The following is a 60,948-nucleotide window of genomic DNA, read 5'->3' as shown; positions in this document are numbered from 1 at the left end:
TCGCGCGGCCCAAAGGCAAATTCCAATCGACGACCTGCAGCGCGCTCCGAATCCGCGAAGGAGCAATGCGTCTAAGGCGAGACGTCTAGGGAGCGGGCAGTCGCGGTGGAATCGCAGAACTCAGGATCTGAATAGAAATCGCCCATTGAAACAGCACTTCGGTATCGCTGAGCAAGTTTTCTCGCTCCGGATCGCCGATTGGAATTCTCCTTAAGTGAGATCTAAGAGGAGGCTGTTGCGTCCGCAGTATCGTGCTGTGTTCGACGAAAAATTTCTCGCCCGCCGCCGCACTAAACAGCGCGAAAGTCGTTTTTGGCGCAGAGAAGCCCATGCCATGTGCGAACGAAATAAAGTGGAGAAATAAGTTGCAAAATATCGATTGTCTTTACAGTACCTAGCACTGCATAACGCCCCTGTGTTTTGCTGCGCTTAGTAAAGCAGCGCAGCAGAGCGAGGAGTGGCTCTATAGTCAGAAATTTGTGCGCTAAGCAGCGAACACTGCAACACTGCCGCAACAACAGCAGCAACACTGCCTGCTTTTTTTTCTTTCACAGCACAGCGTAAATAAACGAGGAACTAGGATATTGAACCACGGAACGCTAAGCCGAAACGCCCATCAGCGCTATGACCAAGGACCTTGCCTCAGCCGCCCGACCAGCAACAAAAGGTAGAAGGGACGCCGCGGTCCCGACCTTACCATCGAACTCATTGTCCAAGTAGACGGCGATGGTATACAGCGCGTTGCGGCGCTTGCGGTCGTCGGCGTAGTCATGGTGCTGACGGTCCCACAAGCACCTTGCGCTGCGGTACAGATTGATGAGCTGGGCCTCCTTCCTGTTCGTCCACACAGGCTTGCGCTCCCCGGTCGACGTCGGGATGGCCGGCACGGTCGCATCCATAACTGCCGGAGTGAAGTCCACTTGGCGACAGCACGATTCGATCTGAAAACACGAAGGGAAACGCCGCCGAGTCTTTCGTTTGGCTCACGAGTCGCCAGAAGCTGAGCACTGGTTGACGAACGCGCAACGACTGCACAGCATATCTTTCCGTTCCTCGCGTCTCTGCCTCCCTACTCCGACAACCAGGCCTCACACACCGGTTACCGCTTGCCCACTTACCTCTGTTGATGTTTCTGGTAGGAACCGTCTGCATGCACTGCACATATATATATATATATATGTCGATTAGAGCGCCGGAACATACAGCGGAGGAGCGGTGAAACAGGCTTTGGAGCGCGTCCGATCCAGCGTCGCCTGGATGGCTGGATCAGACGCGCTGTGGGGTGGGTGGAGAAGCGCTTTCCCAACACTGCACGATCACATCTTGAAGTACGAGCGTTCGCGTTCGGCCAATGGTACAGTACATGTATCGTGCGTCATTGATTGATTGATTGATTGATTGAGTGAATGGATGAGTGATATAACTTTATTGTCCAGCAAAGAAGGATGGTATTACCCATGCGCTTAGACAACGGCTCGGAGCTCTTGGGTCCGGGCGACGAGGGAGAGAGACACAACTTTATTTGCCACAGGTGTCGGGAATTAGGGCAAATGTGTCCTGCGTGGCCGCCAGGCGGGGGCGACGTCCTGGGTCCACGAAATGAGTGAAAGGTGAGCGGTCTTGTATAGCTGGGTGAGGAGTTCGTCCCAGATTTCCGCAGAGGGAGCTGGCAGGAGGGCCTGTGGGGGCGGGTTATTTTCGCATCCCCACAGGATGTGCGCCTGAGTGGCGGGTTGAAATTTTTTTAATTGGTTTTTGGGGAAAGGAAATGGCGCAGTATCTTCCTCATATATCGGCGGGCACCTGAACGCCGTAAGGGAAGAGATAAAGGAGGGAGTGAAAGAAGAAAGGCAGAAAGAGGTGCCGTAGTGGAGGGCTCCAGAATAATTTCGAGCACCTGGGGATCTTTAACGTGCACTGACATCGCACAGCACACGGACGCCTTAGCGTTTTTCCTCCATAAAAACGCAGCTGCCGCGGTCGCGTTCGAACCCGGTAACTGCGCATCAGTAGTCGAGCGCCCTAACCACTGAGCCACCGCGGCGGGTCGGTTGAAAATTGAAAATTGGTTTTTGGGGAAAGGAAATGGCGCAGTATCTGTCTCGCATATCGGCGGACGCCCGAACCGCATCGTAAGGGAAGGGATAAAGGAAAGAGCGAAAGAAGAAAGGAAGGAAGAGGTGCCGTAATGGAGGCCTCCGGAATAATTTCGACCACTTGGGGATCTTCACCGTGCGCTGACATCGCACAGCACGCGGCCGCCTTTGCGTTTCGCCTCCATCGAAACGCAGCCGCCGCGGTCGGGTTACGAACCCAGGAACTCCGGTTCTCCATTGTAGCAATTTGGTCATGTGGGGTCATATTGCCCGTTGGTTATTAGTGACAGAGAGGAGTAGTAAGTAGTTTTATAAAAAAAAAAAGGGAAGGAAAAGATTTTTGCTAGCCCCCGCATCTGTCATCGCTACTGAAGCACCTAAGCTGGGGCAGCCGAAATACTGCACTTCGCGATTATTTTCAAACACAGCATATCTAGGAATGTGCAGGCGAAAATTTGGTGAGTGTATTGGATGCATGGCCCGGTATTGCACTGCCTCCGGGGTCGGCCCACTCGCCCCCACGGGGGTGAGACCTTTTCAAAATCAGATTTATAAACCTTTTCCATGATATTCACTGTATATTGGACGCCGCGTCACGAGCACAGCTGTGTTAGGGCATTCCATTTGCCTACTTGCCGCTGCGAGTCAGTCGGTCATTCTTCCTTGAAGCCCTCTTCGCTGGCAATTTGTAAAGTATAGCAGGCAGAATGGAGAAATGAAATGAAAGAGGTGAGGAGAAAGGAAGAGAGGATAGGGTGAGAGGTAATATAAACACACTATTTACACAATAAGAAATGTGTCTAGGTTGTGCGCGTGATTAGTTCGTGATGAAGCAATACAAACATACGCGCAGAGCACTATGTTGACTACAACTGGAGTGGGGCGTCAGTTGTTAATCGTCCAAGGTAGAACTCGAGGAGCGTTCGGTCACTGCGTGTAACTACCTGGCGGAGAACAGACGGGACGTCAAGGCCGTCTGTTCGAGGAATGCAGTGAGGCTCACCAAGGTTCCCTCAATTGAGCGCGCACTGCCCTGCGGCCACAATAGCGCCTTGATGGAGTCTGGTAGTACGCCCAGCGCCCTATCGGCCGCAAGCATATCGCGACGAGCATCGGCGAACGCGGCACAGTGAAGGAGCAGGTGCTCTTGTGTTTCCACTGCACCGGCTCCGTCACACACATTCACTCGTCGCGATTCCGTGACGCTCCCGTTGTTCCCCGGGCCACACGCAGCCAATTGGCACGCGGAGGATCATTGTACGTTGCGACCGCGTAAGTGCGTGACAGACGGTGTTGCTGTCGATTCGCTCACCTCCTGTGATGCGTGGGTCGGTGTGCTGCTTTCGGAGATTGTCCTGGATGACCGCACGCACGTCCTCCACCGCAAGGGGCAGATCGCTGGCAGGTAGTTGATGTGGTAAATCCAGGCACTCACAACCAACGACACAGAGGGGACACAGCGCTGTGTCCCCTGTGTGTCATTGTTTGTGAGCGCCTGGATTTATCATAATGAACGTATACCAACTAGCTCAGTTTTCTGCGTAGTTGATGAGCGGCGGTCGCGAGGTCGTCAGCTTCTTCGTTGCTTCGATGAGTAGCTTCGTTGAATTCATTCATCGATGAATCATTGAATAGCTTTTCGTGCATAATGAATGAAACCACCCTAATCACCGAGGGGGTAAATGAGTACACCTTTGTGCTCTGCTGGCAGTCGTGAGCCTCCTTGTAGCGACCTTTCGTACCAACTAATTTAATTAGAGACCGGAACCTAAGGCTGGCCTGGCCTCAGTAAAAATGCCGATGGCGGCTGCATATTGAATTCCGGTATCACTGCGTGCTGAGTCATTTCTAGAAAAAAAGAGAAGTGGAAGTCTCTTTTTTATGAACGCTTACCTTCCACGTCTACTATGCAGCGTAGAACTTCCCCGGTTCCGTTAGGCCTCGCGTCTGACCACTGCCGCCCTGCGCTCCCTACCCGTCGAGGAAGTGGACGCCGTAGCCGTAACTTGCGCTTCATGTTACGAATTTTTTTTCTGGTACCCCTCAAAACTATTCCGTGCTTGGCCCTATCCTTCTACCTGTCCCTCCGTTTCGACTTGAATTAAGGTCGCTTGGCTGTAATTTCTGTCGATGCGAATGGATTGTAGAACTGGGATCTCGCATGCCAATTCTGATGAAACGCCATGTTGTGCGCTGTGTAAGGAAACGTGTCCACGGACGCCGGCTATTGAAATGAACCACTCGACATTATTTTAGAGTTTTGCATTGAATATACTTGTATCTAGACAGTAGGCTTTGTAAATCCTCTTAGCCCTTGATGGAAGTTATGGCGCACACCGGCTCTACTTATCGATGTTCATGGATTTCGAAGTGATGCCTTCGCACCGCGGTTACCACCGAGTACTAACGATGCCTGCCCTGGCAACCTCGAAAAGTTGGAAAAGAATAAAAGACTCCGTAAAAAAAAATTGGCAGTGGCTTAGCTCAGCTATGCCAGGGGCTTAGCTCAGTTATGCCAGGATAATCGTAGCGAGAGCAGTATAGTTCTCCGCTGGTTACGCATGTTGTCGAGTTTATTGTTGTGGCTAAAACGTTAAGCATTGAAGAAGTATTCTGTGAGACATTGTTTATTTATTCAATTGTTTTGACAGAGATAAACACTGCCCGATGATCGGTAAAGTAGCACGAAGTTGTCTCAAAGCTTCCTACACAGTATTTAGACTGGTTAATTTCTCTCAGAGACACAAGGTCAATCCTTTCGGTCCACGATCCGGAGTACCCAGGTTCGAACCCTACCGCGGCGGCTACGTTTGCATGGAGACGAAACGCTAGGGCACCCGTGCGCTGCGTGATGTCAGTGCATGTTAAAGATCCCAAGTGGTCTAAATTATTCCGCAGCCCTCCACCATGGCACCTCTTTCTTCTTTTACTCCCTCTATCGCTTCCCTTACGGCGCGGTTGAGGTGTCCAACGATGAATGAGACTGATACTGCGCCATTTACTTTCCCCCAAAACCAATGGTTATCATAATTATTATTCACCTGGGGATCTTTAAAGTGCACTGACATCGCACAACACACGGGCGCCTCTTCGCTATATTCATTTTGGCTTTTGGGGAAAGGAAATGGAGCAGTATCTGTCTCGCATATCGGCCGACACCCGAACAGTGCCGTAAGGGAAGGGATAAAGGAGGGAGTGAAAGAAAAAAGGAAGAAAGAGGTGCCGTAGTGGAAGTCTGCGGTTAATTTCGACCACCTGGGATCTCTAACGTGCACTGACATTGCACAGCACACGGGCGCCATTTGCGTTTCGCGTCCATTGAAACGCGGTCGCCTCGGTCGGGTTCGAACCCGGGAACTCCGGATCAGTAGCCGAGCGTCCTAACCACTGAGCCACCGCGGCGGGTATCAGCTTTGCTTGCTGTTTTCGGCGGACCGAACGTGCTAGGGCGTTTGCGTAGCGTTTGCGTAGCAAAATCGTGCCCGCCGAACGCGTAGCGGCGCGCCAGACTCGACGCGTGCACAAAGCTGCGCCGGCGAGGAAAGGGTAGCGCAGGACGCGAGTGCAGCGCAGCGCTGAGCACGTTTCGCGCGCGTTTCCAGAGCGTTGCGCACCTTCTTTTGTTTTCGTCGTTAGAGCGGATGTTCAGAGGAAAATCCGTGTGCTTCGTCACAATAATTCAGGATTGGTCGGCTGGGTTCGTGACGTCACGCTACAAAAACCAAATGAGAAGGAGACTCTGTGGTTGGCGCGTCGAGTCGTGTGACAGGTTGCGTGACGTGGCTATCGGGGTATGGGAACGGCGAAGGAGCGCTTCTGCAGTTCGTTTGTGTCTAAAGAGAGAATCCAAGGCGCATGCGTGCATAGCGTAATTATGCATGCATAGCCAAACGGTGTTTGTGGAGTGGCGAAGGAGGGCCAAACGACATCTAACGTGCTTCCGTAAGGCTGGTTAGGAGTTTGCAAATGTAGAGTCGGCTCACGGGGTGGTGTTCTGTTCATGACACCACCAATCCATCTGCTTGAAATCAGCACGTGTTTGAGCGTGCGATGCAGCAGTCGGAGATCAACTTCATAACTTGAGACTGTGTTCCTGGGTGATCTGTCAACACTAGAAAAGGACAGCGGCTATTTCGCTTTGCTTAGGACAACGCGCCGCATTTCGATGGAGGCGAAACATATAAGGCGCCCGCGGGCAGTGCAATGTCAGTCCACATTAAACATCCCCAGGTGGTTGAAACTATTCCGGAGCCCTCCACTACGATACCCCTTTCTCTCACTCTTTTACTCCCACCTTCCCCCTTCCCAGCATGACAGTATCTTCAGCAGCGCAGCAGCGGGTGAATGATGACTTCAGAGGCTCTTCATTCTCTATGCTTGTCAAGTAAAAATATTATGCTCTTCTTTCTGCCCGAACTTCACTGCGGACGCTGAAACGCAGCACTCCGGTAGTGCACGTTCCGCGTGCACTACCTTGGACGATTAACAGCTGGGCGCCCCACCCCAGCTGTTGTGCGCAAAGTGTTGTGCGCGTGTGTTTTTATTTTTTTTCCTTCTTGACAGTACACGCGCACAACCTGGACAACTTTATTGTTACCCTTTGTGAATAGTGTATATATGACCAGTCCTTATGTCCTTTCTTGCTATCCCCTCACCTCTTTCATTTCTATTCTTCATATTGCCTGCTATAATTTGTATTCGCTGCCCCAGCTCAGGTGTCGCCGCCACAGTGATGGCAGATGCCGGGGTTAGCAAAACTCTTTTAACTTCCATTTTTATTATATTTTTCAACAAACACTTACTACTACTACTACTTATTTCATCATTTGTTAGACGCAGGTTCAAGAGCCGTCGGCTTTCAGAAAGGAGTTTCAAGCCGTGGCGCGCAATGCGCTGAAGCTCCGCTATGAGCTCCTGCCTTTCCTGTACACCCTGTTCCACCACGCCCACACCAGGGGCACCACGGTGGCCAGGCCCCTCTTTCACGTGTGAGGGCACTTCCCATACGCTACCCTTAGGATGCTTACGATCAACTTACTGTGACTCTGCGGCCAAGACTAGGCGGGAAAGGGAAGTGGACCTTCTCCTGAAGGCTGGAGGAGGACCGAGCGCAAGTGTCATTCCGCGGCGGAATAAAGTCCTGAAGACGAAGGCGGCAAGGGCAACGAGTTAACAGAAGGGAATAGACCCCTCCTCGCCACTCGCAATTATCAGTTTTAGGCGGCCGGAAACAAAGGGGCGGAAACGGCGAAGAGTGTTTTTGCACACAAAATACTGTCCTCCCCCTACTCGTTTACTGGCCGGACTATTCGGCGCAGTGACACAGCATTGTTAGAAAGGCCTGTCTCCTTCCTTTTCCTGCCTAGACGTGGCTCCAGAGCCACAGAAAGTTGAGTGCGTGGCCTTCGAGAAGAGCTGAATTGCCGTATCAGACACGAGCAAGAAAAACGCTGGCATGTTCCCTCCAAGACACATCTTGAAGCCAATAACGCAACGATTCTGCCAGCAGGTTGGCTCCATTACGCTAGGGTATATAAAACGCAATTTGTCCTACAGTACAGCCTTGTTACTCTTTGCGTTCCGTACGTGTTTGCACCATAATGCTGCGTACTTAGTTTTTTGTTTGACACAGTCTTATTACGATTATGACTAATACTGCTTGTCTTATTATGATTGCTGGTCGTGTAAATTGGCCTTTCATTATTTTTTTCGCCACCTGTTCGGTGTTCACTCTGCTTTTTAAGCCTCCTCTAAAACACTCCCAGTTAAAATCGTTCATGTATAGCATTGTGATGTGCGGCGTGTTTTGAGCGGTCTATAGCCATCCCGCGTTGTCCATTACGGTGTAAGTATCCGTGCGTTTTTGTTCACTTATGCAACAAGACGTAGCCGGCGACACGACCAGGCACAGTCGGTCCTAAATGTCCATGCAAATAACGAAACAAAGCCTCACTGACTTGCTCAGGCAGAAGCTTGGCAATGGCTGCTTTCGTCCCTTCTAGCTACGATATTAGTTCCCAGCAGTAATGCAGAAATAGCAATGAACAATCGAGCAAGGGCTCATAACTCGCGCTGACACAAACACAAGCAGCTCTGAATAGACTGACCGTTCCTTTTTTTTTGGGCGGTACAGCGCGAAGCAGACCAAAAAACATTAGTGGAACAATGGCACAGAGGAGCGCTGGGTTGTCTTTTTTTGCGCTGTACCACCCACTATAAACTATTTTCATATTTTTCAGTTATCTGCCCTTCTCATTCCCGATATCCTTATTTCTTATATGGGACGCGACTTGTTCCCACAAGCAAAGAAAAATTACAGCTGATCTGAGGCTCTCCTCATGCTGTGTACCACGCGTCCACGTAGAACACTCGCGGCTTATTGCCTTACACACCAAGGAAAACCTGTTCAAAGCCTCACCTTCCGTGCCCGAAACATAACTCACGCGGACGAAATCGCCATCGCGTTGGCTGCCACGGATCCAGAGCTTCGAGTCATCATCACCGACTCTCGGAGTACCTGCCGGAACATTTAAAAAGGTCGTATCCCACATAGGGCCTTCAAAATGTTAAAACATTGCGAGTACCAGGATTTTCCAACTCACCGCACCATGGTATGGGCCCCAGCGCATGGAGGCATTGAGGGGAATGAGGCAGCTGATTTTGCCGCCCGCGCGATCACTCACCGGGCATCGTCCCACTTGCGACCAGCGCAGGACGAGGAACTCAAACGTGCTATTACATTCCGGGAGATTTCCCTCATATACCAAAATTTGCATGCCACTACCACCCCCCGTAAAGGCCTCAAAATGGCGGAGGAGCGCTGGCTTCTCCCTCTCTACAGAAACACGGTACTGTGCCCGGCAGTACTAAAGCATTTCAATCCGGCATTTTCAGGGGAATGCCCAGATTGTGGGGAGGTGTTTGCGGACACCTACCACATGATGTGGGCTTGCTCCTCAAAGCCTTCGTTCCCACCCCATCTCCACCCTACCCGAGAGGACTGGGAGGCTGCCCTGCTCGTTTGCTCCGACCTTCAGGTCCAACAAGCCCTGCTGACTGGAGATCGGGCCGCCGCAGAAGCCACGGTGGTCCCGCACTAGGGACACCCCCCTGAATTTGTAAGGATCAGGCCCTTAAGGTCTGAGCCAAAATCATTTCTGTACATAGTCCAATGAAAGTTTACTGCCATCACCACCTCCTCATGCAGGCTGCGAAGTCTGTTGAGAAATGAAGTCCATAAAAACCAACAGTGCACATATTGTTGAGAATGAGTAAAGTTATTTGATCATTTCTGCAAATGTTATTTTTACCTCTGCTTCATTATTTTTGCCTGTATGTCTCCTGCAGGTTCCCCAATGATACGGAGGCCTACGATATCGACCAGCAGTTCATGTGGGGCGAAGCTCTTTTGATGACTCCCGTTCTCGAACCGGTAACTAAGACACATTCAGTTTTTGCCCCAACCTACCAGGACTGCAATGCACAGGTCCTTAACGCCAGATCCTTGCGATGTCCTCTGGCAGCCGTCAGAATTCAAAGACGAGCAGCTGGTGTGCGAATTAAGCGCGTTGGCGCATCGCCCACGTTCGCCGATCTGCGCGCTGTCAGCAGCTGCCGCTCTTCGAAGTGAGAATTTTCTGTAGGAAAACGCATAGACCCGCACTTTTCAAGCGAGAGACTTTCAAGAAATGCAACAGTTTAAATGAAAACATTCTTATGAAATCACCATAAATCTAACCCAGAAGTCTGTTGCATTCAACTGGAATTCTTTGTTGCGAATGGGCCGGCCAGGCCGTACATTCGTCCTTCTCCCATCTTTGGAAGAAAGATTCCTTTCTCTTTCTTGTCATCCAGGGTGTTATGTCAGTGGAGGGCTACTTCCCTGCCGGAGTATGGTACGACTACCACACGGTAAGGATCTTCGCACGCGCTTCACTCCCCACAGTTGAATTTCCGGAAACGACAACTTGCGATATTTTCTCTGAATGTATTGCTTTCAATTTTACTTTTCCTATGGCTGCGCCGTAGGGACGAGAGTTCTCAAACTACGACAGCGGCCACTGGCTTCCGGTTTATTCGCCCATGTTCGACCCGGACCGGCCATGCAACCTGCACGTCCGCGGTGGCTTCGTCATCCCCACGCAGGGCTTCGCCAACTCCACCGCCTTCAGGTGCACGAATGCTCACTGCACTCACAACACTCGATGCTGTCCGCCGTGCTTCCCTCATCAATAAGCAATGTATTTCACGTCGCAAAAATGATGTCACGTTCTCCTCGTAGCGTTGTGGTGTAAACGGGAGAAGACATTCCTTAATTTCCTGTAGTTTCAGCGACAGATTTTTATCATTATTTCTTTTTGCCTAGATTGTTTTTTGCCTAGGTTGTTGTCTTATTGTTCCCCTCAAGTGCGGTGACTATTTATTTACTGTTTCAGCTGCAACAATAATCAAATAGGCACTGCAGTGGAGGGGAACAACAGATTCTCGGAAATGTAGAGCTACTTCATCTTTGAGCTATGGCACATCCAAGAAATGCGTAACAACCGATGCCGAACGTTGACTTGTCTACCCTTTCATCGCGCTGTATTTCTTTCAAAGGCGCTTTTGTTCGGAAATACGGAATTGAAGTTTATCGAAGCAGTATATGTTGCATACTGAGAGGCTGCAGAATTTGCGCAGTAATTTCTTTCTTCTAAATTGGTATTTTACATGTCTTTCGTAACAATTGACGCTGGCATTTCCCTAACAACCTCCGCCGTGACAGCTTGAACTCCAGCTGACAGCAAATGCGATCTTCACTTTTATACAGACAAAAGCTCTCCGACATTGCAAGGCAAAAAGAAAGCCTATATGCAAAGCGAGTCAAACAAACGACCGAGAAACTGTGCGGCAAGTTCTAAAGAAACTGTTTTTTCCCGCGTTGATTCAGTAATTTTCGTTCGTGAGCTGCTAGAAAGGACCTGCGTGATGGCTGGTCATGTTCTCACTCCGGGAGTGTTCGATTTTCTTTGAGCGTAAAGTTCCTTTTCTAACTGTTTAGTCGGAGGAATCCAATGAAGCTCCTGGTGGCTCTCAATGGCTCCGGCGAAGCTGTCGGTGACCTATACTGGGATGACGGCGAAACTCTGGGTGAGCCGTTGTTGCGTGCATCTCCATGTAACCAGCCTGCGGAACACATCGCGATATGCTCGCTCGAGCTAATCATATTCTCATTTGGTTTCCTTTCCTGCCGCCTGTTTCTTTAGATGCGCAGCTCCTGGGTGAATACGTTTACCCCAAGTTCCGTGCGGCCAACGTGAGTTCATCTCCCGCGTGCTTTAGTTTCTTTCGTAGAAAGCCTCCGTTTCTTTTTTTTCTTTCTTTTTTTCAGGCCTTATGCCCATAGTAATGCAACCTGACGTTTTAAAGGGGTCACGACATGGTCGTTCTTCATATTGCAGTTTTATGCTTCAGTAACTAATGCAAGGGCTTATGATTCAATTACTGAAATTTGGCTGCCCTGGACGCGCTGTATTTTTAAGAAAATAAGATCGAAGCTGAGACCGGGAGACTCCTCCTACCGGCAGCGACCGCCATATTGAAAGCTCTCGTGACGTCACTAGCACATGCACGGAACAACGTCGTCTGATCTCGTTGCTGCAATATGCGCAGCGAGGTCTCATTCCCCCCTGTACATTCGCGGGCGACCGAAGTAGCAGTCGTCCCCCATATATAAATGACTGGTACCGCAAAAGCGATGATAACAGTAACGCAGTTTTTCTTCGGTATTGGAAGGGTCCGGTCACAATATAGGCCGATGCGACGACGATCGACGGTCGGTGGGCTGATCGGTACGCAGATGCAATCTCTGACGCACTGGTCTGCCACGCTAGACCGACGACGACGCCAGCACGATCAACGATCGCGTATCCTAGTAATGTTAAAGAGTGAGCTTAGAGGGAACCAGAAGAGAGTGGCAGGGGACTAGTTGGTATGACATTCTATAAACTTAAGAATTTTAAAAATTATTGGACCTCATGCTAGCCACGGCGACATACGCGATGTGCATGCACCAGCGAAGATGTGCTTTCATTCGGTGCCTGCGCATAGAACCGATCGGCAAGGCAAGCGACACGGGCAGAAAACGCCGCACGACGATGCCGCTCGCCGCCGTCGCCTGGGCTTGTGCGTCCGAGCGGAAGCTTCACGCCCGGTGAGGCGACGGCCGGAAAAACTGCGCTTGTGTACCTTATCCGTATGAAAAAAAAAGCGAAACAAGCGAATACATATCATATCTTCACACTTTGTTACTAATCAGTGAGGAACTTTTGCCATATTCTTGAATTTCGGTTGACGGTGGCCCGCCGGCTGCTTTCGTGATGAGGCCTAGCGAGTACGCAGAATTCGTTTGTGCGATTTCGGCGATTGCGGAGAGCGATTTCGCAAGTTTTAGCGCCTGCAAATAGCTGTCGAGCGCAGTTTTGGCTACAGTGCCCTCAGAGCGACGACTGCCTACATCGCAGGACGCGAGTACAAAAGGGGGAAGTGCCGATATATGTGACCCGGTCTGCATATATCATGTGCATAAGGCAGCCGGCAGCAGCCGTCGGCGTCGACTGAGGACAACAAATGTTTTTTTTTTCATTAATTCAAGTAATATCCGAACGTATCTTTAACTAAACCGATCTAAAATTAAATTTTGGTGATATAAGAGAAAGCATATACAGTTAGCGGAAAGCGCCGGTATCCTACGCGAAGCGTTTAACAAGCAGGCGATATAGCATCATCGGCGCTTATTGCAGAGTTATCATGGTGTGTAAATGAGTGAAAGTGCAATTTGTGAACAAGAGTACGTAATATTTAAGACAAAGATAACCCACCTGGTGTTTTATGCCACGCAAAGGAGCAGTACTGCTTGCGCACAGCCATGTAAATAACCTCAGCGCGGGGCTGCAGTTTTCGTAATCCTCGCACTCCTGGGGCACAATGCGCACGCACAGCAAAATGCAGTACTATTATTTCGAAGCACTCATTTAGACGGCGGTGACTATTCATCGGTGCGGAGAGTGAAAGCATTCGAGTCACGTAGGGTTTTGCAAGCGGCTTGGTTCCTGCAAAAAAGTTCTATGAGTCGAAGGAAATGCATGTTCGACTTACAAACGCGTACATGCAGCGCAGAAGTCGCCGCACTCGGCACTTTTCTCTGCTGCCTTCGTGCCTCAAGGTTACTGTAGCGCACCTTTTGATAGTTTGAGTTTAATTATCGAGCGATGAAGAGCGGACAAGAACTTGGCAGCTAGCTACAAAACGACGCGGCTTTCACGGCACGCATGCACGGCACGTGCCGCTTTTCACATACGGGAGCACTTGACTGCTCAAAAGAGACCTCAGTCATAACGTAGGAACAGCATGCTTTTAAGCGTAAATAATAAAGCAGGGGTTCATCGATTTCTGCTTCCTCAACAATCGGAAAGTGGGCGCCACGAGCAAGTCCGCTTTCCAAAGGATCACTCAGCCCGCGTACTATGTTGACTTCCCAAAAGAGAACACGGAAAATGCATTTTATTTCGCTAGGATAAAACAAAAAAAAACTTTTCAAGCGACCGCTGTCTACGGTGTGCATGCAAGCACCTCAACAGCTTGCAGCAGACGACGCGTGGCGTGTATGCGCTCGTGATCAGATGTTGCCAGATAAGCGATCAGATGTTGCCAGATAAGCAAGAAGTTCACGAAAGAAACGAAAATAAATCGTTTTAAAAATATTTACCACACAGAATGAACTCAAAATTTGGGGAATTGTAATTTAACCTGTCGGGAATTAAAGGCGATAAGCATGGTATGCGTGAAATTAGGCATTCATGGCCCCTTTAAGGCATCTGCCACATTCTTTTCCCCTTTTCACATGCTCTTCTGGCGCCCTCGCAGAACTCTCTGGAGATCTGCAGCTACCAGTACAAGAAGCTGTTCAACTCGACCTTCGACGAGCTGGCCATCATATCCGTGCGAGTGCTGGGCATCCGCCGGAGGCCCGCCCGCGTTGAGCTGGACGGCTACTACCACCTCTCACGCAGGCAGTACCGCTGGCACCACAACAACAAGGTACAGAGTTTACTTCCGTGGATGCGGAAGGGGCCTATAAAAAAAAGAAAGACTACCATTGTTCGAACAAACCGGGAGGCCCTCTGTCGTCGCATGTTGCTTTCACAAACACCGATTAAAAGAACCATCCCCGTGTCTTGTGAAGATCGCCGAGCTGATACGCTGTGCTTATATTTCTTCACCACTACCTTTTTCTACTCGCAGGTCATGGACTTGAAGCAGATCCTAATGCCTCTCAGGAAAAACACTACAGTGCGATGGTTTATGTCCTGACCCGAATCTTCGTCGCGGCTGACCGAACACGCGACGACCGCGTCCGTCGCGAGATGGCGAGGCAGGAGCGGTAGTGCGTCATGTGCGTGGTGCGCTGACGACTCCTCTGGCAGCACCAGGAAGTCCGGGCGTGCCACGATTGTTCTAAGTCAAACGTGCCAACTTCAAGTGCTGTGAGAAGACTGCCCGTGCGGGTGGTGAATGTTAACCACTGCTACGAGACAGTGCGGTTGTTGTGTACGATGTATAGGAGTGAGGCTGGCTGAATTTGCCCTCCTGGAACCATGACCGCTCACAGGAATGCCAAAGCGACACCCGAGCTTTCGAGCACGCATGCCGCATGTGAGGGGGATATTGTTCGGGATATTCCTGCATGTTGTCCTGGGGTTCTGTCCGGCATTGAGCGGTCCCTTGCGAGTTCTTGTCATCGTCTCAAGCTTTGCCATGCTTGGCTCGGAACGCTGGCGGCCCGCTTATGTCGTAACGAAGGATATATTTTTTGTTACGCATCGATGCTGCAGGAGCACGTTCTTGTATATGTTTAAGCTTACGTGCGGTAGCGTGATGCATCTATAGTTTAGAGTACAGAAGAGCGAGGAATACAGACAGTGAATAGCTGAAAGCTAGGACAAGCCAGGAAGCTAACATATTTCGTTCCTTGTTAGCTACTCTGTAATATACCAGAAGAAAGGGGGCAGCTCTTGCAGTTTTTTTCTCTTTATGAGGACTTCATTGACGCATGCTACGTTTCCAGGGTTGCTGCGCAATTTGTCGCGCGTATCAGGCGTTGCTGAAGATGCGTCAAGGTGCCGACGAGAGCGTCACCCATCACGCGTCACCCAAGAACGGCTTAACGGACCTCTGGTGTGCTCCCCTTCGCGGGTGAAACGGTGCTCCGAAATGTTGTTTCGGAGCACCTGAGTGCCAAGAATCTCAGTGCAGGCAAACAAAGTGAAGCCCGTCACACTTAAGAGTGACATCCATTGCTTTTTTCATTTATTTCCCAGAACGATTCTGGCAGGTTTACAGGCAAAAGCTGTTCCAGGCAGCTTGACATAGCCCATAAAACCAACAAGAAGAAATTGTCCGACAAGTCATTGTCATCACCCGCAATTACCTTGCATAATTCGCCTAGCCGGTTCCGTTTAGAAAAGCAACGATATGTGCAGAGACGCATGGCAAAGATGAAGTCTAGTGCTGAGATATGGCTACGTCACAGCTATTGCTGTAGTGCACTTGAGTGATCCGCACTTGTGTTGATATCGACGTGCCTATAAACGTGGGCAGTCACTGTGTGGTTGCAAATTTGCTTCCCCATTTTGCTGATTAGAGTTCAGTTATTGAAGAAGGTATTAAGAGTGGAATTATCTGAAAAAAGCGAAAGGGGATCACAGAACTACTATGTGATGGATAACATATGTCCTGTCATTCCCAGAAATTCTGGAGAAGCGAAGTTTTTTTTTTTCGCATATCTTCGCACTTTTTTTCGCATATCTTAAAAGTGCACCATAACAATCAATGTATCCACAGATACATCCTCGGGACGGTTGTAGTTTTCTGTTATTTATTGTCAAAAACGCACTCCATTTGTTTTCTATGGAGTCATAACTGCTGGGTACCAGTGAAGGACTAAATTTAATAGCAAGGTTTTGTCGGAAGATTAAATGCCAGTAGGGTCACTACGTTTTTTTTATTTATGTACATACTGCAGACCATGGTTGGGTCCAAGCAGGAAAGGCAGGTGCACAAAAAGCAAAAGTATAGCAACAAAAATACAACAATACAGCAAAGATAATGTAGTAAAACAACAATACATCAATGCAAGACAAAGCAGAAAAAAATACATAATACGCAATATCAAAGATGGCTGAGGAACGCGTCTGTTTTTCAGGGTTGATTTGGTACGGTTAATGAGTTCCAGTCAGATATAGTGCGTGGGAAAAAGGAAAACTTGAACGAGTTAGTCCGGGCAAAATATGGTGATAAGTAATATCCCAGAGTTTCCTCATGGTTATTACCCGAAACGCGCCCATTGGTTTTCTATTGCAGTCTTAACTACTCGGTGCGAACACAGGACAAAGTTGAAAAGCAAGTCTTTGCTACGCACCGGAAGGTTAGACCGGGTTCCCATCGATGTGTTCATATATCACAATATCCCACAACGGCCTCACAGTTAAAGCATTTGACCGCGAGAGGTGTACTCGGTTGCCTTTGATGAACGTACAAAGCATTACCAGCTCTAAGGGCAAACCAAAAGCCTCGACTTCCGAGAAGTGAGAGAATAAACATGGCGTAAAAAGAATTCGCCCATGGAAAGCAAGGGGCGACAAAATTTGCTCCGCAGATTTTCAATGCTTCGCAGAAATCACAAGTGCGCTATATATCTATACGCACGACGTCTAAAAGACGATTTATAGAATGCCCTATTTCTGAAGCGTACAATTTTTCGATGTGGAAACCTCTGAATCACGGAACGCAGCTTCCGATTAATTGCCCTGAAATGGCATTTAAAGATAATTATCGACTAGCCCTTTCGCCGTATTAATCACTCATTCAAGAGATATAATTGAGGCTTTTGAACTGTTAGTGCTGCCGTGGAAGCACGTTATGCACCTATTATGGGCATTATCGATTTCTGTCTTGTGCAGAACGTCCTTTTCTGAGACGCTGTTGTACTTGTTTCTGTTAGCTCCTTCTTATTTAAGGGTGCGGAATATAAGTTAGTGGTCTTGTCTGTGATCGAACCAGCCATTCATCATTCCTCCAGTGAAATGCAGCATACGTGCGACAAGGACGGAATACGATGCGCGAAGTCCCCCAGAGAACAGTGCGGCAATAAAGAATTCACGGCGCATTGTGTCTTTCTACGTTCTCGTCGGTGCTTGATCTCTTACTTGCCAACGCATATTCTGAAGGACCTCCAGGTAGAAAGAAGAAGACGAAAACAAAGTTGCAGGCTAGCACAAAGTTGCAGGCTAGCAAATTTACTCAACTTTACTCAATTTACTCAAATTTACTAAACAGGGATGCTGAGGAAATCGGCACTGGGAATATACAGAATGTTTAGGCATGAAATTGGAAAAGAAAATATCTATGATAATCGCAGGGCAAGCTCGTTATTTTTCGAGGCCAGGACGGGAGTATTGCGGCCTAGGGCATATCGAGTCCGGTACCACGAGACATGTTTTGCGCTGCATCTGAAGAGGAGGAGGAAACGCCTGAACACTTGATACTTTACTGTAAAGGGATTCACCGTAGAGTTGAAACAGCGGGGCTGATTTATTCAAAGCGTTCAAGTTCAAGCAAAGTGAAAAAAAAATCAGGATTTAAGCGGCTAGAAATAACCAAGCGAAGGTTATCTCATTGGTGGCTAAAATCAAGACGAGTGAAATTTCAAGAGTCATGGCTAGGTGGCGTCAGCCACCGCCCGATTTAAAGTGTTCACCTTTATCATCATTCCATATACCACATAAAGTTATTGATATATGCCGGTGGCATCGTTCTTCTAGAAGACCGCGCGAGAGGCCTTCAAGACTTGACGGAGATTTGTAGAAAAGAGGCGAAGGCTCTACGACTGACATTTAGCACTGAAAGATCGGGAAACATGGCTCACTATGATGAGCCTGGTACATGGACGCTACGAAACCTGTCTTCAGTTAAGGCGTACAAGTACCTTGGTATATGCATACATGATGGCAGAAAAGGGGAAAAATATAAAGTAAGAAAACGCAGCTATAATGAAGAATCGCGCGCTCTCAGGATATAACAAATATGCAGTCGTTCGGGGAAGCTGGAAAGGCGCAATGGTACCGGGCTTGACGTTCGCAAACGCTGTGGAGTGCTTGGTATCTACCGCCAATTCGGCACTTAACATAAAGCAGAGGTTAGACAGTAGGCTTGCCTTTGGGGCACATGGAGACAGTGCTAATGAAGCAGCTCAAGGTGATACGGGGTGGTCAACATTCGAAGCGCGTGAGGCAAAAAGTAAGGTGCAGTATGAAGAACGGTTGAGGCATATGAACGACAAGTGATGGGTGGAATTTTTCACGTACTTATACCGATGCAGTATCGATACTACACGGAGGCTAAGAACTACTACTGCTTGCTGATGACTACAAGTGTCAAAGGGAAGTTACTGGTAGTATAGGACAACATTGAAACAAAGTACCATCCACAGAAAGTGCTCACCGGCAAAAGGTAATGCTGGGTAAGCTGACGTTGGAGCTCTAGAGCCGGGAGGTGACTCAACCGCACTTCTTCCAGAGAAAGCCTGGCACTGAGAACGGCCTTCGAAGATCGTGGCGACAAAGGACTCCCCAAAAACTGATAGCGGTGGCCAGTTTCTTATGCTTCTCTTTGTTCGGTATGACCAGCTGTTTCCTGGAACTCTTCATCAGGGCAGGGAAAAAAAGAAGAGTTGTGTATGATCTTCCGCGTATCTGAAGCCCACTCGTGAGCTAAATTATTCTTCGCACTTAAAAAGCAGTATACAACACGGGTAACAAAGGAAACAGTGTCAGCTTTGCTGCAGTTCTGATCACTGCTGACATAACCAGACACGGCATACTCCCAGCCACGCAGCGATTACGCGACATCGCCATCACTGCTTTCCACTCGCCGCGGCCGGATACAGCCTGCAATTTGGGTAGTCGGTTACAGAGGACACGACTTGGAAGCACTGAGATGTGTCACACCACCTCTGCGTGTCCCCCGTCGCTCTACGCGCTGCTTTCTAATCAAATTTATCATTTGGTCGGCAGCCAGAACGTCTTGACGCGGCTGGCGAGGACGTGGTTTTATTCTGCCAATAAATGCAGTCGTCAATTCCATACTGACAATAAGAGTGTACTGCGTCAATCACTAACCATTTGCACCACCGACGCTTATTTCGGTGTTTTCTATACATTCTTAACGCAACAAGCCATTTTTTTCTTAAACACGAACTCTGCATCCAGCTGCGCGGTGCCCGTTGGCTGCCTACGGAGTGGGCCTAGATATGGCGGACACGCGAGCGCCCGGGAACCACCGCTGAGGGGTCGCACTGTACGTGGCAAGATCTATGGATCTTTGGAGCCAGATAATATGTTCAATACCTCAATACTTTGAAATATAATGAGGGGCGATGCTGACAGCATTACCATACCGGACTCTATGCAACCAATAAGCAAAATAAGCAAAGCGCGCATGTGCTCACTGAGGCTCCGAGGCATATGCAAGCAGCTGATGACGATTAATGATATATTTTATTCAGCCACATTTTAAGATGCGGTTTGGTTTAAGCAAATATGGCTTAAACAATAAAAATACGGGATAAACGTAAAACAATAAAACATCTAATACAGGAAAAAGAAATAAACGCCGCCTACTTTTGCGGGTAAAAACAATGAGGCGTAAGGGCCGCTCACTCGCCCCTGTGCGTCTTCCCGTGCCTCAGCAAGTTCTCTTTGCGGTGGAAGGCGCGCCCGCACCGCTCGCACAGGTACCGTCTCTCCCCAGTGTGCGTGCGGTAGTGCCTCGACAGCGCATCGGCGCGGGCGAACTTCGAGCCGCAGTCCGTCCAGCCGCACTCGTACGGCTTCTCGCCGGTGTGCGACCGCAGGTGCGCCTCGAAGTGCCTGCGCTTGGTGTGGCGTCTGCCGCAACCAGGGTAGCCGCAGATGTGGACGGCACCCCCTTTCACGCGCGTCGTCCGCTGCTGTCCATCGGGCTCCCTTCCTTCGGGCACAGCCAGAGCTGCAGAGCTGCACGGGGGCCCTGTCTCCGGGTTGGGGGAGGAAATTGCGGAGCTGGCACACGGGCCCTCTGTTGAGGTACAAGAACGTGCCACCGTGTCCACGTGAGGAGGTGTCTCTTGCTTGATGTCATGCTGCTGCTGTCCCTGGAGGTCCTGACGCTCTTGATTATCATGCTCGGTCCTCATAGGCAACAAATGTGTTGCCGGGACGTTGGGCTCGTACTGGCTGCCGTCGAGGAAGAGGTCCAGGCCCTCAGCCAGCTGACGATGGTCCGGGAACTGCAGGCAGTTTTTTTTTTATTAGGGCACTTTACTGGCATACCAGCGCGCCGATTGAATTATGTAAAAATGTGAAAATTCCACTGCTCGTTACCTGACCTTTCATAAGAGGTGTACACTCTGTCATTATTTCTGACTAAGGAAACACGTGCGAGGATATTTTTTGCAAAATATGATCCGGCGTGCTCCAAGCAGGATAGGCGCATCGTAGTGATTCCTAACAAGGCCGCGCCGAAGGTGTCTATTGGATTAACAAAGTACCCAAGTTTCAAAAGAATTTGCTCCAAAATCATCGGACATCGCCAGAGCCGTCTTTAGATGTATTGATTCAGCGAGGACGAAATTAGGTTGGCGTTACAGAACCCCCCCCCCCCCCCCCCCGGGTGCATCAGGCTTTCGCATGTGTAAGCCAACTTGCTTTAAAGTGATAATTGCTTCATGAAGTAATATTGTGTAGTTTACTAATGAAAAAGTCTCAAAAGCTCGACGATGTTGCGATAAAAAAATTTTTTGCAAAGAGCTGGGCCTCGTACAACTGCACACCCGCGCTTGTGAAAACATACAAGACAGAATGGTTTGTTTGGTGGTTCGGTAGCAATCGGCATGCAATAACACATGCTACGAAGGCACGCCGTTTTTCATTTGCAGGCACTTGACGTTAGCGGGACACGTATCACGTTGCCCTATCAAGGGCCAAGAACAAGATATTGCTATCCATCGGAAGTTTAGACCATTCCATCAATGTGCTCAAACAGTATCGTACAATAAAATTACCTCACAATTAAAAGTGATGTCCAAGGAAGCTGGACTTGCATTTTCCACAGTGCATTCAAGGCACTCCTTAGAAATCATGACAACCTCATAGCAAACAGCAGACAATTTCAGGTAGCCGTAAATTGCAATGAAGGGAAGTATTCTCGCGAGCTCTGGCGTTTTGACGAAGCCAGCCAAAGATGGCGGCAGCCAAGCTGTGTTCAGCAAGAACACCCACCTGTCCGCTGGTTTCCAGATTCTGCGCATACGGGGGCGCAGCCACGGGCCGAAACTCCAGCGGCGATCCCGCCGGCTGCAGTCCGACGTCCAGGGCCATGCTGCCAGGGATGGAGTTCGTGCTCCCCAAACTTCCACTTCCCAGGTAGCCGATGGGCGCGTTGTGTCTCGCTTGCTGGGTTAATGACAGGAAAGAACCATTAAGCAACCTGGCCTCCTAAGCCGAGCCACATGATCTGCAGCAAGCGACTGCAATGTTCTTCACCGTTGTCTCAGTAGAAAACTAAGCTAGTGGGCTTAAGCATGCCATCACTGTTCTAAGGACATGATCTAAAAGGGAAGAATGAGACACTGGGTTTACTTCTTTCCACGGCGCATAAAGTTTTGCGGAACTCAATGATGCCGGTGTCTTGATTTAGACTTCAGAAATGCGCCAGTCCATAAAATGAGGAAGAGAGCATGGAGTGTAAAATTTGAATAGTAGAGTGCCCAACTATACGGCTTCAACCGGGTAAAAAAAATCAAATTCCTGGTTGAACATGACACTCACAAGTGCACGCCACGAAAATTGCAAATTGCTGTCGGCCACTAATCATTACACAAAATAATTCCTGTTTCGTCGTCACTTTTCAGAGATACTAAAATATAAGAGAAATCAGTGGTAAATTACAGATATACCGGGTGTTTCAGCGAACACTTCCTAAAATTCCTGAAAATTGTGTTGTGTTGGGTTTAATGGCACATAAGCAGTCGAAATCAAGAGGAAGAAATGGGCTTGGGCAGGGCATGTGATGCGAAGACAACCTCTGGTCCTTAAGGGTAACGGAGGGGATTCCAAGAGAAGGCAAGCGAAGCAAGGGGCGGCAGAAGGTTAGGTGGGCGGAGGAGATTAAGAAGTTTGCAGGCAAAGGGTGGCCGCAGATGGCACTAGAGAGGGTTAAATGGATAGACATGGGATGGGCCTTTGCCCTTCAGTGAGCATAGACAGTCTGATGATGATGACGATGACGATGCTGCTGCTCCTGCTGCTGCTGCTGATGATGATGAGGCAGGAGCAAGTGACCTACTATGTTAAAGAGGTCATGACATGGTCTACCAAAGAATCGTGCTTTTACGTTGAAGCTGCTAGCCACAACGTTATTATGTGTACTCAGAAAAGAAGTAGGGTTCTACGAGCGCATTCGAGCTAGAAATTGTAGGTTAAAGTTACCGCCTCTAAGCTCCGTCAGCTACGGCCATTTTGAACCAACCTGACTGACGACATAGACTTAAAGTGTACTAGAGTACACTTTAATAGACTAGCACGATTATCTGCCACAAAACTGGGTGCGCGCGCACGGCCGGCGCGGAGCAGAGTGCGTGTCTGCTCGAGTTCCAAAGGCAGTTGTTGCGTTTGTCCCCCTCCAACTTCCCCACTGCACTTTAAGCATCAACAACGAACTCACTCCCCTACGCTCACTACCCGCAGTTAAGTCGTTCAGTCGCAATCAAGTACGTGACTGACAGTTTATGTCGTCACGAACCGCGAGTGTGCCAGTGTTGCCTGAGTTCCACACGGTTCAAGACATTTTTAAAATTTAATTAAAAGTTACTAAGTGCTCCTAACTAGCTCATATTATGTCCAGTTGCTCCGAGATGGATAGCGATTATCATGCAATCAACAGCTCTAGTCCCAAAAATGGTGGCCATGCCTCTTAAACACGGGCACCTACCTCTCGGGATATCTAGCTCAGCGTGTGCAACGGCACAGACAGAGGCAGGAACGCCCGTGGCTGGCACTATATTGACAATAACTTATTTGTGATTTTGGGGGAAAGGAAATGGCGCAGATAACTGTCGCACTACTCGGCGGACACCTCCACCACGCAGTGGTGGAAGGGAGGAAGGTGGGTGTGAAAGAAGAGGTGCCCTAGTGGAGAGCTGGCTCCGGAATAATTTCGAGCACCTGAAGGTCGTTAAGGAGCAGTGACATCGCGCAACAAGCGGACACCTTGTGCGTTTCGCTTCCATCGAAACGCAGTCACCTCGGTTGGGTTCGAACTCGAGTAGTTCAGTTCAGTAGCCGAGCGCTCTAACCACTGAGCCACTGCAGCAGGCTAGCAATACTGGCGGTTCTACCGCATGCGCGCAGCGAGAGTTGGATACGAGGAAGAGTATGGTGGTGGAAGAGTATGGTCTTCATCACTTGGAGCTAGTGGGTGCTCACAAGCTAAGTTGTCTACCCTCCTGAGTTCATGACATGGCTAAGTCAATAAAGTGTGAGCCTGTCCTTCCAGTGCACAGTTTACGGAGAACTTTGCTGTGACGCAGTGAAGCTCATCCGCCAATGTCAGCGCACGCAACACACTAAACAGAAATTTGACCCAGTGCATGTCTCATGTGAACATGATTTATGGCTTATGGAGTTTGACATCCCAAACAACTCAGGCTATCAGGGATGCCATAGTGGAAGGCTCCGAATCAGTTCGTCCACGTGGGGTTCTTAAACGTGCATTGCCATCGCACAGCACATGGGTCTCTAGCAGGTCGCCCCCATCAAATGCGACTGCTGCGACCGGAATCGAACTAGCGTCTCTCAGGTCAGTAGTCGAGCGCCGTAGCCACTTTTCGCAAGCTGCTCTTACCACTCTCACTGACTGCATGTAGCCTGGAAACGACATAAAAACGACATAACTTGATTTTCCCCAAAGAGCTAAGTATTCTAGCAGGCTTTGGCTACCGCGCCATACGGACAAAGCAGCAGCAAGCCGCTGTACTTTAAGCCTGGACTCCATGCATGTACGCGAAAACTCACGCGAACGCGACGGCGGCAAGCGACGAGCGACGCCGTCGCGCGAAGCAAAATGCATGTGTCGCTTGCCGTGTCGCTCGGATCTGCACCAACAGAAAATTTCGCTCGTCGCCCGGAAGTCCCCCACGCGACTGGCCAACCAGAGCCCCACAAAGCCGTTTCCGGTTTGTCTACCGTTTCGCACGGGTACATCTCACGAAACCCGCCCGTCGTCTTGGTCATCGCCACCGTCGATAAAATATTTGGTTTTGTAGCTGAGAGGCAGACCCGCATGATTTAAATAATTAAAACAATCTACTTGTTGGGCACGGAGGGCTAACAGCATTTGGAGCGGGCTACGCGAGCGGGCGTACTGCAGGGAGAGATGCGTGCCGAGCCGCGGGTACCGGCGCTCGATCCACTGTGCCGCTGCGCTCCAACTGTGCAGAAACACTCGCGGCGCGCATTCTCACTCGTAAATTATAGTTTGCTCACTTACAATCAAACTGCGGTGACAGTTTATGGGAGTGTTTTTACTAAGCCGGAGTGCACAGGCACCGAACGAAAGCACACCTCCCTCGTGAACCCGTGATGTGACTTCGTCTCCGCAAGCACGCCTTTGGCTATCTCCACTGCCGCTACACCGCTGCCGTAGAGGAAATATTCCTTTGGCCCTGACTATGAGGCACACTCACAAAATTTTAAGGGAGAGAACAGGTTACGGCCGTGTTTCTAAGCTTGAGTGCGCAAAGCACGGAGTCCGCTGCGCACGTCGGGGGTTCGCGTCGCCTGCCACCTTCGCTTGCATGGAGGTTGCTCACAAGCTACGGAGCGGACGACAGCCGCCGCCGCCGCCGTCGCCTTCGCGTGAGTTTTCGCGTACATGGAGTCCAGGTGTTATCCACAAACACATACCTGTGCAAAGTGCCAGTTCTCTGAATACTGCGTCTCAGGCGCAAGCTGCTGATCATTCACCCAGCCCTCAAGCTGCTCGGCAGGTGACAAGAGGATCTCAAGCGGATGATGTGTGGGTTCCCCGTCCTCATCTCCGGGAGTCCCCTCGCACGGGCAGGCCACACCGTGTTCATGAACCTCCTACATTGAGACATAGGACCAAGTCATTAAAACCATGCCCTTTACTGAGCTTGGCCGGAAGGTGTAGTTTGCAGTGCTCGCCACTGCGGCACAGTGAATCTCATCCGCCAATGTCTGGGTATAATTCTGTTGCGTCTGCCACAGCAGGTAAGTTCGTGGACACTCACTAGTAGTCGAGGACTTCTGCTCTAAACTCACAGACAAAACAGTTCCGGGTTCCAATGAAAAGGCTATAAGAAAACATGCAAGCACGGCCCGCTGAAACAACACTAGCTGATTTTTTCACGAGGCAACGCGGAAATAATTCGTTCCCCCGAATCCACATTCCATAAATTTTGCCCATGACTGTACATTTTGCAAAGTGAGCATACATGCTTCGAAAATCGAACTGATCGCAATCATTCACTGCCAAAAGGAGCAAGATCAAGCGAGCCACCCGAATAAGTAGAAAGTTTCTGTGCTCTTAGCCCGAGCGCCTAGCTGACCGGACTGCCACTTCTCAGAAAACTGGCACAGAAAACTGGCGCAGAAAACTTCTGCGACGAGCAGCCTCTCCAACGAGAGGTTGGGTTCTAATGTGCGGCTGGGACATTTGCCATCGGGCGCGACTGGGTACCCGCCATCCTGTTGCGTCTCCTGCATCCATGACTGCAGGATTAAGGTCATTGGGGGCTTTTGGCACACCGGAGACGTATTAGCGTAGATGTATACCGGTTTACAGGTCACCTTTTGAGCAGAAGTAGTGTCATGGGTGGGGACAGACGGAGCCACTGCGCAGGAGGCGTCCACTAAACCGGTATCTGTCTACGCTAATTCGTCTGCAGTGTGTTGAAAGTTGAGTCTGCCTGAAGCTGTAGTTTGCAGTGCTTTCCACCGTGACGCATCGAATCCTAACCGTCGATGACTGGAACCGTAGACACGATCAAGTATATTATCGCCTTCCTGCGCCTATATGCAAGGGGGCAAAAAATACTCCTGCGAGAAAAGTTCTCATGGAAGCGAAATGCGAAAGCGCCGTGGATCGATTGTAGTATGCCTTGCCTCTACTAGGTCAAAAGTCATCAAATGGACTCTTCTGTACAGTGCAGCTTCATGAGTCACACAGTAGCTCTGTTTGACAGAAATCTGATGCATTCCACATATTTGCCACGCTCATGTTGCAAAATAACGTAAAGTAAACATCAAGGACGGGCACGACGAAGCAGACAAGCGCTACGTACAGCAACTCGCCTAACTGTTACACAAAATTAACTGTTACACAAAATTAAGGAGAGTGCTCATGTTACCATTCACATCAACAAATCTGTGTGTGGGCAGAAGATTAAGTTCTCTCTTTTAAAAGTCCTGAACGCAAAAGAATCTCTTCGCACATTGTACCACTGAACAGGAAGAAGGCCCAATACATTCAAGGATAACACATATCGCAAACGAAACTCACCACAATCATTTACTGCCCAAATTTTGAGAACTACAAAAAGAATGGCCACTTTGAAGGTAGGAAGGCCTCAAAAAAGCCGCCTGAAGTGGTTAGAAAGATTCAGCGCTCACATCATGACCACCTACTCGTCCAGCCTCCCACGGCACCATCGGAGCAGGCATGGAAAAGAGCTGCCGCGGTGAGCCCGCAGACTCGCCGGCGTGCGACGACAGGTCTTGCTCCAGGAAGTCGGTCCCTGTTTCATCATCATGGGAAGTCTCCCGGCATCCGCCAGGAACACTTTGTTGCGCCCCCTGCGTCAAAAATCATTAGCACTGGTCACTCACACTCTGCTTGGCCTGCAGGTATAGAGTTTGCAAAGTTCTCCATCGTGACACCGTTAGTCTCATCTGCCGAGGTCTGCACACTTCTCTATGGTGCCTAGCGGAAAAGACAAGATCAAGCGCCCGATTACTCTCCTCTGTCTAAGGCCCTGTACTGAAGAAATGCACAATCTTTCAGCCAACTTGCCAAAACTCACTGCCTCCTAAAGGACTGAATCATTAGTTCTGGTTCCTCACGGCGTGCCTGTCCTAAAGCTAGTTTGCAACGCTATCATCTGGACGCGCTAAATATAATCTGCCGATGTCTGCGCCCACTGCTGTGTAGTCTGCGGCACAGCAGAAAATATCAAGTACACGGTCACTTTCCTGTTCTTAATGTCTTTTGTCACGCACGAGGAGACGCCAGGTGTCATTCCCACCGCCTCACACTAGTTTATACGAAAACAAAAAAAAAATGAAATAGCCACCGCGGGGGCTGAGTGATTATTGGGCTCGGCTGCTGGCCCGAAAGACGCGGGTTCGATGTCGGCCGCCGCGGTCGAATTTCGACGGAGGATAAATTCTAGATGCTTGTCTAGTGTGCGATGTCAGTGTATGTTAAAGAACCCCAGGGGTCGAAATTTCCGGAGCCCTTCACTACGGCGTATCTCATAGCCTGAGTCGCTTTGGGACGTTAAACCCGCATAAACCATAAGCCAGAAAACAAGTTGTAAAAACGCCGATGCCTTGATTTTATTGTTTCCCAGGAGACTCTAAAGTGCAGCTCTGTATAGCGCTTAGCCGCGGCGTAGCTTTGAGAGACGCAATTCTGATGCACAGCAAGACCCTCGAGTGCTTTGTTTACGCTCCTCTCTGTAAAAAAAATAAGTTTTAACACGATAGCGTTAAAGGCCCCGTCTTCCAGACAATCCAGTGTCGGCAATGAGAGCGAAAAATTATGGGCATGGCTCTGGCAGGTGGTCCCTAAAGGGCAACCTAGGAGGCAGGTGGGCCACCTGGGTCACGTGACTTTGAGGCGTCATCACAACCTGCCCACCGTGGCAGGTGGCATCCGAGTTATACAATTGGAAACTGGGGAAGCAACATGGGTCCCACAAATCCCTCCTATGAGCACCTGCCATGACAGGGCAGTGGCACATCGCTTAGCCGTTACACCACTGCGCCAGGAGGGGTATGAGGACTGCCAGAAAACCTATGAATGTAACGCAGGAAACGACCCTCCGCAAAAATGGGAATTAGGTTTGGTTTAGGTTTGGTTTATTGGGGTTTAACGTCCCAAAGCGACTCAGGCTATGAGTGACGCCGTAGTGAAGGGCTCCGGGAATTTCGATCACCTGGGGTTCTTTAACGTGCACTGACATCGCACAGTACACGGGCCTCTAGAATTTCGCCTCCGTCGAAATTCGACCGCCGCGGCCGGGATCGAACCCGCGTCTTTCGGGCCAGCAGCCGAGCGCCATAACCACTCAGCCACCGCGGCGGAATTAATCCATTACGCTACCGCGTCAGGCGGGGTTTAAGTGTCCCCTTCCATTTTTTTTCTCCCGCAGTAATCTCCTGGATGTGTGATCCATTCCACATCAACTCGAGCTCACTTCAAATTGTGATGTTGTCTGTCGTCAGCAATGAGAGCGCATCTAATCAAGCTGATGGCAGGCGTAGTACGTAAAAGTTACAGGATTGCACTTGTCTGCTTAAGAGCAGAAAGCCTTTCCCTGTCCTTTGTCCCTTCAGTTTTCTTTCGCATTTTCAGTATTTTCATTCTTTTATTTTGTTTTGATATTTTTATTTATTTATTTCCTACTTTTTATCCTTTTGTGCTTATTTTATTTCTTTTTTATTTTTTTATTTTCATTTTTCATTTTCTTTGTTTACGAACTGGTGCTTGATCGAATTTTACATTCTTATCTTATTTTACATACAACTTATGATTCACAGTTCGTGCGGACAGCTTCCGTCCACAAACTTCCCTCTGCAACTTCCGTCCACGCCACTGATGAGCCAAGAAAGGCTTACGCCTTAATACGCCAGCAGGCAAAGCATTTATTACTTTTCGCTCGGCACAAGGAATGCATTACAGTTTGATCGCGCATGTTGGCAGAGCAAACAAGAAAATTGGCTTTGCGGAAAGAAAGGTGAGTTAGGTAGAAAGAGAAAGCAGAAAAAGGAACAGAGTGGCGCGCTACGCATGAAACGACTCAACTCACACGACTCACCAGCAGTGATGGCACGTCGCCCGGGGCCTGCTCGCTCTCGTCGGCAGTGACAGCGCTTCGCAGGAATTCCATCCGCTCAATGTGGATCCAGCGGTAGATGAAGTGCCTTGTCGAACGTCTCCGGCTTTCCTTCCTGAGTTCCTTGGCGTACTGGTCGCGCAGCTCTTGGATCTTTTCCACCAAATCCGGCACTGCGGGAAGGGAGTTGAGAGCTTTCGACCCGCGTGCCGCGGCGGCAGCTATCATTGTTCAATTGCGGGTTCTGTCACTCCTTAGAGCAGTCCTTATTTCGGTTTCTTAAGCTTCATTGCGGTGGTTTACATATAGCGGCCTAATACGTCACGTCCACTGACAATGTGCCCCAATCTAGAAATACTAAAAAGAGCGTACAACGCGAAGAAAAAAAAGCTTCCGCGGCGGCTGTTGTGAGTTTAAGGCATCGTTATATTGCCGCGTGCCCATGGGATAGCAGACGACTAGGACAAAGTGGGCCTGTGGCCGATAATCGACACAGAATCATAAAGTGTTCTGTCCTTTCTTCACCAGTACCACAGGTGACGCCCACGGGCTGGTGGACGGTTAGACTACGTCGTCGGTAAGCATTTCTTGCCCTTGGCATGGCAGAAAGTGTGAAGAAGCCTTGTGACAGTTGCACTGGCACAAGATGAGAAGCACGGCGGAGAAGAATGCACAAGAAGGCCGACTCGCCCACAGGCCCACATCGTCCTCCTCGCCTGCTATCCCATGGGCACGCGAAATATATCCACACACGAAGGCCCTCGAGAATTGTACGATGTCGACAATTCGCGGAAAAGACCTTTCATTTTCCTCCTGCTGGCATTAATTACAGTGTTAATTGCATCGATGCATCATCATTACAATAATTCGAAAGGTAAAGTGTAATTTTTCCCGTGGTTTGAGCGCGAAGTGACTGATGACGCGGGGCTATAAAACCTACATTCTTGGTCTACACGGAACACCAAGTTCCGGACACTCATGCACATCCCAAAAACAAGTACGCCATTTGAGAGTGGGGCCCGCACATCCTATAAGAAGACTTGCTCCGAGGACCGGGAGAACTGGCTGGCTCCGCCACCGGGGGCCGAATTCCCACTGCCACTCCTGGTACATTATGTCCGCGACGTGCTTTCCCTTTACTCTTCAAAAATATAGTTCTCTTTCTGCCCACCCAATACCCCAAATGTTGCCGTAGGTGTGACAACCCAAGACCCATCATCTACGACACAGTCTGGTTATGCCCGAACCCGCCAAGGAACCAACGTACCACTCATGTCCCCCACCCTTATTTCTCCTCCTGGCTCAGACCCGAGCGGCCAGCAACGGCTGATGGAGCGGACGTCGCGTCAGCAGGCGAGGTTTTGGACTGAGTAGGGTGCATCAGTGAAAGCGCGGAGCTCACTTCGAGACGCCCTAAGATTGCTCCCATGAAGAGAGACAGCCATCACTATCCCAAACCCACTCCCCATTCTCTTCCCTTGGGGCTCGATAAACATTAATGTGGATTAGCCCAACTAATCTAGGATATACAAAGCGAAAGCGAGATTGAGGTCTCCACTGACCCACGGAGCCGGTTGTGCGGCTTTCATTTTGTAAAAATGAACGGTCTTTGCAAAGTTGTTAACTCCAATGCATTCTATGAACGCCGTCGGCTCACTTGTTTTGTTTGGTTTTTGAGGAAAGGGAATGGCACAGTAACCGTCTCGGTGGACACCCGAACCGAGATGTAAGGGAAGGGATAAAGGAGGGAAGGAAAGAAGAAAGAGAAAACCGAAAATTCAGTTCGATTTTGAGGAAAGGCGCGGCGCTGCGCAGTGGTGAAACACCTGTGGCTCGGTGCTACTAGTGGCGCATGCGCAGTAGTAACTAGGGAGCGAGCGAGAGAGAAAAATTGGCAGTGGCTTAGCTTGGCTATGCCAGGATATACGTAGCGAAAGCTAAGGCATATCATGGTTAGCCTTGGTTAATCTTGATTGCAAGTTCAGGTTATACTGGTTGTCTAGCTATATTGTTGTCGTGTTAAAGACGACACAAGTGGTGTTCCGGCGCACGCGAGCTCTCCTTTTCAATCCGACATGTTATCAGGCATGCGACGCAGATGGCGAAGCGAGCGGAGGCGAGCCCAACGACGAGGAACGCGGTGTGACGTCATGCTAGATGGCGCGGCGAGCGCGCAAAGCACAGTAAGTGTCTCAGATATCTCGGTGAACACCCGAACCGCACCGTAAAGGAAGGGAAAGAAGAAAGAGAAAAATGAAAGTTGCATTTTGAGGAAAGGCGCGGCGCTGCGCAGCGGCGGAACACCTGTGGCTCGGTGCTATTAGTGGCGCATGCGCATTTGACTAAGGAGAGAGAGCGAGAGAGAGAGAAATGCGCCGTGTGTCGTCACTGCTCCTCGCGCATGCGCAGCACGGCTCTCCAGGAATCACGTGAAACTGGTCAACCTGCGGCCAGTAAAGCTTGCTCTTTAATATGTTTACCGCCACCACCATGCGACCCTCTTCTCTCTCTTTTTACGGCGAGCGCCGTTTTACCGAGACCACCACCATGAGTCGAGCTTCAGTGTGGGCCGATGACACAGCTGGCCCGACGAGAGAACAATGGCGCGGTCGAAGAACAGAGGACATGCAGATGGAGAAACAGGTGGAGGGAGCCACAGTTAGCGCGACACAAAAACTTCGCGCGGCCTGTGGTCGATTATGGCTCTTCTGCTTTTCGCGTGGCCTGACGCCACAGCCGTCGGGCGGCGTAAGAAAAAAGAATTCAGGTGCACTTTGGTGATCAGAAGTGAGCGAGGTGAAAGCCTCTCTGCGCCCAGTTTGGCTGCTTCTTTTAATGTTTTATGCGAAGCATATTAACGTAGGTTTCGGGCCTTCGCGCGACGCCCGGCGGTGGCCACCATTGACCCTGAAGTGGGGTCACGTGACATGACGTCACGTGATGACGTCACACAGGCTGCAGATGGGGCCTCATATCGCGCCGTCGGTCGCCTCCCGGCGGTGGCCACCATTGACCCTGAAGTGAGATCACATGATGTGACGTCACGTGATGACGTCACACCGGCTGCAGATGGGGCCTCATATCGCGCCGTCGGACGTCGCCCGGCGGAGGCCTCCACGCTTCGGTTCGCGCGCGACGCGGCGGCGGCGCCACCATCGCTGCATCACGTGATATGTGACGTCACGCCAGGGATGAAGCGGCGCGCGCCCGCCGTCGCGTCAGTCTCTGTGCCCGCAACCAAGCCAGCGTCTTTGCGCCGGGCGTGTATGCGGTCAAGATGCCTCCAAAGTGACGTGCAAACCAAGTCATGCATTTACGGACCATAAGAGTGTGTTTGTCGGGCTGCAAAGAATAAAGTACGACGATTAACCTAAAACCACGTCTCCGTTACTTAGCCCCATCCACACTGAGGCAGCTGCTTAACATGCTTCGCATCCACTGGGCTTAACCTTGATAAGCCTCCAATTTTTTTTTCATTTTGAGTTCTTTACTTTTATTTTTATTTGTTTTATGTTAAAATTAGAAATGTTTTCATTTATTTATGATTTCTTAATGTTTATTTCCTAATTTATTTGCATCTTTATTTATTATTATTATTATTATTATTATTATTATTATTATTATTATTATTATTATTATTATTATTATTATTATTATTATTATTATTATTATTATTATTATTATTATTATTATTATTATTATTATTATCAATGTCTAATCGCAAATGAAGGGTTACTTAGTAATCACTAAGAGTATACGGGTTATATCAATTATGCCATTGATGACGTCATAGAGTTACAGATTTCGCAGACGGACGGACAACGATGAGCCAGGAAAGGCTTTCGCCTTAAAATTCTGGGCGCACTTAAGACCCCGCACATGCTGTGGAGGCGAAAGCATGTGTGCATTTGTGCTTTCGAACTCGCGCGTTCGTGAGCGCTCGACCTCGACGCAGGTTGCGCACTGCGAAATGAAACGCAGACGCGCCTCGCACCGCTGCTTCCTCAAACGCTGAATCCACAAGGGTCCGAGTCGAACACTCGGACACTAGTTTCCAATAACTCTCGCGAGCTAGCCTCAACCTTGACTGTCAGATGTGTGCTTATGTGCAACGGGACAACCCGCAACGGTGTATACGACGCACGGTTGCGTCACAATTTTGATAATAAAATTGGTTTTTGAGGCCAGGAAATGTTGCAGTAACTGTCTCACATCTCGGTGGCCACCTCAACCGCGCTTTAAGGGGGGGGGGGGGGGGGGGAGTCTGGGAAGGCATACAATAGCAGGTGCATATGACGCCAGTTCCAACCCCTGCCGCCAGCTATCCATCAACTTGACCAGCACATGTAACCTGTATACAATACACACCACCCGGAGCGCGTATGACAAACAGTTGCGCCAAAATTTTGGTACAAATGTAGTCGGGAAACCTGGCGCCACATGGCGGTCCGCCAGTTACACCGTACGAGCAAATGGCGCTTCAAAGGCGATGGAGAGGTGTGCAACGTCGCGCTCGACGCTGCTGTTGCGACCCCATCTGGGACCAGCTGTCGGGCCTTGACGCCGGTCGCCGACGGAATTTCGTCCAGTGGGGCTAGCAAGGCTTTCGCCTAGTATATCGTGGCAGCCAGAGTCGGCGCGACGCCAGAACTTCGCGCGGCCCAAAGACAAATTCCAATCGACGACCTGCAGCGCGCTCCGAATCCGCGAAGGAGCAATGCGTCTAAGGCGAGACGTCTAGGGAGCGGGCAGTCGCTGTGGAATCGCAGAGCTCAGGATCTGAATAGAACTCGCCCATTGAAACAGCACTTCGGTATCGCTGAGCAAGTTTTCTCGCTCCGGATCGCCGATTGGAATTCTCCTTAAGAGAGAGCTAAGAGGAGGCTGTTGCGTCCGCAGTATCGTGCTGTGTTCGACGAAAAATTTCTCGCCCGCCGCCGCACTAAACAGCGCGAAAGTATTTTTTGGCGCAGAGAAGCCCATGCCATGTGCGAACGAAATAAAGTGGAGAAATAAGTTGTAAAATATCGATTGTCTTTACAGTACCTAGCACTGCATAACGCCCCTGTGTTTTGCTGTGCTAAGTAAAGCAGCGCAGCAGAGCGAGGAGTGGCTCTATAGTCAGAAATTTGTGCGCTAAGCAGCGAACACTGCAACACTGCCGCAACAACAGCAGCAACACTGCCTGCTTTTTCTCTTTCACAGCACAGCGTGGATAAACGAGGAACTAGGATATTGAACCACGGAACGCTAAGCCGAAACGCCCATCAGCGCTTTGACCAAGGAGCTTGCCTCAGCCGCCCGACCAGCAACAAAAGGTAGAAGGGACGCCGCTGTCCCGACCTTACCATCGAACTCATTGTCCAAGTAGACGGCGATGGCATAAAGGGCGTTGCGGCGCTTGCGGTCGTCGGCGTAGTCCGGGTGCTGCCTGTCCCACAACCACCTTGCGCAGCGGTACAGATCGATGAGCTGGGCCTCCTTCCTGTTCGTCCACACAGGCTTGCGCTCCCCGGTCGACGTCGGGATGGCCGGCACGGTCGCATCCATAACTGCCGGAGTGAAGTCCACTTGGCGACAGCACGATTCGATCTGAAAACACGAAGGGAAACGCCGCCGAGTCTTTCGTTTGGCTCACGAGTCGCCAGAAGCTGCGCACTGGTTGACGAACGCGCAACGACTGCACAGCATATCTTCCCGTTCTTTGAGTCTCTGCCTCCCTACTCCGACAACCAGGCCTCACACACCAGTTACCGCTTGCCCACTTACCTCTGTTGATGTTTCTGGTAGGAACCGTCTGCATGCACTGCACATATATATATATATGTCGATTAGAGCGCCGGAACATACAGCGGAGGAGCGGTGAAACAGGCTTTGGAGCGCGTCCGATCCAGCGTCGCCTGGATGGCTGGATCAGACGCGCTGTGGGGTGGGTGGAGAAGCGCTTTCCCAACACTGCACGATCACATCTTGAAGTACGAGCGTTCGCGTTCCGCCAAAGGTACATGTATCGTTCGTCTGCGTCATTGATTGATTGATTGAATGAATGAATGAATGAGTGAAATGACTTTATTGTCCAGCAAAGAAGGTTGGTATTACCCATGCGCTTAGACGACGGCTCGGAGCTCTTGGGTCCGGGCGATGAGGGAGAGAGAGACAACTTTATTTGCCACAGGTGTCGGCAATTAGGGCAAATGTGTCCTGTGTGGCCGCCAGGCGGAGACGACGTCCTGGGTCCACGAAATGAGTGAAAGGTGAGCGGTCTTGTATAGCTGGGTGAGGAGTTGGTCCCAGATTTCCGCAGAGGGACCTGGCAGGAGGGCCTGTGGGGGCGGGTTATTTTCGCATCCCCATCGGATGTGCGCCTGAGTGGCGGGTTGAAATTTTTTTAATTGGTTTTTGGGGAAAGGAAATGGCGCAGTATCTTCCTCATATATCGGCGGACACCTGAACGCCGTAAGGGAAGAGATAAAGGAGGGAGTGAAAGAAGAAATGCAGAAAGAGGTGCCGTAGTGGAGGGCTCCAGAATAATTTCGACCACCTGGGGATCTTTAACGTGCACTGACATCGCACAGCACACGGACGCCTTAGCGTTTTTCCTCCATAAAAACGCAGCTACCGGGGTCGGGTTCGAGCCCGGGAACTGCGCATCAGTAGTCGAGCGCCCTAACCACTGAGCCACCGCGGCGGGTGGGTTGAAAATTGAAAATTAGTTTTGGGGGAAAGGAAATGGCGCAGTATCTGTCTCGCATATCGGCGGACGCCCGAACTGCATCGTAAGAGAAGGGATAAAGGAAAGAGCGAAAGATGAAAGGAAGGAAGAGGTGCCGTAATGGAGGCCTCCGGAATAATTTCGACCACTTGGGGATCTTTACCGTGCACTGAAATCGCACAGCACGCGGGCGCCTTTGCGTTTCGCCTCGATCTAAACGCAGCCGCCGCGGTCGGGTTACGAACCCAGGAACTCCGGTTCTCCATTGTAACAATTTGGGCATGTGGGGTCATATTGCCGGTTGGTTATTAGTGACAGAGAGGAGTAGTAAGTAGTTTTATAAAAAAATAATGAAAAGGAAGGAAAAGATTTTTGCTAGCCCCCGCATCTGCCATCGCTACTGAAGCACATAAGCTGGGGCAGCGGAAATAAAGTATAGCAGGCAGAATGGAGAAATCAAATAAAGAGGTGAGGAGACAGGAAGAGAGGATAGGGTTAGGGGCAATATACACAAACTATTTACACAATAAGAAATGTGTCTAGGTTGTGCGCGTGATTAGTTCGTGATGGAGCAATAAAAACATACGCGCAGAGCACTAAGTTGACTACAACTGCAGTGCGGCGTCCAGTTGTTAATCGTTTAAGGTAGAACTCGCGCAGCGTTCGGTCACTGCGTGTAACTACCTGGCGGAGAACAGACGGGACGTCAAGGCCGTCTGTTCGAGGAATGCTGAGAGGCTCACCAAGGTTCCCTCAATTGAGCGCGCACTGCCCTGCGGCCGCAATAGCGTCTTGAGGTAGTCTGGTAGTACGCTCAGCGCCCTATCGGCCGCAAGCATATCGCGACGAGCATCGGCGAACGCGGCACAGTGAAGGAGCAGGTGCTCTTGTGTTTCCACTGCACCGCATCCGTCACACACATTCACTCGTCGCGATTCCGTGACGCTCCCGTTGTTCCCCGGGCCACACGCAGCCAATGCGCGCGCGGAGGATCATTGTACGTTGCGACCGCGTGAGTGCGCGACAGCCGGTGTTGCTGTCGATGCGCTCACCTCCTGTGATGCGTGGGTCGGGGTGCTGCTTTCGGAGATTGTCCTGGATGACCGCACGCACGTCCTCCACCGCAAGGGGCAGATCGCTGGCAGGTAGTTGATGTGGTAAATCCAGGCACTCACAAACAACGACACAGAGGGGACACAGCGCTGTGTCCCCTCTGTGTCGTTGTTTGTGAGCGCCTGTATTTATCATAATGAACGTATACCAACTAGCTCAGTTTTCTGCGTAGTTGATGAGCGGCGGTCGCGAGGTCGTCAGCTTCGTTGCTTCGATGAGTAGCTTCGTTGAATTCATTCATCAATGATTCGTTGAATAGCTTTTCGTGCATAATGAATGAAACCACCCTAATCACCGAGGGGGTAAATGAGTACACCTTTGTGCTCTGCTGGCAGTCGTGAGCCTCCTTGTAGCGACCTTTCGTACCAACTAATTTAATTAGAGACCGGGACCTAAGGCTGGCCCGGCCTCAGTAACATTGCCGGTGGCTGCATATTGATTTCAGGTATTACCGCCCACTGAGTCATTTATAGAAAAAAAGAGAAGTGGAAGTCTCTTTTTTATGAACGCTTACCTTCCACGTCTACTACGTAGCGTAGAACTTCCCCGGTTCCGTTAGGCCTCGCGTCTGACCGCTGCCGCCCTGCGCTCCCTACCCGTCGAGGAAGTGGACGCCGTAGCCGTAACTTGCGCTTCATGTTACGAATTGTTTTTCTGGTACCCCTCAAAACTATTCCGTGCTTGGCCCTATCCTTCTACCTGTCCCTCCGTTTCGCCTTGAATTAAGGTCGCTTGGCTGTAATTTCTGTCGATGCGAATGGATTGTAGAACTGGGATCTCGCATGCCCATTCTGATGAAACGCCATGTTGTGCGCTGTGTAAGAAAACGTGTCAACGGACGCTGGCTATTGAAATGAACCACTCGACATTAGTTTCGGGTTTTGCATTGAATATACTTGTATCTAGACAGTAGGCTTTGTAAATCCTCTTAGCCCTTGATGGAAGTTATGGCGCACGCCGGCTCTACTTATCGATGTTCATGGATTTCGAAGTGATGCCTTCGCACCGCGGTTACCAACGAGTACTAACGATGCCTGCCAAGGCAACCTCGAAAAGTTGAAAAAGAATAAAAGACTCCGTCAAAAATATTGGCAGTGGCTTACCTCAGCCATGCCAGGATATACGTAGCGAGAGCTATAGTTCTTCGCTGGTTACGCCTATTGTCGAGTTAGTTGTGACTAAAATGTTAAGCATTGAAGAAGTATTCGGCGAGACACATTGCTTATTTATTAAATTGTTTCGCCAGAGATAAACACTGCCCAATGATCGGCAAAGTAACACTCAGTTGGCTCAATGCTGTCTACATAGTATTTAGACTGGTTGCTTTCTCTCAGATACACAAGGTCAATCCCTCCGGTTCACGATCCGGAGCACCAAGGTTCGAACCCGACCGCGGATGCTACGTATCGATGGAGGCGAAACGCTATTGCGCCCGTGCGCTGTGCGATGTCAGTGCACGTTAAAGAGCCCCAAGTGGTCGAAATTATTCCGCAGCCCTGCACATGGCACCTCTTTCTTCCTTTCTTCTCTCAGTCCCTCCTTTATCCCTTCCCTTACGGCTCGGTTCAGGTGTCCGCCGATACAGTGAGACTGACACTGCGCCATTTTCTTTCCGCAAAACCAAATTTTCATAAAACGCCTACCCGTCGCGGTGGCTCAGTGGTTAGGGCGCTGGACTACTGATCCGGAGTTCCCGGGTTCGAACCCGACCTCGGGACGGCCAACGCCGTCGGCCAACGCCGTCGACGCCGACACCGGCTTTTCTGCGACGCGAGCTCCTTAGCGCTGTCGCGTTAAAACGTGTAACTCTGCCAGTCAGGAGCACGTCACTCGTAAAATTCGAATGCAGTCTCGCTTCCATCGCGACCCAAGAGGCTATTGGCGATGGTCTTAGGACGAAAGCTCTACTCTCCCTTTTTCAAGGTCATGTCGGTATGCAAAATGACCTTGGCAGGCAGCGGAGCGCAAATAAAATAGATTAAAAATGATACCAATGTTAAAATGAAATTTAAAAAGAAACAAATAAAAGTAAAGAATTGTCGAAAGAATTCCAGAAAGAGATTTGCAAAGAATTGCAGAAAATTAATTTTCGCTCTGCATTAATGATCCGCCGAACTGCGACGAACCTACGTCAATTTTCTGGTTGCGCAGTGGAACAGTGCAGCACTGTGCAGCGCCAGCTGTAAAGTGCGGTTTCCTTTTACCATTGCCCCGCCGCGGTGGCTCAGTGGTTAGGGCGCTCGGCTACTGATCCGGAGTTCCCGGGTTCGAACCCGACCGCGGCGGCTGCGTCTTTATGGAGGAAAAACGCTAAGGCGCCCGTGTGCTGTGCGATGTCAGTGCACGTTAAAGATCCCCAGGTGGTCGAAATTATTCCGGAGCCCTCCACTACGGCACCTCTCTCTTAATTCCTTTCAGCTTTCACTCCCTCCTTTATGCCTTCCCTTACGGCGCGGTTCAGGTGTCCAACGATATATGAGACAGATACTGCGCCCTTTACTTTCCCTCCAAAACCAATTATTATTATTATTATTTTACCATTGCTTCAGTATCTACCGCCAGCGTCTGCATGTGCTGCAAAGCACATGAAGATGAAGATTAGAAAGAATAGCCACAGCAACCGTCTAAACAAAAAATACGGTTATGAAGAAATTAAAGACGCAGTAATTATTTCGCTCCCGATGGACACACCAAACGCGACGAGGCTACTTGCAAAATAACTAGCGCCATCTATTGAGAAAGACAAGACCCCGCCTACTGGTTGGAAAACGGATACGCAAAGCGCACTCCGGTACGCATAAGGGGCAGCTGTGCTGCACTTCGATGCTTTTACCGCGAAAGCTGTAATAGCTTTATATAAGCCATTCTGCACAAGCCATTTAGAGGCTACAACGGGACGCACATTCTCACAGCCGGCATTTCGCTTCCTCCGTCACCTCTGTCGCCGCCGGACGGAGCCGACGGAGGGGAATGAATTTGGACCGGTTACCCCCCCCCCCCCTCCCAAATCGGGTGGCCGGTGCCGCTGGGTATGGACCTCCTGCATGTTTGTAAACAAACGAGGTGGCGCTGCAGTCGCTAGCGAGCTCGTGGTAGGCAAAAGGTCGGGGAGTGGCGTCGCGGGTAGGTGTTGTGTGCGATGTGCGCGGGTTTTCAAGGCTTGTAGGCGCGTTTCCAGTTTCTGCGAATCATAGCAATGGTCGATGCTTCCAACTTAGTAATTTGTCGAAGTACACGAGCTCGCATGTCCACGTGCGGCCTATAAAGAGAAATAGTTTGACACTGTGTATTGTATATATGGTTAGTAGTAAACATGTAGAAAGCGTTCCTGCTGTTTATTTATGCGCTAGGCATTGAATAAAACAAGTTTTGACACTCTGCACTAGCCGGAATGCACTACCAGGTATAGCTATATATAAAAGGAATGACTGAAACTAGCGTAGGAATTTCATATTTGCACCAAGTTTAGTTACATATCGCATGCATGAATAACGAAAACACTTTTCATGCCGCGTCCCCTCTCAATCTCGCCACGTGTCTGTTAGTAGCACGCCTGCGGCTGCTTCTTTCCAAACAAGCTTCGCGATCATGTATTACCTCATGAAACATGACACATTCATGATGCAATGAAAAAGCATATGGCGTTTAGCACACTTAAGGTACGCTATTCTAAGCACACCAACGCGACCGCGCAAGATTGACACAACTTACCAGACTTCTTTCTACTCGAATTAAATAATTACGTCGTCATATCAAGAAACAGTTTCAAGTAAGTATTAAATATCACAAAACGCGCCATTTAAACATGGTGTGCTATTAACAAAAAAACGCATTCCTTGGGGGCGAGTGAACCAGTCGGCGCCCCGTGCACTCCGGCTCAAGGTGATAAGTACGTGTGCAGCTACATGTCTTTTTTTTTCCTTGAGCAATTATCAGCCTACTATCCTCAAGTTCAGGTGAATGAACGCAGTAACTTGCATGCTATTAAGTGCATTGAGTGGCAGTGCCCATCGACTCCCAGACTTCGCGCTTTACTACCGTGGCCCAATGCCTGTTAGCCAGTTTCCGAATGCGGCATTTATGCGCGAGAAACCTATCGAAGCTAATTTAATATTTTTTATGCTACTACGCGGATCCAGCAGTCACGCAGCTGGTAAATATATGCTGCTTCTGCAGTGCACAGGCTTGAAGCAGCCGCCGGTACCTGCGGCAGCTGCGGTAGGCACGGGCAAGCGGAACCTGTTTTGCCTACCATGCGAAAGTCGCTGCTAACATCAGCGCCACCGCATCTTCGTGACGTCGCGGGGTGAAGGAGTAGAATACTATTCTAGTACACTATACCGCTGGGCCCTGCTCTACGTTTCTAGGGTCTAGCCACCCTAACGTTTCCGTCGAGCGGCGGCGGCGGAGCCCCGTCCCACAAAAAACGTGCCAGTCACAGCGCGAGCTCGCCTCACGTGACCCACGGCTTGCTTGCTGCGAGCGAGAGATGGCGCTGGCGAGCGTCGCGGCTTCGGCGGCGGCGATGCGCCGGTGCGTGAGTGCGCGGGCTCCGAGGACCCGGCAAAGCAAGCCATCGCCTCAGGCCGGGCTGCCATCGTCATGAGCCTCCGGGACATGAACGTTTGAGTGCAGTTGGGCCGTGCGGGTGCCCAATGACCTGTGCGTCTTAAACTCCCCTGTGTCCAATAAAGTTTCCACCACCACCACCACCGGGCGCCAGAAGCCCCCCCCCCCCCCCCCTATCTTTTCTTTTCTCTGTCGGGAGATGCACGCGTCTTGCGCCCCGAAAAGCGCCCGCTGCCAAGGAACAGAAAGCGGATGACGGTTTTATTTCATTTGGCAATATACTAGGCGTTCCAGGTAAACGAGTCTCCGATGAGTTTTGTGTTTGCACTGGGCGCGGTATATACGATAAGCGAATTGGCATCTGTTGCGCTCAAGTAGCACCGCTGTTGTGTAATTGGATTTCTAGCGCTATATTTTAGAGCTTGAAGAAAAAAATTACTCGGACTGCACCTTGCTGCCAACAAGAAGTTAATATTTAAAAAGGACTGTGCGGTGCGAGAAAGAAAGTTAGGCAGGGTTTAATCATGGTTATGCCGCAATCATGGTTATACAGCAAATGCGAAATTCAATTTGATACAGACAAAAGCTCCCCGACATTGCAAGGAAAAAAGAAAGCCTATATGCAAAGCGAGTCAAACAAACAACCGAGAAATTGTGTGGCATGTTCTAAAGAAACTGTTTTTTCCCGCGTTGATTCAGTAATTTTCGTTCGTGAGCTGCTAGAAAGGACCTGCGTGATAGCTGGTCATGTTCTGACTCCGGGAGTGTTCGATTTTCTTTGAGCGTAAAGTTCCTTTTCTATCTGTTTAGTCGCAGGAATCCAGTGAAGCTCCTGGTGGCTCTCAATGGCTCCGGCGAAGCTGTCGGTGACCTTTACTGGGATGACGGCGAAACTCTGGGTGAGCCGTTGTTGCATGCATCTCCATGTAACCAGCCTGCGGAACACATCGCGATATGCGCGCTCGAGCTAATCATATTCTCATTTGGTTTCCTTTCCTGCCGCCTGTTTCTTTAGATGCGCAGCTCCTGGGTGAATACGTTTACCTCATGTTCCGTGCGGCCAACGTGAGTTCATCTCCCGCGTGCTTTAGTTTCTTTCGTAGAAAGTCTCCGTTTCTTTCTTTCTTTTTTTCAGGCCTTATGCTCATAGTAATGCAACCTGACGTTTTAAACGGGTCACGACATGGTCGTTCTTCATATTGCAGTTTTATGCTTCAGTAACTAATGCAAGGGCTTATGATTCAATTTCAGAAATTTGGCTGCCCTGGACGCGCTGTATTTTTCAGAAAATAAGATCGAAACTGAGACCGGGAGACTCCTCCTATCGGCAGCGACCGCCATATTGAAAGCTCTCGTGACGTCACTAGCACATGCACGGAGCAACGTCGTCTGCTCTCGTTGCTGCAGTATGCGCAGCGAGGTCTCATTCCCCCCTGTACTTTCGCGGGCGATCGAAGTAGCAGTCGTCCCCCATATATGAATGACTGGTACCGCAAAAGCGATAATAACAGTAACGCAGTTTTTCTTTGGTATAGGTAGGGTCCGGTCACACTATAGGCCGATGCGACGGCGATCGACGGTTGGTGGGCTGATCGGTACGCAAATGCAATCTCTGACGCAGTGGTCTGCCACGCCAGACTTACGACGACGCCAGCACGATCAACGACCGCGTATCGTAGTAATGTTAAAGAGTGAGCTTAGAGGGAACCAGAAGAGAGTGGTAGGGGAATAGTTGGTATGACATTCTATAAACTTGAGAATTTTAAAACTTATTGGACCTCGTGCTAGCCACGGCGACATACGCGATGTGCGTGCACCAGCCAAGACGTGCTTTCATTCGGTGCCTGCGCATAGAACCGATCGGCGAGGCAAGCGACACGGGCAGAAAACGCCGCACGACGGTGCCGCTCGCCGCAGTCGCCTGGGCTTGTGCGGCCGAGCGAAAGCTTCCCGCCCGGTGAGGCAACGGCCGGAAAAACTGCGCTTGTGTACCTTACCCGTATCGAAAAAAGCGAAACAAGCGGCTACATATCATATCTTCACACTTTGTTACTAATCAGTGAGGAACTTTTGCCATATTCTTGAATTTCGGTTGACGGTGGACCGCCGCCTGCTCTCGTGATGAGGCCTAGCGAGTACGCAGGATTCGTGTGTGCGATTTCGGCGATTGCGGAGAGCGAGTTCGCAAGTTTTAGCGCCTGAAAATAGCTGTCGAGCGTAGTTTTGGCTACAGTGCCCTCAAAGCGACGACTGCCTACATCGCGGGACGCGAGTATACAATAAGGGGGATGTGCCGATATATGTGACCCGGTCTGCATAGCATGTGCAGAAGGCAGCCGGCAGCAGCCGTCGGCGTCGACTGCGGACAACAAATCTGGTTGTTTTCATTAATTCAAGTAATGCCCGAACGTATTTTTAGCTAAACTGATCTGAAATGAAATTTTGGTGACATAAGAGAATGCAGATACAGTTAGCGGAAAGCGCCGGTATCCTACGCGAAGCGTTTAACAAGCAGGCGATATAGCATCATCGGCGCTTATTGCACAGTTATCATGGTGTGTAAATGAGTGAAAGTGCAATTTGTGAACAAGAGTACGTAATATTTAAGACAAGGATAACCCACCCGGCGTTTTATGCCACGCAAAGGAGCAGTACTGCTTGCGCACAGCCATGTAAATAACCTCAGCGCGGGGCTGCAGTTTTCGTAATCCTCGCACTCCTGGGGCACAATCCGCACGCACAGCAAAATGCTGTACTATTATTTCGAAGCACTCATTTAGACGGCGGTGACTATTCATCGGTGCGGAGAGTGAAAGCATTCGAGTCACGTAGGGTTTTGCAAGCGGCTTGGTTCCTGCAAAAAGGTTCTATGAGTGGAAGGAAATGCATGTTCGACTTACAAACGCGTACATGCAGCGCGGAAGTAGCCGCACTCGGCACTTTTCTCTGCTCCTTTCGTGCCTCAAGGTTACTGTAGCGCACCTTTTGATAGTTTGAGTTTAATTATCGAGCGATGAAGAGCGGACAAGAACTTGACAGCTAGCTACAAAACGACGCGGCTTTCACGACAAGCATTCACGGCACGTGCCGCTTTTCACATACGGGAGCACTTGACTGCTCAAAAGAGACCACACTCATAACGTACCGAACAGCATGCTTTTAAGCGTAAATAATAAAGCAGGGGTTCATCGATTTCTGTTTCCTCAACAATCGGAAAGTGGGCGCCACGAGCAAGTCCGCTTTCCAAAGGATCACTCAGCTCGCGTACTGTGTTGACTTCCCAAAAGAGAACACGGAAAATGCATTTTATTTCGCTAGGATAAAAGAAAAAAAAACTTTTCAAGCGACCGCTGTCTACGGTGTGCATGCAAGCACCTCAACAGCTCGCAGCAGACGACGCGTGGCGTGTATGCGCTCGTGATCAAATGTTGCCAGATAAGCGATCAGATGTTGCCAGATAAGCAAGAAGTTCACGAAAGAAACGAAAACAATTCGTTTTAAAAATATTTACCGCACAGAATGAACTCAAAATTTGGGAAATTGTAATTTAACCTGCCGGGTATTAAAGGCGATAAGCAGGGTATGCGTGAAATTAGGTATTCATGGCCCCTCTAAAGCATCTGCCACATTCTTTTCCCCTTTTCACATGCTCTTCTGGCGCCCTCGCAGAACTCTCTGGAGATCTGCAGCTACCAGTACAAGAAGCTGTTCAACTCGACCTTCGATGAGCTGGCCATCATGTCCGTGCGAGTGCTGGGCATCCGCCGGAGGCCCGCCCGCGTTGAGCTGGACGGCTACTACCACCTCTCACGCAGGCAGTACCGCTGGCACCACAACAACAAGGTACAGAGTTTACTTCCGTGGATGCGGAGGGGGCCTATAAAAAAAGAGAGAAAGACCACCATTGTTCGAACAAACCGGGAGGCCCTCTGTCGTCGCATGTTGCTTTCACAAACACCGATTAAAGGAACCATCCCCGTGTCTTGTGAAGATCGCCGAGCTGATACGCTGTGCTTATATTTCTTCACCACTACCTTTTTCAACTCGCAGGTCATGGACTTGAAGCAGATCCTAATGCCTCTCAGGAAAAACACTACAGTGCGATGGTTTATGTCCTGACCCCAAGCTTCGTCGCGGCTGACCGAACACGCGACGACCGCGTCCGTTGCGAGATGGCGAGGCAGGAGCGGTGCTGCGTCATGTGCGTGGTGCGCTGACGACTCCTCTGGCAGCACCAGGAAGTACGGGCGTGCCACGATTGTTCTAAGTCAAACTTGCCAACTTCAAGTGCTGTGAGAAGACTGCCCGTGCGGGTGGTGAATGTTAACCACTGCTACGAGACAGTGCGGTTGTTGTGTACGATGTATAGGAGTGAGGCTGGCTGAATTTGCCCTCCTGGAACCATGACCGCTCACAGGAATGCCAATGCGAGAGCCGAGCTTTCGAGCACGGATGCCGCATGTGAGGGGGATATTGTTCCGGATATTCCTGCATGTTGTCCTGGGGTTCTGTCCGGCATTGAGCGGTCCTTTGCGAGTTCTTGTCATCGTATCAAGCTTTGCCATGCTTGGCTCGGAACGCTGGCGGCCCGCTTATGTCGTAACGAAGGATATATTTTTTGTTACGCATCGATGCTGCAGGAGCACGTTCTTGTATATGTTTAAGCTTACGTGCGGTAGCGTGATGCATCTATAGTTTAGAGTACAGAAAAGCGAGGAATACATACAGTGAATAGCTGAAAGCTAGGACAAGCCAGGAAGCTAACATATTTCGTTCCTTGTTAGCTACTCTGTAATATACCAGAAGAAAGGGGGCAGCTCTTGCAGTTTTTTTCTCTTTATGAGGACTTCATTGACGCATGCCAAGTTTCCAGGGTTGCTGCGCAATTTGTCGCGCGTATCAGGCGTTGCTGAAGATGCGTCAAGGTGCCGACGAGAGCGTCACCCATCACGCGTCACCCACGAACGGCTTAACGGACCTCTGGTGTGCTCCCCTTTAGCGGGTGAAACGGTGCTCCGGAACGTTGTTTCGGAGCACCTGAGTGCCAAGAATCTGAGTGCAGGTAAACAAAGTGAAGCCAGTCACACTTAAGAGTGACATCCATTGCTTTTTTCATTTATTTCCCAGAAAGATCCTGGCAGGTTTACAGGCAAAAGCTGTTCCAGGCAGCTTGACATAGCCCATAAAACCAACAAGAAGAAATTGTCCGACAAGTCATTGTCATCACCCGCCATTACCTTGTATAATTCGTCTAGCCGGTTCCGTTTAGAAAAGCAACGATATGTGCAGAGACGCGTGGCAAAAATGAAGTCTAGTGCTGAGATATGGCTACGTCACAGCTATTGCTGTAGTGCACTTGAGTGATCCGCACTTGTGTTGATATCGACGTGCCTATAAAAGTGGGCAGTCACTGTGCGGTTGCAAATTTGCTTCCCCATTTTGCTGATTAGAGTTCAGTTATTGAAGAAGGTATTAAGAGTAGAATTATCTGAAAAAAGCCAAAGGGGATCACAGTACTACTATGTGATGGATAACATACGTCCTGTCATTCCCAGAAATTCTAGAGAAGCGAAGTTTTTTTTTTTCGCATATCTTCGCACTTTTTTCGCATATCTTAAAAGTGCACCATAACAATCAATGTATCCACAGATACATCCTCGGGACGGTTGTAGTTTTCTGTTATTGTCAAAAACGCACTCCATTTGTTTTCTATGGAGTCAAAACTGCTGGGTACCAGTGAAGGACTAAATTTAATAGCAAGGTTTTGTCTGAAGATTAAATGCCAGTAGGGTCACTACGTTGATAAGTAATATCCCAGAGTTTCCTCATAGTTATTACCCGAAACGCGCCCATTGGTTTTCTATTGTAGTCTTTACTCGGTGCGAACACAGGACAAAGTTGAAAAGCAAGTCTTTGCTACGCACCGGAAGGTTAGACCGGGCTCCCATCGATGTGTTCATATATCACAATATCCCACAACGGCCTCACAGTTAAAGCATTTGACCGCGAGAGGTGTACTCGGTTGCCTTTGTGTAACGTACAATACATTACCAGCTCTAAGGTGGGGAGTGACTGGGGGAGATAAGTACGTTCTCCCCAATCAATCGCGGCTGACACGGTTCAAAGCCGCCCGAACCCCACCCCGTGATCGCATACGCTACCGAGCGCTCGCCGACCACGGCGGGCCTTGCTCTGGGGGAACAAAGGAACGACACATTGGCTGACACAAACAGGCATTTATTGCTACAGAAACAATAATGCCAGCTAGCAACAAGGTACGCTAATGAATCGAGGTCGTCCGACTCACCAGCAAGGTTCCGAGCGAATGTTCGCCCGCGCTAGGGCAATGGATATAAACTCCGCGGGCCGGACGGGACGAGTACGGGAGCCTGTCTCCCCGTCGCTTCTTCGCCCCGCCGGCGAAGTGCGGAGCCGCGAGTGACGCGTCCGCTCGCGGCGATTATCCCAGCCGAAGACGCCATCTCCCGCGGGCGGGCTTCAGCAGTCTCCCGCGCAGCGACGCTGGCGCCCTCTCTTGCCAGTTAATGTAACTGACAAGGGAACGCGTTCATCCTCGGGGTGAGACTGCTGCTGCACGGTGCCTCGCGGGAAAGCAATCTCAGGGGGCTGCAGGGCAGGTCCCCACAAAGGGCAAACCAAAAGCCTCGACTTCCGAGAAGTGAGAGAATAAACATGGCGTAAAAAGAATTCGCCCATGGAAAGCAAGGGGCGACAAAATTTGCTCCGCAGATTTTCAATGCTTCGCAGAAATCACAAGTGCGCTATATATCTATACGCACGACGTCTAAAAGACGATTTATAGAATGCCCTATTTCTGAAGCGTACAATTTTTCGATGTGGAAACCTCTCAATCACGGAACGCAGCTTCCGATTAATTGCCCTGATATGGCATTTAAAGATAATTATCGACTAGCCCTTTCGCCGTATTAATCACTCATTCAAGAGATATAATTGAGGCTTTTGAACTGTTAGTGCTGCCGTGGAAGCACGTTATGCACCTATTATGGGCATTATCGATTTCTGTCTTGTGCAGAACGTCCTTTTCTGAGACGGTGTTGTACTTGTTTCTGTTAGCTCCTTATTTAAGGGTGCGGAATATAAGTTAGTGGTCTTGTCTGTGATCGAACCAGCCATTCATCATTCCTCCAGTGAAATGCAGCATACGTGCGACAAAGACGGAATACGATGCGCGAAGTCCCCCAGAGAACAGCGCGGCAATAAAGAAATCACGGCGCATTGTGTCTTTCTACGTTCTCGTCGGTGCTTGATCTCTTACTTGCCAACGCATATTCTGAAGGACCTCCAGGCAGAAAGAAGAAGACGAAAACAAAGTTGCAGGTTAGCAAATTTACTCAACTTTACTCAATTTACTCAAATTTACTAAACAGGGATGCTGACGAAATCGGCACTGGGAACATACAGAATGTTTAGGCAGGAAATTGGAAAAGAAAATATCTATGATAATTGCAGGGGAAGCTCTGTATTGTTCGAGGCCAGGACGGGAGTATTGCGGCCTAGGGCATATCGAGTCCGGTACCACGAGACATGTTTTGCGCTGCATCTGAAGAGGAGGAGGAAACGGCTGAACACTTGATACTTTAATGTAAAGGGATTCACCGTAGAGTTGAAACAGCGGGGCTGATTTATTCAAAGCGTTCAAGTTCAAGCAAAGTGAAAAAAAATCAGGATTTAAGCGGGTAGAAATAACCAAGCGAAGGTTATCTCATTGGTGGCTAAAATCAAGACGAGTGAAATTTCAAGAGTCATGGCTAGGTGGCGTCAGCCACCGCCCGATTTAAAGTGTTCACCTTTATCATCATTCCATATACCACATAAAGTTATTGATATATGCCGGTGGCATCGTTCTTCTAGAAGACCGCGCGAGAGGCCTTCAAGACTTGACGGACATTTGTAGAAAAGAGGCGAAGGCTCTACGACTGACATTTAGCACTGAAAGATCGGGAAACATGGCTCACTATGATGAGCCTGGTACATGGACGCTACGAAACCTGTCTTCAGTTAAGGCGTACAAGTACCTTGGTATATGCATACATGATGGCAGAAAAGGGGAAAAATATAAAGTAAGAAAACGCAGCTATAATGAAGAATCGCGCGCTCTCGGAATATAACAAATATGCAGTCGTTCGGGGAAGCTGGAAAGGCGCAATGGTACCGGGCTTGACGTTCGCAAACGCTGTGGAGTGCTTGGTATCTACCGCCAATTCGGCACTTGATATAAAGCAGAGGTTAGACAGTAGGCTTGCCTTTGGGGCACATGGAAACACTGCTAATGAAGCAGCTCAAGGTGATACGGGGTGGTCAAAATTCGAAGCGCGTGAGGCAAAAAGTAAGGTACAGTATGAAGAACGGTTGTGGCATATGAACGACAAGTGATGGGAGGAATTTTTCACGTACTTATACCGATGCAGTATCGATACTACACGGAGGCGAAGACCTACTACTGCTTGCTGATGACTACAAGTGTCAAAGGGAAGTTACTGGTAGTATAGGACCACTTTGAAACAAAGTACCATCCCCAGAAAGTGCTCACCGGCAAAAGATAATGCTGGATAAGCTGACGTTGGAGCTCTAGAGCCGGGAGGTGACTCAACCGCACGTCTTCCAGAGAAAGCCTGGCACTGAGAACGGCCTTCGAAGATCGTGGCGACAAAGGACTCCCCAAAAACTGATAGCGGTGGCCAGTTTCTTATGCTTCTCTTTGTTCGGTATGACCAGCTGTTTCCTGGAACTCTTCATCAGGGCAGAGAAAAAAAAGAAGAGTTGTGTATGATCTTCCGCGTATCTGAAGCCCACTCGTGAGCTAATTTATTCTTCGCACTTAAAAAGCAGTATACAACACGGGTAACAAAGGAAACAGTGTCACCTTCGCTGCAGTTCTGATCACTGCTGACATAACCAGACACGGCATACTCCCAACCACGCAGCGATTACGCGACATCGCCATCACTGCTTTCCACTCGCCGCGGCCGGATACAGCCTGCAATTTGGGTAGTCGGTTACAGAGGACACGACTTGGAAGCACTGAGATGTGTCACACCACCTCTGCGTGTCCCCCGTCGCTCTACGCGCTGCTTTCTAATCAAATTTTTCATTCGGTCGGCAGCCAGAATGTCTTGACGCGGCTGGCGAAGACGTGGTTTTATTCTGCCAATAAATGCAGTCGTCAATTCCATACTGACAATAAGAGTGTACTGCGTCAGTCACTAACCATTTGCACCACCGTCGCTTATTTCGGTGTTTTCTTTACATACTTAACGCAACAAGCCATTTTTTTTAAACACGAACTATGCATCCAGCTGCGCGGTGCCCGTTGGCTGCCTACGGAGTGGGCCGAGATATGGCGGACACGCGAGCGCCCGGGAACCACCGCTGAGGGGTCGCACTGTACGTGGCAAGATCTATGGATCTTTGGAGCCAGATAATATGTTCAATACCTCAATACTTTGAAATATAATGAGGAGCGATGCTGACAGCATTACCATACCGGACTCTATGCAACCAATAAGCAAAATAAGCAAAACGCGCATGTGCTCACTGTATGTTCCCAGGCATATGCAAGCAGCTGACGACGATTAATGATATATTTTATTCAGCCACATATTAAGATACTGTTTGGTTTAAGCAAATATGGCTTAAACAATAAAAATACGGGATAAACGTAAAACAATAAAACATCTAATACAGGAAAAAGAAATAAACGCCGCCTACTTTTGCGGGTAAAAACAATGACGCGTAAGGGCCGCTCACTCGCCCCTGTGCGTCTTCCCGTGCCTCAGCAAGTTCTCTTTGCGGTGGAAGGCGCGCCCGCACCGCTCGCACAGGTACCGTCTCTCCCCAGTGTGCGTGCGGTAGTGCCTCGACAGCGCATCGGCGCGGGCGAACTTCGAGCCGCAGTCCGTCCAGCCGCACTCGTACGGCTTCTCGCCGGTGTGCGACCGCAGGTGCGCCTCGAAGTGCCTGCGCTTGGTGTGGCGTCTGCCGCAACCAGGGTAGCCGCAGATGTGGACGGCACCCCCTTTCACGCGCGTCGTCCGCTGCTGTCCATCGGGCTCCCTTCCTTCGGGCACAGCCAGAGCTGCAGAGCTGCACGGGGGCCCTGTCTCCGGGTTGGGGGAGGAAATTGCGGAGCTGGCACACGGGCCCCCTGCTGACGAGCAAGAACGTGCCACCGTGTCCACGTGAGGAGGCGTCTCCTGCTTGATGTCATGCTGCTGCTGTCTCTGGAGGTCCTGACGCTCTTGATTATCATGCTCGGTCCTCATAGGCAAAAAATGTGTTGCCGGGACGTTGAGCTCGTACTGGCTGCCGTCGAGGAAGGGGTCCAGGCCCTCAGCCAGCTGACGATGGTCCGGGAACTGCAGGCAGTTTTTTTTTATTAGGGCACTTTACTGGCATACCAGCGCGCCGATTGAATAATGTAAAAATGTGAAAATTCCACTGCTCGTTACCTGACCTTTCATAAGAGGTGTACACTCTGTCATTATTTCTGACTAAGGAAACACGTGCGAGGATATTTTTTGCAAAATATGATCCGGCGTGCTCCAAGCAGGATAGGCGCATCGTAGTGATTCCTAACAAGGCCGCGCCGAAGGTGTCTATTGGATTAACAAAGTACCCAAGTTTCAAAAGAATTTGCTCCAAAATCATCGGACATCGCCAGAGCCGTCTTTAGATGTATTGATTCAGCGAGGACGAAATTAGGTTGGCGTTACAGAACCCCCCCCCCCCCCCCCCCCCCCGGGTGCATCAGGCTTTCGCATGTGTAAGCCAACTTGCTTTAAAGTGATAATAGCTTCATGAAGTAATATTGTGTAGTTTACTAATGAAAAAGTCTCAAAAGCTCGACGATGTTGCGATAAAAATATTTTTTGCAAAGAGCTGGGCCTCGTACAACTGCACACCCGCGCTTGTGAAAACATACAAGACAGAATGGTTTGTTTGGTGCTTCGGTAGCAATCGGCATGCAAAAACACATGCTACGAAGGCACGCCGTTTTTCATTTGCAGGCACTTGACGTTAGCGGGACACGTATCACGTTGCCCTATCAAGGGCCAAGAACAAGATATTGCTATCCATCGGAAGGTTAGACCATTCCATCAATGTGCTCAAACAGTATCGTACAATAAAATTACCTCACAATTAAAAGTGATGTCCAAGGAAGCTGGACTTGCATTTGCCACAGTGCATTCAAGGCACTCCTTAGAAATCATGACAACCTCATAGCAAACAGCAGACAATTTCAGGTAGCCGTAAATTGCAATGAAGGGAAGTATTCTCGCGAGCTCTGGCGTTTCGACGAAGCCAGCCAAAGATGGAGGCAGCCAAGCTGTGTTCAGCAAGAACACCCACCTGTCCGCTGGTTTCCAGATTCTGCGCATACGGGGGCGCAGCCAAGGGCCGAAACTCCAGCGGCGATCCCGCCGGCTGCAGTCCCGCGTCCAGGGCCATGCTGCCAGGGATGGAGTTCGTGCTCCCCAAACTTCCACTTCCCAGGTAGCCGATGGGCGCGTTGTGTCTCGCTTGCTGGGTTAATGACAGGAAAGAACCATTAAGCAACCTGGCCTCCTAAGCCGAGCCACATGATCTGCAGCAAGCGACCGCAATGTTCTTCACCGTTGTCTCAGTAGAAAACTAAGCTAGTGGGCTTAAGCATGCCATCACTGTTCTAAGGACATGATCTAAAAGAGAAGAATGAGACACTGGGTTTACTTCTTTCCACGGCGCATAAAGTTTTGCGGAACTCAATGATGCCGGTGTCTTGATTTAGACTTCAGAAATGCGCCAGTCCATAAAATGAGGAAAAGAGCATGGAGTGTAAAATTTGAATAGAAGAGTGCCCAACTATACGGCTTCAACCGGGTAAAAAAAATCAAATTCCTGGTTGAACATGACACTCACAAGTGCACGCCACGAAAATTGCAAATTGCTGTCGGCCACTAATCATTACACAAAATAATTCCTGTTTCGTCGTCACTTTTCAGAGATACTAAAATATAAGAGAAATCAGTGATAAATTACAGATATACCGGGTGTTTCAGCGAACACTTCCTAAAATTCCTGAAAATTGTGTTGTGTTGGGTTTAATGGAACATAAGCAGTCGAAATCAAGAGGAAGAAATGGGCTTGGGCAGGGCATGTGATGCGAAGACAACCTCTGGTCCTTAAGGGTAACGGAGGGGATTCCAAGAGAAGGCAAGCGAAGCAAGGGGCGGCAGAAGGTTAGGCGGGCGGAGGAGATTAAGAAGTTTGCAGGCAAAGGGTGGCCGCAGATGGCACTAGAGAGGGTTAAATGGATAGACATGGGATGGGCCTTTGCCCTTCAGTGAGCATAGACAGTCTGATGATGATGACGATGACGATGCTGCTGCTCCTGCTGCTGCTGATGATGATGATGAGGCAGGAGCAAGTGACCTACTATGTTAAAGAGGTCATGACATGGTCTACCAAAGAATCGTGCTTTTACGTTGAAGCTGCTAGCCACAACGTTATTATGTGTACTCAAAAAAGAAGTAGGGTTCTACGAGCGCATTCGAGCTAGAAATTGTAGGTTAAAGTTACCGCCTCTAAGCTCCGGCAGCTACGGCCATTTTGAACCAACCTGACTGACGACATAGACTTAAAGTGTACTAGAGTACACTTTAATAGACTGGCACGATTATCTGCCACAAAACTGGGTGCGCGCGCACGGCCGGCGCGGAGCAGAGTGCGCGTCTGCTCGAATTCCAAAGGCAGTTGTTGCGTTTGTCCCCCTCCAACTTCCCCACTGCACTTTAAGCATCAACAACGAACTCACTCCCCTACGCTCACTACCCGCAGTTAAGTCGTTCAGTCGCAATCAAGTACGTGACTGACAGTTTATGTCGTCACGAACCGCGAGTGTGCCAGTGTTGCCTGAGTTCCACACGGTTCAAGACATTTTTAAAATTTAATTAAAAGTTACTAGGTGCTCCAAACTAGCTCATATTATGTCCAGTTGCTCCGAGATGGATAGCGAACATCATGCAATCAACAGCTCTAGTCCCAAAAATGGTGGCCATACCTCTTAAACACGGGCACCTACCTCTCGGGACATCTAGCTGAGCGTGTGCAACGGCACAGACAGAGGCAGGAACGCCCGTGGCTGGCACTATATTGACAATAACTTATTTGTGATTTTGGGGGAAAGGAAATGGCGCAGATAACTGTCGCACTACTCGGCGGACACCTCCACCACGCAGTGGTGGAAGGGAGGAAGGTGGGTGTGAAAGAAGAGGTGCCCTAGTGGAGAGCTGGCTCCGGAATAATTTCGACCACCTGAAGATCGTTAATGTGCACTGACATCGCGCAGCACACGGACACCTTGTGCGTTTCGCTTCCATCGAAACGCAGTCACCTCGGTTGGGTTCGAACTCGAGTAGTTCAGTTCAGTAGCCGAGCGCTCTAACCACTGAGCCACTGCAGCAGGCTAGCAATACTGGCGGTTCTACCGCATGCGCGCAGCGAGAGTTGGATACGAGGAAGAGTATGGTGGTGGAAGAGTATGGTCTTCATCACTTGGAGCTAGTGGGTGCTCACAAGCTAAGTTGTCTACCCTCCTGAGTTCATAACATGGCCAAGTCAATAAAGTGTGAGCCTGTCCTTTCAGTGCACAGTTTACAGAGAACTTTCCTGTGACGCAGTGAAGCTCATCCGCCAATGTCAGCGCACGCAACACACTAAACAGAAATTTGACCCAGTGCATGTCTCATGTGAACATGATTTATGGCTTATGGAGTTTGACATCCCAAACAACTCAGGCTATCAGGGATGCCATAGTGGAAGGCTCCGAATCAGTTCGTCCACGTGGGGTTCTTAAACGTGCATTGCCATCGCACAGCACATGGGTCTCTAGCAGGTCGCCCCCATCAAAATGCGACTGCTGCGACCGGGATCGAACTCGCGTCTCTCAGGTCAGTAGTCGAGCGCCGTAGCCACTTTTCGCAAGCTGCTCTTACCACTCTCACTGGCTGCATGTAGCCTGGAAACGACATAAAAACGACATAACTTGATTTTCCCCAAAGAGCTAAGTATTCTAGCAGGCTTTGGCTACCGCGCCATACGGACAAAGCAGCAGCAAGCCGCTGTACTTTAAGCCTGGACTGCATGCATGTACGCGAAAACTCACGCGAACGCGACGGCGGCAAGCGACGAGCGACGCCGTCGCGCGAAGCAAAATGCATGTGTCGCTTGCCGTGTCGCTCGGATCTGCACCAACAGAAAATTTCGCTCGTCGCCCGGAAGTCCCCCACGCGACTGGCCAACCAGAGCCCCACAAAGCCGTTTCCGGTTTGTCTACCGTTTCGCACGGGTACATCTCACGAAACCCGCCCGTCGTCTTGGTCATCGCCACCGTCGATAAAATATTTGGTTTTGTAGCTGAGAGGCAGACCCGCATGATTTAAATAATTAAAACAATCTACTTGTTGGGCGCGGAGGGCTAACAGCATTTGGAGCGGGCTACGCGAGCGGGCGTACTGCAGGGAGAGATGCGTGCCGAGCCGCGGGTACCGGCGCTCGATCCACTGTGCCGCTGCGCTCCAACTGTGCAGAAACACTCGCGGCGCGCATTCTCACTCGTAAATTATAGTTTGCTCGCTTACAATCAAACTGCGGTGACAGTTTATGGGAGTGTTTTTACTAAGCCGGAGTGCACAGGCACCGAACGAAAGCACACCTCCCCCGTGAACCCGTGATGTGACTTCGTCTCCGCAAGCACGCCTTTGGCTATCTCCACTGCCGCTACACCGCTGCCGTAGAGGAAATATTCCTTTGGCCCTGACTATGAGGCACACTCACAAAATTTTAAGGGAGAGAACAGGTTACGGCCGTGTTTCTAAGCTTGAGTGCGCAAAGCACCGAGTCCGCTGCGCACGTCGCGGGTTCGCGTCGCCTGCCGCCTTCGCTTGCATGGAGGTTGCTCACAAGCTACGGAGCGAACGACAGCCGCCGCCGCCGCCGTCGCCTTCGCGTGAGTTTTCGCGTACATGGAGTCCAGGTGTTAACCACAAACACATACCTGTGCAAAGTGCCAGTTCTCTGAATACTGCGTCTCAGGCGCAAGCTGCTGATCATTCACCAAGCCCTCAAGCTGCTCGGCTGGTGACAAGAGGATCTCAAGCGGATGATGTGTGGGTTCCCCGTCCTGATCTCCGGGAGACCCCTCGCACGGGCAGGCCACACCGTGTTCATGAACCTCCTGCATTGAGACACAGGACCAAGTCATTAAAACCATGCCCTTTACTGAGCTTGGCCTGAAGGTGTAGTTTGCAGTGCTCGCCACTGCGGCACAGTGAATCTCATCCGCCAATGTCTGGGTATAATTCTGTTGCGTCTGCCACAGCAGGTAAGTTCGTGGACACTCACTAGTAGTCGAGGACTTCTGCTCTAAACTCACAGACAAAACAGTTCCGGGTTCCAATGAAAAGGCTATAAGAAAACATGCAAGCACGGCCCGCTGAAACAACACTAGCTGATTGTTTCACGAGGCAACGCGGAAATAATTCGTTCCCCCGAATCCACATTCCATAAATTTTGCCCATGACTGTACATTTTGCAAAGTGAGCATACATGCTTCGAAAATCGAACTGATCGCAATCATTCACTGCCAAAAGGAGCAAGATCAAGCGAGCCACCCGAATAAGTAGAAAGTTTCTGTGCTCTTAGCCCGAGCGCCTAGCTGACCGGACTGCCACTTCTCCACGTGGCGCAGAAAACTTCTGCGACGAGCAGCCTCTCCAACGAGAGGTTGGGTTCTAATGTGCGGCTGGGACATTTGCCATCGGGCGCGACTGGGTACCCGCCATCCTGTTGCGTCTCCTGCGTCCATAACTGCAGGATTAAGGTCATTGGGGGCTTTTGGCACACCGGAGACGTATTAGCGTAGATGTATACCGGTTTACAGGTCACCTTTTGAGCAGAAGTAGTGTCATGGGTGGTGACAGACGGAGCCACTGCGCAGGAAGCGTCCACTAAACCGGTATCTGTCTACGCTAATTCGTCTGCAGTGTGTTTAAAGTTGAGTCTGCCTGAAGCTATAGTTTGCAGTGCTTTCCACCGTGACGCATCGAATCCTAACCGTCGATGACTGGATCCGCAGACACGATCAAGTATATTATCGCCTTCCTGCGCCTATACGCAAGGGGGCAAAAAATACTCCTGCGAGAAAAGTTCTCATGGAAGCGAAATGCGAAAGCGCCGTGGATCGATTGTAGTATGCCTTGCCTCTACTAGGTCAAAAGTCATCAAATGCACTCTTCTGTACAGTGCACCTTCATGAGTCACACAGTAGCTCTGTTTGACAGAAATCTGATGCATTCCACATATTTGCCACGCTCATGTTGCAAAATAACGTAAACATCAAGGACGGGCACGACGAAGCAGACAAGCGCTACGTACACCAACTCGCCTAACTGTTACACAAAATTAACTGTTACACAAAATTAAGGAGAGTGCTCATGTTACCATTCACATCAACAAATCTGTGTGTGGGCAGAAGATTAAGTTCTCTCTTTTAAAAGTCCCGAACGCAAAAGAATCTCTTCGCACATTGTACCACTGAACAGGAAGAAGGCAAAATACATTCAAGGATAACACATATCGCAAACGAAACTCACCACAATCATTTACTGCCCAAATTTTGAGAACCACAAGAAGAATGGCCACTTTGAAGGTAGGAAGGTCTCAAAAAAGCCGCCTGAAGTGGTTAGAAAGATTCAGCGCTCACATCATGACCACCTACTCGTCCAGCCTCCCACGGCACCATCGGAGCAGGCATGGAACAGAACTGCAGCGGTGAGCCCGCAGACTCGCCGGCGTGCGACGACAGGTCCGGCTCCAGGAAGGCGGTCCCTGTTTCATCATCATGGGAAGTCTCCCGGCATCCGCCAGGAACACTTTGTTGCGCCCCCTGCGTCAAAAATCATTAGCACTGGTCACTCACACTCTGCTTGGCCTGCAGGTATAGAGTTTGCAAAGTTCTCCATCGTGACACCGTTAGTCTCATCTGCCGAGGTCTGCACACTTCTCTATGGTGCCTAGCGGAAAAGACAAGATCAAGCGCCCGATTACTTTCCTCTGTCTAAGGCCCTGTACTGAAGAAAGGCACAATCTTTCAGCCAACTTGCAAAAACTCACTGCCTCCTAAAGGACTGAATCATTAGTTCTGGTTCCTCACGGCGTGCCTGTCCTAAAGCTAGTTTGCAACGCTATCATCTGGACGCGCTAAATATAATCTGCCGATGTCTGCGCCCACTGCTGTGTAGTCTGCGGCACAGCAGAAAATATCAAGTACATGGTCACTTTCCTGTTCCTAATGTATTTTGTCACGCACGAGGAGACGCCAGGTGTCATTCCCACCGCCTCACACTAGTTTATACGAAAACAAAAAAAAAATGAAATAGCCACCGCGGGGGCTGAGTGATTATTGGGCTCGGCTGCTGGCCCGAAAGACGCGGGTTCGATGTCGGACACGGCGGTCGAATTTCGACGGAGGAGAAATTCTAGATGCTTGTCTAGTGTGCGATGTCAGTGTATGTTAAAGAACCCCAGAGGTCGAAATTTCCGGAGCCCTTCACTACGGCGTCTCTCATAGCCTGAGTCGCCTTGGGAAGTTAAACCCGCATAAACCATAAGCCAGAAAACAAAATGTAAAAACGCCGATGCCTTGATTTTATTGTTTCCCAGGAGACTCTAAAGTGCAGCTCTGTATAGCGCTTAGCCGCGGCGTAGCGTTGAGAGACGCAATTCTGATGCACAGCAAAACCCTCGAGTGCTTTGTTTACGCTCCTCTCTGTAAAAAAAATAAGTTTTAACACGATAGCGTTAAAGGCCCCGTCTTCCAGACAATCCAGTGTCGGCAATGAGAGCGAAAAATTAGGGGCATGGCTCTGGCAGGTGGTCTCTAAAGGGCAACCTGGGAGGCAGGTGGGCCACCTAGGCCACGTGACTTTGAGGCGTCATCACAACCTGCCCACCGTGGCAGGTGGCATCTGAATTATAGTGATTGGTGACTCGGGAAGCAAGATGGGTCCCACAAATCCCTCCGCTATGAGCACCTGCCATCGCAGGGCAGTGGCACATCGCTTAGCCGTTACACCACTGCGCCAAGAGGGGTATGAGGACTGCCATAAAACCTATGAATGTAACGCAGGAAACGACCCTTCGCAAAAATGGGAATTAATCCATTACGCTACCGCGTCAGGCGGGGTTTAAGTGCCCCTTCCCTTTTCTTTCTCCCGCAGTAATCTCTTGGAAGTGGGATCCATTCCACATCAACTCGAGCTCACTTCAAATTGTGATGTTGTCTGTCGTTAGCAATGAGCGTGCATCTAATCAAGCTGATGGCAGGTGTAGTACGTAGAGAGAGAGAGAGAGAAACTTTATTGTTGGAGAGGAAGTCGGGGCACGCCCCTGGGTCTCCGCACGACCCCACTGCACTCAAGGGTTTATGTCCCTAAGGTCCATAACGCTGGCAGCCCGACCGGTGGCGATTGTCGTAATGTTACAGAATTGCACTTGTCTGCTTAAGAGCAGAAAGCCTTTCCCTGTCCTTTGTCCCTTCGTTTTTCTTTCGCATTTTCTGTATTTTCATTCTTTTATTTTGTTTTGATATTTTTATTTATTTATTTCCCACTTTTTATCCCTCTGTGTTTATTTTATTTCTTTTTGATTTTTTATTTTCATCTTTCATTTTCTTTGTTTATGAACTGGTGCTAGATCGAATTTTACATTTTTATCTTATTTTACATACAACTTGTGATTCGCAGTTCATGCGGACAGCTTCCGTCCACGAACTTCCGTCTGCAACTTCCGTCCACGCCACTGATGAGCCAAGGAAGGCTTTCGCCTTAATAAGCCAGCAGGCAAAGCATTTATTACTTTTCGCTCGGCACAAGGAATGCATTACAGTTTGATCGCGCAAGTTGGCAGAGCAAAAAAGAAAATTGGCTTTGAGGAAAGAAAGGTGAGTTAGGTAGAAAGAGAAAGCAGAAAAAGGAACAGAGTGGCGCGCTACGCATGAAACGACTCAACTCACACGACTCACCAGCAGTGATGGCACGTCGCCCGGGGCCTGCTCGCTCTCGTCGGCAGTGACAGCGCTTCGCAGGAATTCCATGCGCTCAATGTGGACCCAGCGGTAGGTGAAGTGCCTTGTCGAACGTCTCCGGCTTTCCTTTCTCAGTTCC

The 60,948-nt window shown here is 49.9% G+C and overlaps 3 protein-coding genes and 1 long non-coding RNA gene across 4 annotated transcripts; 2 read left to right on the top strand and 2 right to left on the bottom strand.

Annotated features, from left to right (window-relative positions):
• Positions 1-1,599: 1,599 nt before the first annotated feature.
• Positions 1,600-15,141, top strand: LOC144124318 (lysosomal alpha-glucosidase-like). Its single transcript, XM_077656953.1, has 9 exons — positions 1,600-1,610; positions 6,959-7,084; positions 9,444-9,528; positions 9,951-10,007; positions 10,125-10,267; positions 11,137-11,225; positions 11,342-11,391; positions 14,001-14,174; positions 14,379-15,141. The coding sequence occupies exons 1-9, from the start codon at positions 1,600-1,602 to the stop codon at positions 14,445-14,447; spliced, it is 804 nt and encodes a 267-aa protein (XP_077513079.1). The 3' UTR covers positions 14,448-15,141.
• Positions 15,142-19,848: 4,707 nt separating this feature from the next.
• Positions 19,849-34,860, bottom strand: LOC144124317 (uncharacterized). The gene is made up of 6 exons (XM_077656951.1): positions 34,659-34,860; positions 29,293-29,483; positions 26,879-27,046; positions 25,136-25,315; positions 21,452-21,625; positions 19,849-20,460 (listed from the first exon to the last, which is right to left on the bottom strand). The coding sequence occupies exons 1-6, from the start codon at positions 34,858-34,860 to the stop codon at positions 19,849-19,851; spliced, it is 1,527 nt and encodes a 508-aa protein (XP_077513077.1).
• Positions 34,861-42,499: 7,639 nt separating this feature from the next.
• Positions 42,500-47,243, top strand: LOC144125678 (uncharacterized). Its single transcript, XR_013313408.1, has 4 exons — positions 42,500-42,603; positions 42,720-42,769; positions 45,374-45,547; positions 45,755-47,243. It is a non-coding gene; the product is annotated as an uncharacterized LOC144125678 (long non-coding RNA).
• Positions 47,244-51,409: 4,166 nt separating this feature from the next.
• On the bottom strand, positions 51,410-53,133 carry LOC144123543 (uncharacterized). Its single transcript, XM_077656360.1, has 2 exons — positions 53,096-53,133; positions 51,410-52,101 (listed from the first exon to the last, which is right to left on the bottom strand). Exon 2 carries the CDS (start codon positions 52,006-52,008, stop codon positions 51,490-51,492), a length of 519 nt encoding a protein of 172 aa, XP_077512486.1. The 5' UTR covers positions 52,009-52,101; positions 53,096-53,133; the 3' UTR covers positions 51,410-51,489.
• Positions 53,134-60,948: the final 7,815 nt, after the last annotated feature.

The sequence above is a fragment of the Amblyomma americanum genome, chromosome 3 (genome assembly GCF_052857255.1).
Source record: "Amblyomma americanum isolate KBUSLIRL-KWMA chromosome 3, ASM5285725v1, whole genome shotgun sequence".
Classification (NCBI taxonomy): domain Eukaryota; kingdom Metazoa; phylum Arthropoda; class Arachnida; order Ixodida; family Ixodidae; genus Amblyomma; species Amblyomma americanum.
Note: the sequence above shows the minus strand (reverse complement) of the source record. Positions and strands in the feature narration are given on the sequence as shown.

Excerpts from the sequence above, each read along its gene's own strand:
- LOC144124317 (XM_077656951.1), bottom strand. The coding sequence starts at position 34,860 with ATGGATGCGACCGTGCCGGCCATCCCGACGTCGACCGGGGAGCGCAAG. Across the intron at positions 27,047-29,292 it reads GCGACGTGCCATCACTGCTG|GGGGCGCAACAAAGTGTTCC; the intron begins GTGAGTCGTGTG and ends TTTTTGACGCAG. Across the intron at positions 25,316-26,878 it reads TGCCGTGGGAGGCTGGACGA|GAGGTTCATGAACACGGTGT; the intron begins GTAGGTGGTCAT and ends GTCTCAATGTAG.
- LOC144124318 (XM_077656953.1), top strand. Across the intron at positions 10,008-10,124 it reads TATGGTACGACTACCACACG|GGACGAGAGTTCTCAAACTA; the intron begins GTAAGGATCTTC and ends GCTGCGCCGTAG. Across the intron at positions 11,392-14,000 it reads CCAAGTTCCGTGCGGCCAAC|AACTCTCTGGAGATCTGCAG; the intron begins GTGAGTTCATCT and ends GCGCCCTCGCAG.
- LOC144123543 (XM_077656360.1), bottom strand. The coding sequence starts at position 52,008 with ATGAGGACCGAGCATGATAATCAAGAGCGTCAGGACCTCCAGAGACAG.